The sequence below is a fragment of the Pelmatolapia mariae genome, linkage group LG22 (genome assembly GCF_036321145.2).
Source record: "Pelmatolapia mariae isolate MD_Pm_ZW linkage group LG22, Pm_UMD_F_2, whole genome shotgun sequence".
NCBI lineage: Eukaryota > Metazoa > Chordata > Actinopteri > Cichliformes > Cichlidae > Pelmatolapia > Pelmatolapia mariae.
Genome location: NC_086245.2, coordinates 20,533,585 through 20,594,532, shown reverse-complemented (window position 1 = coordinate 20,594,532; position 60,948 = coordinate 20,533,585). Strand labels below are relative to the sequence as shown.

Below are 60,948 nucleotides of genomic sequence, written 5' to 3'. Positions count from 1 at the left end.
AGCCTCTGGCAATGCAATGACGTAATTTTCTACTACATACGATCTAAAGTTGACAACAAGGGGGAAAATAGATGAGGTAAATAAATAGAAGCACATCATCTTAGAAGCAACACTGTAGCATTTTCACCTTTTAAATGATTTCAAAATAATTAAATCGTTTGTTTCCCTGATTATCTTAATTTTTTTTAACCGTTACTAACATTCTGAAACTGACACGCGTGCACAAAACACACGGGCGCGCGCGCACACACCTCCTTTCCCGTTTGCCCAACCCCCCACAACACAGAAGTCACCGCCCTTCCCTCTCGCTCTCACACCAACATGACTACCGACACCGCCGTTCCAAACCCAACCGACGAGCCGGAGCATCACGGAAGTTGTAGTCCCGCTCGCGCTAGCCAGTTCGAGAAGGCGAGGCCTCACCAAAATACAACTCCCATCTCGACCCTCGCACGCCGAGCCCCGTCGTCCAATCTGAATATGTGGGAGGAGCGCGTCCGCCCACAAAAGCCACAGCTATCTCCCTGTATCCCCCCCTTTAAAAAATCAATTGTGCACGAAAAAAAGGGGAACACGCTTAAAATACCAACACAGGTGACGGTTTGTTTTCGGCGCGCGACGGACAGCGACGAGGCGTCCCCGCGTCGTGCGGCGTGAGAAACAGCGGTGACAGGCAGGAGCTGCGAGGAGGGTGTTGTCCTGATGCTTAAATGGAAGTGGGTGGGCCTCTACGGTCACACACTGCCAACTTCTCTGTGGATATCACTCTGACAAGCGCCAATTTGCTCGTTTATGGACTGTCTATCCGGTAAAGGAGTCATACGACGGATCTGTGAGGTGTCCGGCGGACCGGGGACGGTCACCGCTCTTTCTGTTATTTCCGTTATTTGGGGCTGTTTGATTGTTCCTGCGCTTGGCACCGCCCTTCCTGGCCGGTGGGTGGTTTCGTCAAACGGGCAGATCCGCCACGGCTCAGAGCCGAACATATAGGCCGTCCTCCGCCTGTGTACCCGGCCGGCCTTCTACCGTGAACTACACCCTCTCCCTCTCGGTATATTAATGCGTTATGAGTGGTAGGTACCCTCCCCCTCCCCGTCTCCACCCCTCTTTCCCTCTTTCTAGCCGTTTGACAGATAGGAAGCTCAATGCCCCTTTGATATTGATGATAAGGTTACTGGTTTCTCTTCTGTCTATATTGATCACCTCTGTGATGCCATATATGCTATTTTTTTTTTTTGCTTGAATTTTATTTGCAGCATGCAGTGCCCCGTATACTGCTCGGGACTTTGTAGTACTCAGTAATCCCTATGTGATAATATTATAATTGAAAATATTCTAACATTTCTGCCTCTTCCTCACAGACTCGAAGAAGGAATCATCTGGAACTGAAGGAGGGAAAGCATCTAAAAGGGGGAAAAGTTCTGGATCACAGGTAAAAGCAAGGAGACAGGAGTTTATTATAGTTCGTTACTTTTCCCTTGCCTGTAGGCCAAAAATGTACTCCCTCCCTCCCAGCCCAGCCAGCCAGACACCTCTGGGGGCGTTTCTCTGGTGAATTCCACTTCCTGCTTCTGTGCAGCCCTACAGTGAGCCAACCCAGAGCCTCATGAATAGGCTTACACGGCTGTCACACTTCAGCCGCTATACTTTTTGAACTGTCTGTTTGAATTATGGTCAGAATGATTTAATTCTGCACGTGGATATTATTGAAAGACCTGCAGCTTTGGTTAAGTGGCCCCAAGACTGTGACACTTCTCTCTGCAGCAGGTTGTATACATATATATCTTTGAGATTATTTTTGAACCAGGCAGCTGTTCTTGAGCGCATCTTATTGTCATTAAATGTGCATGACGAGCATCGCTGCTGTGTTAATTTTCCTGCTGTTGTAGTTGTTACAAAATCTAGGCTGTTTCCCCGTGCACTGTTGTGAGGTGTTGAGCATTAAAAATTTGCCTGCGACCTAGTTCCTTTGAAAAGGGAGGAGAGAGAAGGCGGCATTTTCTTCCAGTGTTCTGAGAAAACAGAAATGTGGTTCTCACACGCCCACCCACTCGCTTCCTGTAATACCGCCCACTTCCACTGACAGCTCTCTCTCTCTCGCTTTCACTCAGCTTTTTGTGTTTCTTTTTTCTGCACCATGTTATTTCCCACCCCTCGCTCTTTTTCTCTTATTCATTTAAAATTAATCACTGCGTGAGCGTTTGCAATGATACCTCCTATCATTCCCAGCCTTAAGCGTTTTTATCTTTGCACATGTACTCTTTTGCTTTGTTTGTGTATGCGTACAAGCTGTTAATGTATGTTTCTAACCCTGACTCCCTTCTTGTCCTTCCTTCACCTGTCACTCCTGTTTTCCCTATCACCCTTCTCACCCCTCCCATCCATCCATCCATTACTCCTCCATCCCCTTTCCTCCACCGTCTCCTCTAGGATTCCTCTCAGCCCTCTCCATTGGCTCTGCTAGCAGCCACCTGCAGTAAGATCGGAGGGCAGGGGGGAGCAGAGGGGGCACAGGGCCAAGCAGGGGCCCAGCAGATCCAGGTCCAGGCTGGTCAGATCCAGTTGCAGGCGGGACAGATCCAGGGTCAAATAGTGGTGGACACAGCTGGGGGTCAGGCCTTAGTGCCCCAGCAGCTAGAACTGGTCCCGGCACAGTTCACAGGGAACGGCTGGCAGATCATTACAGCAGCGCCTACTATGGCCAAGGAGAACACCAGTCAACCTGTTGCTGTGACCGTGGCCACCACCTTGGCTAATGACAGCTCACCTGGTGGACGTAAGGTGAGGGGAGTGGTGTGTTTGTGCAAATGTTTTTATCAATTTTTAATCCTTGTCCACATAACTGAATTACTGCTCCTTTCCTGTTGGGCAGGTAAAGGCAGTAGGTGGGACCAACAGTGTTGCAGCCAATCAGCAGCAGCAATTTCAGATCATCCAGGTTCAGAACCTGCCCAATGCCGGAGCAGGAGTCCAGTATCAGGTCATCCCGCACTTGCAGACTGCAGATGGACAGCAGATCCACATCAGCCCTCAAACAGCATCCATCGGGGCCGTTCCCGAGCAGGTTCAGCTCATCCAGACTCCGAGTTCGGGCCAGACCCAAGCTATCATTCAACCCACCAACCAGCAGGCCATCCTGACGAGTACAGCCAATCAGACGGTTCCACTGCAGATCCGTCCTGCGCAGTCATTCCCACTTCAGCTGCAGACTCTGCAAGGCTCCCAAACTCCTGTCATGACCACAGTACCTATAAACCTTGGTGGCATGACCCTGGCTTTGCCTGTGATCAATAATGTCGGAGGGGGTGGAGCTGTGCAGCTTATCCAATCAGCAGATGGCACATTCTCTGTTGCTAATGGCAACCAGCTGGTGACAACAGCTGTGTCAGGGGCGGCTCCTACCACAGCTGCAGCTGGATCAACAACGGCAGTAGCCGAAGGCGACAGCGTGCCTGATGGGGCTCAAGTGGTTTCAGCTGGATCAGAGGGTGGATCAGCTGACGCCCAAGTGCAGAGCAGCGAGGCAGACTCTCAAAGCCAGAATCAGACCAACGGGCTACAGAACCAGACAGACACACCTGGAGCCATTCAGCAGGTGATTGTGGGCCAGGTGGGGCACCAGTTGGTGCAGCAGATCCAGCTGCAGCCCCAGGCTCAGAGTCAGGGTCAGGCACAGGGCCAACAGCAACCTCAGCACATTCAGACCCTGCAGCTGGCTCCTGGACAGACCTTGCAGCCCATCCAGGCCTTCCCGAACTCTGCCCAGGTCCTTATTCGTACCCCAACCCTATCACCCTCTGGGCAGCTCACCTGGCAAACGCTGCAGCTACCCGGTGGAGTTTCCCTGCAGGGTGGTCTCGGGACAGCTTTGCCACAGCAGCTGACGCTGGCTCCGGTAGCTGGTGGGACTGCAGTTGGAAGTGGGGGGCTAGTCTCTCTTAGTGGAGCTCCCTTGACGCTAAGTGCAGCCCAGATAAACCCTGGGTCAGGGGTGCAGACGGTCAGCATTGCAGGACTGAGCACAGCTGGGGTCCAGGTGCAGGGCGTACCGCTCACTATTACTGGTCTACAGGGTAAGGGCATTATGAGAGTAACTGTCTAAATGTGTATTCAGCACCAATCTGCTCACTTTCATAAACTGTGAATGCAGTGGGGTTGTGGAGACAGAGAGTCTTTATTTCTTGAGAAAATATTATATTAGTCCATTGCGCTAATCCCTCATATCATGACAAACTAATCTATAAAGCTTGAATTAAAGGATGTCCTGCTCTCCTGCTTGCTCAGTTAGACTGTGTGTATGACACATAGTCTGTAATAAAAGTGCATGTTGCCTCTCTGTCTTTAAAGTGAAGACCAAGTTATTGAACTACATTCTTTCTAGTGACCAGCAGAGGGTGACTCTCTTGGTATCAGTTTGTAGAAAAGTCTATGAAAAATGATACTACATCTCACTTGTTTTAATACCTCAGCAATTATTTTCCTAAAGAGTTAATGGCTTTAAGTGTTAGTTTCAAGTCTTCTTGAGTGAAGTTAATATGCTCATTTAGTAAATTTAGAATAGAACAGACAATGCAGCAAATGCTTTAGGCCTAAAGTTTCAAAGCAGATCACCTCAAACCAATGGGAGATATAATGGTGGCTCCATATTGTATGTACAGTCTGTAGTCAAAGGTTTTCTTGTTTTTTAACTTTCTCTGTTGTAATATAGAAACTGTCCTTGTTTTTGATCATGTGTTTACACACTTTCAATCATCCTCCAGGTCAACCACAGGGTCAAGATGGGGTCAAAGTTCAGTCATCTCCAGTGACTGTCACTGTGGGCAATGTTGCATCAGGTTCGTCAATGAGTCCAGACCAGCTGAGCTCTGTGCAAAGTTCTTCAGACCAGGAGGGACCGCCCAGCAAGAGGCTTCGACGTGTTGCCTGCTCTTGTCCAAACTGCAGGGATGGAGAGGGAAGGTATGCAAAGCATGCATAAGATACTCATGATTATTTCTAGTCTTTGAAGGGACTTTGAAGGGTCAGAGGTTATAGTGAATCCAAACTATACAATCTCAAAGGAAGCAGTTTTTTGTTTTTGGACTTAAAAGTCTTTCTGTAGTGGATTTTTTTTTCATCACCTCACAGCAGTTTTCTCACTGTACTGATTACTAGTAACAAATTAACAAAACTGACAAGACTGACACAGTTCATTCTCCATAAATCTCTAGTTACATGTTCTCAATTTACAAACCAAATTATTGTTTCCAGAATTTTCAATATCATGCACCAACAGTGGTTTAAAAAAAAAGATGCAATTGAATTTTAATTGCTTTTGAGTAAAAGATTATGATTCCTAAGCTGAAATTTTTACATACTCATATGTTGGTTACCATGTCCATATGATGTTTTTAAAAAATATATATATGTATATATGCTAATGAGACATAAAGTTTACTTCCTGATTCATAAAAAATTAGTACCTTGTTCTGCTACGCTGTTTAACATACACAGACGCGTTGGCAGTTGGGCCCAGCGCTCGTGAGATAACTTCTGAGGCTTGCAAATGCAGAGGAGAAGTGGGGGTGGGGTGCAGGCAAACGGCTGAAAGAGAAGGCGGGGTCCAACTCGACAATTCATGCATCTGCACATACTAAATGAGATAAAAGCACAAAACTATATCTAAAACTGTTTTGACGCATGAAGCACTGAAAATGTCGTGAGAATTGGCTTCTTAAACACAACACGCAGCAACAGGAGGAGTGCATGACAGCCATATTCTCACTACAGGAAATGCTCTATTTGGTTTAGGGGAGGGACTTTGCCTGAGAACATTTGTTTTCCTGCATGCGTCTCTTTCAGGTAACGCTAAAGCTTTAGGGTTACAGAGTATATGGGCGGGAAAAAAAGCTAAAGGCTTTGTAATATAAAAATTATGGAATTACAAATATAAATATGTAATTATTATAGGAGTATTTTGTTTGATCTGTAGCACACACACACAAACCTCCTGGTCCTCACTCATAACAGAAGTTTGTGTTGCAGGAACAGCGGGGATCCCACAAAGAAAAAGCAGCATATCTGCCACATGGAGGGCTGCGGGAAGGTCTACGGAAAGACATCCCACCTACGGGCCCACCTGCGCTGGCACACCGGTGAGAGGCCGTTTGTCTGTAACTGGATCTTCTGTGGCAAGAGGTTCACCCGGAGCGACGAGCTGCAGAGACACCGGAGAACGCACACAGGTGGGAGAAAGCATAGACACAGACATGCAGGGTGATTTTGAATTGAATTTGAATTCACTGCTGAATGCAAACTAGAGCTACAGTGTTTTAAATTTACTCTCAGTTCTTGAGAAATGTCCAGCAGAAGCCAAAGTGGCATCTTTAAAGGTTTTTGTTTTTTCCCACCACCCAAATAATCTATAGGGCAGAGAATAAATGCAAAAATAATTAAGAAGGTGGAATCACAATTTTTCTTTACTTTCTTTCTTTTAAAGTCTTCCTTAAAACATTAGTCTGATTTTTATCTTTTCCACACTGTTGCAGGAGAAAAGCGCTTTGAGTGTCCCGAATGCTCCAAGCGCTTCATGCGCAGCGACCACCTCTCGAAGCACATCAAGACCCACCAGAACAAGAAGAGCAGCGCCGCGGTGGCAATCATCACCACCGACGACATGGAGGAAGACACTCCCGAGGACCTCGGCGCCTCCCCGCAGATTGTCGCCGTAGCAACACTGTCGCGTGACTCTGACCCCGCTACACCGACCACTTCCAATCACCTGGAGGAAGAGGAGGAGGAAGAGGAGGAGTTTGAGTAGGCGCCTGCCTCCCGTCTCTTCGCTGGAAGGCTGGCTTCCTGTTTTTTTGGAGGTCTTTGCAAGGACTGTAAGGGGTTACTTTTCTCTTTTTTTTCTTCCTTTTTTTTTCTCAAATTTGACCTTATTTTGAAAGGGTTCGCTCACGAAGAGACTCTAAAGGGATGGACAGGGATCCATGCGATGAAGGGAAACCTGAAAAATATAAACAGTCTAAAACAAAACTAACACGTATAATAACAAAAGAAAGAAATTTAGAGTGTATCAAAGATTAGTTTGGCATTTATAAAAATTTAATCTATTAAGAATTTCAGGTGTGGCGGGGAAGGGATGTACGCAGATTAGCACAAGACAGGGGACCTGCTGAATTTGAAACCACCCGACACTGAGAGACATTTTCCTAATCACAACAGAACTCTATGCACAAAAGTTGTGTTCCTGCTTCACACCTGTCAGGCAGTGCTGAGGGTCAATCAAGGTACAGAGCTGTTGCAGATCAGTGACAGAACAGGGGCAGTATTGGGAGGGGGGTGGGTGTAAATGTGAGCTGTGTGAATGAGTGTGTACTCCCATGCTGTCCTGCAGAGGATCTACCTAATTTGAGTTTTTATTCATGGTTCAGGTTTAAGTCCTCAGATCAGATTCAGGTGTTTGATTCTTTTGCGATCAGATGACAAATATAGGGGGATAATTCTAAGAAAAGAGAAGAAAAAAGAAGAGTAGGGGAGGAAAAAAGCACATATAAAAAAAGATTTATAAAATGCATTCCTATTGAGGCGCAGTGGCCATTAGAAAAAAAAAAGGGTTTCTATAGAGAAAAACAATCTAGCTTTCTACAACTTTGTTTGTGTAGTGAAAGCAATACTGTAATAATGACAATCCTAGTGAAACCATGTTTACATTGTCAGGGGAAGCTTTCTCTTGTTAATACAACAAGCCAGTTCGCTCTAAGATTAAGGAAGGCGTCAAGAAGCAGCGCCGTAGTCCGGATGACCTGGTACCACAGGGTGGCTTTGACATCACGGCTGCACACTTCACGCCGCCGCGCGTTTGAAGGTTTTACAACATCAAACGAAACAACACGGCACGGTCGGTGTAACTGTGGTGACAGCGTTGCTTTCTTTTCTTTCTTTTCAAATTTTTTTTTGCTTTCTGTGCTCTGGTGACCGCCCCTCTAAACCTCTAAACCCCCCACCCCGCTACATGACCGATGTACCACAATTGCCTTAACACAAGCTGTCGTACAGAGGGATCTCCGGAGTGAGCCGGACGGAGTCAGAGGGGAGCTCTCCGGACTTGTAAGAGGGTGACGCGGAGTGCAAACCAAAGCACAGGCAGGTATATACATAAGACGGAGCTGTTGGGTGGGAGTCGGTCAGGCCGTTTAGCTACGTGGATATTACAAAATGTTTTCTGGTGGTGTTTCTCTGTGTTAGTTCAGTGCGTATATTCATTTGAAATTAAAAAAAATAATAAGAAGAAGCTTTTATTTTATAAAATTTATCAATTCTTTTAACTCCCCCACCCCTCCTTAAGTATGTTAACACACAGGACCCCCACTGTGTATGGCTAATTTATTATTTATCCTTGATTTGTAATATTTGCCTTTTTGCTGGAGTTGTATTTGTGCGCGTTGACTCTGAGGTTGTGTACAGCATGTTTCAGTTCTTTGCCGTAGTGCTGCTTCTCTCTTCTTTATTCTCTGTGCTTCTGTTTTTTTTTCTTTTTCTTTTTTTGTCTTTCTATGTCTGACCATCGCTGTTCATTTCTTCTTCTGTTTTCTTTTCTCTCTGCGCCATAACGTGTTTTTGGAGAAAAAAAATCAACAAACAAAAGAAGAAGAAAGCAAAAAAAAAAGAAAAAGAAAAAAAGGAGAAAAAAAAGTTACTATTGTTTAAAGCTGAAAAAGGTTGATACCAAACAAATTTAGATGTTTTTGGTAATATTTTGTGTGACGACTTCTCTTTTTTTTCTTTCTTTGATATTTTGTAGTGACATCTCATTTGTAAATCTTTTTCTAAAGATGTTTGTTCGTCTCCATGACATTTGATAATGGGTTTTTTGGCAGGTCAGCCTCAAAGGCTCCAGTTTATTGATATTTTTAAAACTGGTTTGTACAAATGTGTTATGTCAACAAAAAACAAAAAAAAAAAAAAAAAGGGAAAAAAATTACAAGCAGAAAAGATGCTTTGCCTGCATAACACTTGACAATAAAGTGATTCTTAAAGTGAGGCTCACATTTCATCTCTGATGATTCTGAGTGGGGAGTGAGTCACTGCGAATTTATTTTATTTTTACATATGGTGCTCTTTGCACAGACACACAGCTATAACTCGTGCCGCCTCCTTATTACTGGGTATTCTCTCAGCTGTGTTTTGACAGCGGTGATGATGAAGTAGCCGCCCTCCCTGTGGGAACAATTACTGCTCCCGGGTTTCTCTTTGTGCCGCTTGTGGCCTTCGGAATGGCGCTGCGAAGATCCGACCTGAGTCGCAGGACAATCGTTTGATACTCAATAAGAAATTTGTCAAATCTGCTTGGATGAATTTCTTCTTGTTTATTTCTGGAGGTTTTTCTTAGATGATGGAAACTCCTGAAATAAAAATAATCAATAAAAACAACATCTTAATTGCAACGCCAAGCACCAAGCCTGTGAGGGTTCACCCACAAGTCACTCTGTCGGGTTTACAAAGCGTGTCGCGTAGTTGGCACCTCACGTGTACCTTTGGCGCGTCACTCCTTTGAAGCACTTCAAAAACAGTCCTTCTCTCTGCACCCTCAGGTGCTTCTGTCAAGTTTTGAAGGTATCAATTATTTTAATCTAATAAGCTATAGAAGTATCAGAACAAAGGCAGACTTTTTTATTCTCCTATCAAACACTGAAGAATGAGGGGGGAAACGGGGGGGAAATTTTCAACAATAAAGCCTCTCTGTTGCTCTTCAGTGCTTAAAAATCCCAGTAATGTTAAGGGAGCACCAGGAGACCCACACTGATAGTTAAGGCATCATGGGTAAGATTAGAGCTTCAAATGATAGCTGTAATATTTTTCTCACTCAGTCTGCATAATAATGAGATGCATAGAGAGCCGGTGACCTCAGGATGACCTCTGACCATGCTTTCACTCTTGCCCTGAGGTTCTTAGTTATTACATGACACAAGCTGGTAACCAGAGGGACTAGCAGATGACCTGCACCTGACCCCACTCACCGGGGCTAAATAATACCAGATACACACAAAATAACTGCTTATTCAGGCTCGGCTGGTGCAGCCTGTTAGGTTACTGTGTTCTAGTTTAAACATGAGAGCTTGATTCCCCCCCTTACCTCTCGTTGAAGATGCTCTGATGTAATACCGACCACTGTGAGAGGTGAAATCATTTAACTTGTAGCCTGCAAATGTACGGCTTTGGCACCATTAATTTAGCGTTTCATAGGTTTTTTTTTTAGCTGAAATCCTGTAATTGCTGAAATATTTGGGAAGCTTGTTAAATTTAACGGGAATACATCGAATTATTCACCTATCATGTGATAAAGTTCACACAGACGAAGTTTTAAAGTTGTAAAGTAGCTGAACATGTACATGTACAATGATCAAAGAAAATTTAGATTCAGAAAAAATCTGAATGAATATTAAAATCTCATATTCTTTAAATCACTTTAAGAGTGGAATGATGTATTTTAAAAGCCTAAACTCAAGAATCTCAAATAAAAAACAGAATATTTGTAAAACATCTTCTGTGTGTGTATCAGCAAGTGAGTGAGATAAAGAGTAAGATGAGCATCTTCCTGTCACACAATAGGAAGAATGTTAATTATGAATATATTTGTTAGTTCTGGTTCAGTGACTAAATCTAATTTACTCCTGACCCCATGGTCCCAACGTGAACCTCGGAACGCATAATTTTATACTTCAGTAAATGGTTGTCATGTCCAAATTGTCAAAATAGACTTTGAAGCATCAGAAGAAGCTTTAGAGTATTTTTTTCAGAAATTAGAAGTACAGTAGTTACAGTGTACAGTGTAGTACAGTATGTAAGATATTTTTTTAAAAACCCACAGCTCCATGGTGGTGAAGGTGTCATGGGCTGGGTCTGTGAGTTTTTTATATATTTTGGTATTCATTTCTGCCCTAGTTTAGTTCACCTAGTTAATTTCGAGGTTGCTGTTTAGTCCTTTGTTTCTTAGTTGTTTATGTCATCTCCTCCTGTACTCAGTCTCCCTGCTCCGTGCGTCTACCTGTCATGCGTCATGTCTGTGTGGTTATGTTCAGTTCAGGTCACGTCTAATCCCCATGTTTCCTGTTTTACTTTGAAAGTCTGTGTCTAATGTCAGTGTATGTAGTTTCACTTTCCCTGTCCTGTCATTAGGTTCATGTGTATCAGCTGTTCCCCCTCATGTGTTTCCACTTCCCTTGATCATCCCTTATGTGTGTTTCATTCAGTCTGTGTCGCGTCGTCTGTGTTCCCACCCCCCCATGTTTTCACGGCCAGTCTTTGCATTCTTAGTTTTCTGATTCTTTCTAGGTTGTCGCAGTATCAGTTTCCCGGTTTAGTTATAGTTTAAGTTTAGTCACTGTGCTTCTGCCTTGTTTAACCTCTATGTCATCAGCCGTTATAAAGGCTCGCTTTCATTTTAAATTCACTCCCGTCTCCTCACCTGTGTTCGCACCTGGGTCCACCACACACACCACCGCACGGCCTGTCTCCACAGACCGTGACAGAAGGTCAAAATCTCTACTGGGAACTTTTGATCTGGACTGTTTAAAGGGCCAGTTACTCCAAATGACCAAAGCTGTGCATTGACCACATTCTGCCAGGCTTTAAATTTATGCATTAGTCCCCTACACCAATATTTCTGTCAACCTGCAGCTCACCTGTGCAAGAGAAACCATCGCGTTCAGAGTATTTTCAGGTCTACATTTTACATTACACAATTTTTGGAGAGTATTTGACATTTTTTGTTCCCGACTGTGATACAACTACAACATTTCAATGGAAGCAAGTAGAGGAATCTACAAGCCCACCAGGGTATGTGCATTTTCACATGTATTTATGACATGGCTGTGAAGATCTGCTGATATCTTCCAGGCTACAGGGCTCAGGTAAGACCCAGATCCACAAAAACCAAAATGGACATAAAATATCAGGTAATTTCTGAGGACCTGAGTGGTGGTGATTAAATGTAAATGTCTCCTTTTATTTTTAGGAAAACAAAATCCCGTCAAACATCACTGCTGAAGATCTGAGAGATCTTTTGGTGAAGACAAGCAAAGAGACACTCAGAGAGCAGTGAGTTACTGTGACACCTGAAAGTCTATTTGTGAAGAAGTGTAAATACTGACAGAAAACCTCTTTGTTTTCTTTGGGAATTTGAATTAGACTATTTCGATGAAGAAGAAGCTAAACCTCTTCTGAAACTGGTGAGACTAGAAAGCTCACAAGACTTGCAGTCATTTGGAGATTTTTTTTCATTATAATCACATAACCCCTAGAAAGAAATGCACTGTAAATGTGTTTTTCATTTTAGGTGTGGGCAGTGAATGTCATTAACAAAATGAGGGATATAGAGTTTCAAGCGTGGATGCTCCTTAAATTTCCAGAGGCCATACATCCTAAATTTCAGTTAGTCACATCTGACATACAATTGTTAATCGTCCAGCTACAGTGTTTCAATATTTCTGTGATTCTTTAAATATGTTTAAAAGATCATTCCTATAACGTTATTCTGCAGAACACTTAAAGTCCTCAGCATGGTGAGAAATTACATTCAAATCCTGAAAGAGAAGCATCAGGAAGCACAAAGCACCAAACTGCTCACCACACACGAACTGGTTATAGAGGTAGTTCCCTGAGTCCTGCAGGGCTTCTGGGAGCTTCCTCCTCGCCCCCTGTTGAACAAGGCTTCCCAGAATCTGAGCATAATCTCCTTCAGTGTCACCAAAACTCTCACAGCGGTGGAAAGCCAGGCCATCTTCTCCTGCTCCATCAGAGATGATATGGCCCAGAGCATACTGGCAGAAATCAGAGAAATATCCTCAAGAAATTCTACTCACCAACATTGCAAACTTTGCGCTAGTGCTGCTCATTTCAATTGCTGATGTAGCAAAGAACCATACATCCAAGATCTTCAAGCCCACTTCTGAAACTCCACCAATTTCTGATGTTCTTTCCAATGAAGAATATCCTTCTGAAAGACCCTCATTCTGAAAGTCTGCTAATGCCTGCTGTCCCCCTCAGCGAAGAACCTCCTTTTGAAAGTTCCCTGTGAGGAACCTCCTTCTGAAACTCCATCCATGTCTCAGTCAGCTGTATCTGTTATCAATATTCCAGAGAAGTCTGAAGACCTTAAAATCAGAAAGAAAAAGAAGAAAGAACGGGGCTTCTTCCAAAAACTCCAAGCTCTGTGCTGTTGCTGTGTCAGACCCAGAGAAACTGACTGACTATGAGACTCCCATCTGTCTGTTCTCTCTACAAAATCAAATAAAAAAACTCATCAATATTTCTGCAAGAGTCTGCATCTATATTTAAAAAATATTTTTCCTTTAGATGTCTGTAAGAGTCTCTTAGGGTTCCTCCACAAGTCCAGTAAGTAACATAACATATTAGTATTATTAATTTTAAGAAAACTTAACTCATTTTTACTGTTAACATATTAACAACAGTAACTGAAACTGGTATATAAAACCTCAGAATATATTCCTCAAAAAAATGGTTTGATTTATATTTTTATAACTGCTGAATCTTTGGTGAAAAAAGTGTTAAATAAGCTGAAATACAATGAATGAGTCACATGAAAGCCAAAGTGCAGAGCTGTTCAAAGTTGAAGTTCAAGCAGGAAACACCATAATATTTGCAGAATATCTTCTGTGTGTGTGTGAGTATCAGCGAGTGAGTGACATAGAGAAAGAGGGGAACTGGCATCAAATGTACAGGTAAAATAGTTTTTAATCTTGAACTGTTTTGTGGATTTCACTTTAAGACTCACTGTGTGTTAGTTAGATCACCTTTACACACTAAAAACAGAGACATTAAAATAGGTTAGATGAGTTGAAATGTGGGAGGATCAACTACAGACAAATGCTTTCAGTTCTAATCATCCAGTCGGAAAAAATGATTCTACAAGTCATCAACTGCCCTGATTTGAACCAGCTGCCTGCTGAAGACAAATCCACCAATGAAAAATAAGCCTGAAATTAATGTACCGATCAGAATGCTCTATAATTCCCATACATTTAAATTCACCATCTGAAGATAAAAGCCAACAGCTTTGAGCTGGACTGCAGTAAATACTGACATACTGTTACTCTGTGGGAAATCCTGGTCAAATTTCTCTCGGTGCACTTGATGAAAAGTCCTGACTTAACTAATCTTAACTCCTATCAAAATACTGTTTGAACCATGAGGGTCCGAAAGACTTGTTCTACACAACAGTGTGTTTTTTTTATGTTACTGGTGTCAAAAATGTGGTCACAGGAGTGAAGAAAGTTCAGTCTTTCCTGCTGTTGAGACAAACTCCTCACTGAAAATACAATGGATCCCCATGGGTCAGTTAGAAGGTACTCACTTCACTTGCATCCACACAGTTCAGAAAGCGTTCAAAACTAATTGGACATCATCAAAAGTCACTTTCTTTTAATGTTCAGTTTGAATTCAAGCATGTCCTCTCCTCCATGTCTGCGTGTCTAAATGCTTTGAGTTTCAGTCGACGTGATTGGCTGATTAGATATTTGTTTTGGTGTGGAGTTAGAGTAGGGATCAAACTACTTAAAATCAACAGATACAGATTTATGTTTGCACTGTGAGTCAGGATGTAGGGGTAAACATACTTCATTAGTGATCGAAGACATAAATTCCTGACCAGAACCTGAGGATGTGCTACATTTTTAAATCCTTTTACAAATACAAAGAGTCCAAATACAGCAAACCTCCTCAAACTGAAGCTGAGTCTTGGTTCAGAAATTTAATATTCACAACTTTATGTCAAACAAATTCCAAAAAACGGCTGAACTGTTCTAACACTTATAGTATTATTTTTTTTATGATGATTGTGATTTTTATAGTACTGCATAAAAAACAATAAACTGTTCAGATAGTAATGTCCTTTATTAGGATAAACAGTAGACTGACAGGAAAGCTGCAAAGTAACTCAGTTTTAAAACAGTAGTTTGTGTAAAAGGCTCTGTTTGTACCCGAATCACAAAAATTAAAACATTACAGCTGTCCAAGCGACATCACGATTAAAAACGACCCAAAAGAAAACAAACCTGCAAGTAAAAAGTGAGTAAAACAAAGAAAAAGCATCCCTGCATCTTATGCAGTCTTAAAAAAAAACAGCATATATAAAACATAGAACAGTATAGGTGCTTCAGCTTAAGGTGAAAAAAAAAACAACAACAAAAAACTTTTGATTTAGTATGTCTAGTAAAGTTTGCTCTAAACCTAAAAATGTGCATTTAAAATGATTTCTACAGTACATGTACTGTGCAGCATCAGATCCTCCTCCCCTGGATATCATCTGTTTTTGCAAGTTCTCTCCTCTGATCGGGTCTCTGGTTTTCACTGCAGCTCTTTTCGAATACTGCATTGGAGAAAAACAAACAAACAAACAAAAAAAAAAAACCACAATCAGACATGACAGCTCTAGTTTTTAGCTGCTGGCTGAATAAAGGCTGCAACCAGTGGTTATGATCATCATTGATCCGTCAACAATTTCAGTCTGAACACACGGTGCTCAGAGCTCAAGACTGAATCGATCACTGCCTGCATACTGGCCTTCAACCAAAGACACCCAAAAACCAACGAGACAACAAATACAAAGCAAACAAGACCCAACACTTATTTTTACGATCTATCCATCTCATGTGTCGGCTAATCATTGTAATTGTTTCAGTAATTGCTCAGATTCAGACTCAATTAGTAAGCATCAAAATGAGGTATTTTAGGAAATGTTCACTTTTATAATATAAAATATCAACATCAAGTATCCAAACTGATAATAATATTTGCAACATGTAATTTTATAGACATAAAAAAACCCAAAACATTATTTTTGTGGTTGACAACGAAATGAACCGACTCCACCTGTACTTAATAAAACAGTGTAACGTTTGTAAATCAGCTGTAAAACTAACCACAGCTATGAGCGCTATTTGGGGATTGCGCTCACACGCCATTTATTTATGCTGTTTAGTAATTCGTGCCCTTTATCGTCAATAAATTTAGAAAAATAATTTAACATCATATCAGTTTCTTGGGAAATCCAGTTTGTGATATTCAAAACAAAGCAAAAATCCCAAACCACAGACTCACCTCTCCAAATACTCGTGCACGTTGTCGTGGCCGTTGTAGCGAGCCAAACCGACCAGAATACCGGTGGCACAGCGGCCCTCTTTCTTACGACACAGGCTGCAGTTGCACATCCCTCGGCAGATGGGACACGACCACGTCTACAAAGAAAAGATCCCAACTCTGTTTGTTCAGTTGGTCACTAATTGTCTGTTCTTCAGGCTCTGTGCTTCAGCACACTCTATTGGAAATGATTAAATAATTCATATAAATGGTCTCTGCTTTGATCTCAGTAATAAAGAATAAGTAACAAATTGTTGGTGAAAAATCTATAACCTTTCATCTCTTTGTTAGATTTCGGTTTGTTGAAGCTTCCTCGGTTTGCCCCCAGTCATACTGAACTCCTCCTCAACTTAAATCACAGCTCTCACTCAAATCTGAGCCACATGTGAGCTCCTTAGTGTAAGAACCAAGGTCAATATGAAGCACAGCTGCCATAGAAACATCTCAGGCTGGACACTATGTGCTAACACAGATATTCCTCATCTCCATTCCCTCTCTCTATATGTAAACGTACTTAAATTACAACTGATATTTGACAGCAATGATCATCAGCTAAAAGAACACTTGATGTTAAAAAAAAAAAAAGCCTGCACATGTGCAAAGCAGGATTTCTTCCTTAATATATTTTAATCGAATTTACAACATTCTGTACCTTTTGTGCTCAGACTTTCCAGTAATTACATTAAAGTTTCAGCAGGGGGCGCTCTCTACCTTGTACATTGAGCTATGCATGTACCAACTGCTGGTCACTTCTAAGTTTAGTTTTATTTAAAAATTCCTGACGACAGAGGATTTTAAAGAGATTCAGAACATTGTCCACTATGTAAGACTTCCTCGAGCATCACATTGCTTTGCAGCGACTTTTTGTAAAAACAAATGAAAAAGAAAGTATAAGAATGTAATCACAACAACCAAAAGATTATTACTTATGCGAAAGACAAAAGAAACCACGATCGCCTGGGGTACACCAAACCCACAGTGAGAAACATGTTTAACACGTGTGGATTAGGACTAACCGGTTCTAGCAGCACGGTGCGTACGTCCTCTCCATAGCGGTTCTTCAAGCACGGTCCACAGAACTGACCTTTGGCCCCCACACAGAAACCACTGCGACACACTGTCTTAGTGTCCAGAGTCTTCTGTCTGCACTGGTGACACGAGCTTCCCTGGAAGAGAACACACACAGACACACATACAGGGTGAAAAAAAATTGCTCCAACTCAGGAAACCTGAGAATACAACACACTGCTGCAGACTACCGTTAGCCCTAATCTGAGGACGGCCTGATGAGACTCACATTCTCCTTGTCCCAGATCTTGTCTTTGCTGCGGTACGCTATGTTGTCCAGGTCTTCTTTGGTGATCTCGTCGACCGACTTCACGCAATATTGACTCCTCCTGGAAGACTGGCTCCTTCTCTTTTTGTGTTTCTCACCAACATGGTCCTCGTCCACCTGCCAGGTTACATAAAAGTGAAATGCCACAAACAAATTTTATTCATCGTACTGACTAAATATCAGTTTTATACATAAAATCCATAGCAGACGTTTTAGGAGTAATTGGTTTTGTGGGAAAATGTGCACACAGTACTTCACTGAAGAGCTCTCAAAAGTAAACATCCAACAAAATGTCAGAATAACAATTTACTATGATATGCATGTCTGTGCTATCACACTAACTATAAATTGTACCAAGTCCAGATTAAAGACAAGGAAATTTTCAATAACCTGCTTGATCAAAAAGCCCTTTGTTTCCTGTTGATTTCATCCATGCGTTTGTGCTGCTATATGTCAGCAGACAGTGTGTTGGGTGTTGTACCTCCACCAGACTCTTGATGTCTACAGTACGGGGGCTTCGGACATGAACTGGCTCGCTCTTTTCCTCCACTGCAAAGTTCTCAGGAGGACGAGCCTTACGCGACGGGTTCCTCCTTTCTGACACCACGTCCGTTTCAGACTTGCGTTTCTTTGGCGTTGCCCTCTCTGACAGCCGTTTCTTCTTCTGCGGAAATAGAGCAAAGACAATGTTTGTCAGTAAAAACACAGAGTCTGTAAAATAAATAAACAAAATAAACACAAAAACATGAAAAAAAAAAACCCCACCTATAAAAATATTTTTACATTTTTAAGAGGTTCATGCCTCTTACTCAAACATACACACCAGTGTCCAGTTTTGCATTTGTTTTCTTGTTTAGTATCATGTGTGTGTTTTTAAAGCCTACTTACAAGAACGGTTCATACTTCGGTACAGACATATACTTAGCAAGTATAGTCTTATTTCTACATAGTTTGAATGCACTAAATATAAACTCTTCCGATACTTCCATTTATTTCTATGAGAATATATCTTTATAAGAATGTGTAGAATTTTAACCAACTGATGCTGGACATTTTCTGCTTTTTGATTGTAGTCTGAGTAGTATGGACCCATTAAACTTGACAGTGATTTGGTTGCATGTACTGTAGGTTAAAAAAATAAAAATAAAAAATACTGGTGGCTGCCAGTGCTACCCCTCAGCCTCCTACTACATACATCTATGGTATCCATTCAAAATAATACGTCACTTTGTTCTCAAGTTATTGCATTCACAAGACTTTCAGAAAACTTGCCTCTGGCCTTGTGGTCAAGGTTACCCGGATACGATTTTTAGTAGATACATCCATTGTATCATTCTGAAACTCATACGTCACCTCATTCAAGATTTATTGCATTCACAAACTCGGGTTTCCACGCCGCCCAGCAGGGTGACGACAATTCCCTATCAGCCTTTTACGGCTGAGGGTAAAAAGGTCCACGTAAACAGCGAGTGAGAGATTTTATTTACTGAAATACAGTTTTACAACCGCTGGTTATCATCTGACTGCAAGTCAGCGTTGTAATATTAGCTATTAGCTTTTTTAAAATTCATCTATATTTGTAACAATGACCAATATAATGTCATTATTGCATAAGGACACTGTCAGGAAGTCTTGACCTCAAGACAACATTCGATGGGCTTCCAGATTGCTTCACTATTTTTATTTTTATTTTTTTTGTCTATTTATGTTCCATCACATGAAACTGCCACATATACTCACCTGAGGAGTGTTGGGTGCTGTCAGGTCAGCCATCGTGGTGCTCAGATCAGCAAACAACTTGGCCAGCTTACAAAAAACAAAACAAACAAACAAACAAACAAACAAACAAACAAAACAAACAAAAAAACACCACCACATAATCAAGTTAAGAACTACTGACAAAGAAAAAGCTGTTGTATTATTGTAAATGTGTTGAGATGTCAGAATATGAAATGGCAGGAAGGGTTCAATACCATGGCCTTGTTTTCTTGGATGTTCTTGTCTCGTTTCTTTAGGCTATGAGAGAGCTCCTCCTCCTCTTTGTCTTCATCCTCCTCCTCCTCCTTTTCTTCATGCTGTTTCTGCTTCACCTTCTGCCTTCCTCTGGATATCTGTGAGGGAGATTTTCCTTTGACTGGCTTTTTAACACTTTTCTCTTGTGTTTCCTTCTTGGGTGAAGACACTCTTTTGACGGGAAACCTGAGGAGAAAGTTTTCAAAAAACTCTCTATTCAATCACTGCAGAATCAGCACAACAGACATGAAACAGACAGAAAGAGAAAAAAAAACCTGATAATCTGAATGCTCATTATGCTTTTTCATTTTAAATAATAGTGCCTTTATATTTTTACCTTATACATATTAAAAGAAGATACGTCAGCAATCACAGATTTAGGAACAGTGATAAGGAGCCCAGTTTCATTCTAATCAATTTACTTAAAAACAACAACAGCAACTAAAAAACAACCCAAAACTTACTTAAACCAGTTTTACACATGCACCTACCTCAGAGCTACTAAAAGACTCCTTCTCTTTGCTGTGGGGGCCTCCTCCTCATCAGAGTGGAAGCCTGTGTCTATGTCACTGTCCTCTTCTGAATCCACCACCTGCAGAAAACCAAAGAAAAAGAAAGCATGCAGGCTGCTGCTTTGGCTGTAACATTTTTGTGAAACAACACATCGTTAGCAGTTTCATACTTTAGTCCTTAGTCGTTTGTTAAAGTGTCCTCTATCCTCTTCTTCCTCATCCTCACTGAAACCTTCAAAGTCCTCCTCACTGTCTGACTGGGTGAACAGATGAGCCAGCTCGGCAGTTATATACTTGGATTTGAAGCATGGAGCCTGTTGGCAGATATATAAAGCACCATATTAAACAAGTTGCAGTCAACATTTTTCACTAGAGGGAGCTACTTCGCTCTTAGTGGACAAACGTCTCCACAATGTGAAAGGTGTGGTGAAAACAAGAGGCAACTTCCAGAGCTGTGAAATGAGGCCAAAATCCACATGCCAGTTCCTTTCATTGCCACTTGAGGCTGACTTCAAAAGCACGTCAATCCTGACAGACTCCTATGTGTGGTCCTCTACACAGTGCATTGCTGTTTGATTCTCCAGTCCCTTAATTTTCTGTGGCTAATAATAATAATATTGATATTAATATGCCTTTTCTTCATATGATGTTTTTCTTTTCTTCTGAGAGATCTAACGGTGGCCTGTTTTGTTCTTCCTTCATTTGTCATACATTTACAATTATAGGTTCTCCAATGTGTGCTATTCTTTTGTTTTGTATATATTTCTCTTGATTGTACACATTTCTTCTGTTTGCCATTTATTCCTGTCGTCTTACGATTTATATCTTACTCCTCCTGCACATGCACTCCTCCGTGTACAATGACAATAAAGGGCTATTCTATTCTATTGTATTCTAGATGCTCATATTTAACATGGCAAAAAAATGTAAAATAATTTGATACAAGCCTATCACAAATATTTTTTTCTTCACACTTGACTCTGTATAATGTCAAAAAGGAAAAATCTGTGATCGTTTCTGGCACATCTGTGGCTGAGCGTAGAAGTACCATCCACCTTCTGTTTGTGAGGGGTAGCCAATCAGAGTAAGCTGGCTCTAAGCAAGGTGAATGACTCTTTAAAGCCCTACTTTTCACATACTTTGGGTGCCTACATTTTGCCAGTGTAGGTCAAATTGAGAGAAGACACCAAAGCACTGATTGTGCAAAAAAAAAAAAAAAATAAAGTCAGTATTTTTAAATTACATATGATATTTATGATTTCCAAGTTTTAAATGGAGATGTGGGCTTTACAATAGAAAAAACATCTCTTCACCATTACTGATGAAGTAAATATAAAAGAACCCACCAGCTTAAATCAGATGTTATAGTAGCATCACTGCTTCAAGATCAATTTTATAGGCAGCTTATCAAATGTAAAGTCTGTTCACAGGCATTTATGTAGGGGAGAGGTTCAGATTTTACGTGCTGTAAATTAATCTATGTCATCTAATGAGCTTAACTGAGTAAAACTTTGTCTCAGCAAAGCAGCTGATGTCCCAGTTGTTTGGTTAAACCACCTCTTTCAGCTTCAGCGAAGCTGACCTTTGACCTCGCAGAAAAACAAACCGGAACCCACCTATGAAGCCCCCCCATAAAAACAAAACTAAACCCATCATCAGCTAATTTTTACCACAAGCTTAAACTCAGAATGTACCTGAACACTAATCCGAAGCTGAGCACGTATCAAGTCGCTGGTTTGTACAAAAGAAACCTTTGAACTAGCCTGTATATAATTCAGAAAACGAATCGTAACTTTAGTGATTCAGGCCGACCATGCCACCAATCTTAGCGGCTTTGGATCTCGTTTAGTGACTCGGCAGGACTTTTTTTTACCCTAAAATCCAACAGGCAAAAGAAAGCCACGCTTACACGAGATTTGCTTTACGACTTACCTTTGACGTGAGAGTCATTTTACTCCGTTTATAACCAAACTGTGGCATAACAATAACTTTTATCTTGTTACATGAGACTCGGCGATAGAGGTGGATTTAAAAACTAACCGCTAGAAAAGCCCGGCGAATGCAAACATGGGGGTTTTGTATTTGCTGGTCTTTTGCTTAATTTATAGTTAAGTCCAACTGCTTAAACTTTGAGACTCTACTCACGGTGTTTATGACAAAACACAACGGTCTCACTCATTTGTAGGTTTTGGTTAAAAGATTTATCTATGTTTTGAAGTAGTAGTATTTCTACTTTCCCCCATTACTTAAAATGGTTTAGTCCCCCTTTTCGCGCGAAAAACGGCATGTGGGCGTGTCTGTGTTTAGAGCCAGGGAAACCTTTGCCTGAAGGCAAGTTTCTTGTCGTTATGATAGGAGTTTCTTGCTGACCATATTTAATGCAGTTCTATTTTCTGAAGTGGTGGAATATAAATTAATAACAATAACTTAAAGACAACAGGGAAATACAATGTTGAGGTGCTTTTCTTCTTGACTCTTATAATACTTCAGTTTTCTAGAGTTATTAACTTTTTTGCATTACTGAGGAAAACTGAAAAGGTGTTTGATGTAACCTTTGGACACGGAAAGAGGACAAGGAGACCAAAATCTGAAAATGAAGTGAAATGATGTGGAAAAAAGATCAGAAGATCAAGAACCCACTGAGGCTGACTTCGCTGTCGTGAAAGTTCATGGACTCATGGACTGATGGAGACTGATGAGGGGGTCTTCTTGAAGAGGACCACGAGCAGATCGGGCACTGAGAGTGCTTTCTTCATCACAGAAAAGATGATGATGTTGTGAAGAACCTCTAAGATCTGTCAGGTGCTCAGCTAAAGAAGCTGCTAAAGAAGACAGTTAAACTAGTTGTTACTCATGTAACCTTCACTCATATTGTCTTGTTGCTACCTATTTTATAATGATTCAGAGACTGAGTTCATAGAAGACTTTGAATTAGCAATCTTTGTCCTTATATAGAACTCCAGGAGTCAAAACTTGTGCAACACAAGACCTTCCAATAACATAAAACCTGTAATGTAAAATGTGGACTTGTCGATTGTCTTCTTGTTGTTGTTGTTTATTTAATTTTCATGATATATATGATAACATCATAATACCATATGACCAGTACAGAGTATCTAACATGTTATTTGTCATGCAGGAATGGTTCAAACAACACGCATCACAATGGATCTTAAAGTATTGATAAGACACCTGTTAATTTAAAGCGTCTGACATCAGCAGCATCACATTGACTTTTTCTTCTGCTGCCCTCAAGTGGCCACAAAGTAAATAACAGGTACTTACGTTCCAGCTGTGAAGATTCAAACCACAAACATCTTTTCCTCTCAGGACTGCTCTTCTACATGGCTTAACCCTCGAAAAATTCACACAATTGTACGAGTATTCTGCTGTCACAGCAAAAATAAATCACATTACAAAGATGCTGCTGTATGAAGCTTTGGAGTAGAAAGTACTTTGAGAGCTCAACTGAATAGAAAGGTGCTAAATAAGTATCAGTTCAGTTCATTTAAGTCTCATTAGGCTGATTGTACAGACAAATGTGTGTTTGGATTCTGGCCACTTTGTTATGCACTGGTTACTTTGATCATATTTTCTATAGTAGGGTGTGTTAAGAGACACTGGCTCTAATGTCCTCCATGCACTGATTTACTGTTCTGTTCTACCCAGGCCCACTTAAACAGCCCAGGACTCATCAAATAAATTAAACAGGGGAAATAGAAGTTTGTGAGGTTTTACAGTACATGAAGATTTTTTTTAATAACAGTAAATGCACAGAAATAAATTGATTATGGCAGGCCAATTATGGCAGGATTATGGCACTGTCAATAAAAAAAAAACTGAACCACCAAAACAAAACTTTGTTTTCTTTGTTGTTTTTAAACATGCTATGAGACGTTTGTATTGCAGTTAAAATCAGAGATTAACTGTGACGTGTGTGAAATGTGACATGATATTCAAATGTAAACTATAATGTATTTTTAAAAAACAAAGGCAGTAGAGTTTTAAGCAAATTTTAAAGCTAAAAGACATTTTAGGAAAGTCTGACCTTATAGAAAAGGTCAGAGGTCCAAAGTAACGTGGTATTTAGAATCCCCACATATCATTTTCTCACTATGCTGTCAATACAAACAGTGGCAGTATGAAAATCCTTGAAAATGCTTGAATTTTAATATTATATTTTCAAGGTTTGTTAAGTGCTTGAATTTCAGATGTGGTGCTAAAAGGTGCTTGAAACTGTAACTTTATTTAATTCACCACAAATAACTATCTGATTGAATAGTTTTCTTATCAGATAGAGAAATAAAATGAGTTGACAACACGGAGACTCCAGCAACACTTAAAAGTAATGAGAAACAACTTTATTACGTGACCAGCTCGTTCCGGCTTGTGGCCTTCATCAGGGTCATTGTAAAATGTGAAACAGTTTGGGTTTAAATAAAAGACAAGAAACTGAAACTTTTTCAAATGGACCAATCACACCTTCACAAATAAACCAGCTGAACAATTGACATTTAAGAGGTGGTATTGGCTAATTGGTTAAGTCACAGTACAAATAGATTCTGGACACAAAAAATGCAAATAAGTTAATATAAAATATAAAAAAGATAAAAATAAAAAGTTAATATGAGTGCAAGAACATTAAAAGAGGGAGACAATGCCAAAATCTAGTCAGAAACATACAAACAAAAAGGCACATTTCACAGAAACTCATTGATAGAAAAATCCTCATTCATGCCTCTCAGGTGTAAAGTCTTTAAATGAAATATCCAGAATGCTTCTTTTGTTTTTCTGATAAAATTAATATTACCACCTCTTTGACTGGGTTCAATGGCTTCAATGCCTATAAAAAAAGGTTTCATTCAAAATCTGTTTATCGTGAGCACCTACACATTAAACAACTTAAACATTATAAATGGCTTCAAGCTCACATTGAGGCCTGTGGGGCACTATCAGCCACTGAGGCAATAGACAAATTCATGTGTTTTCATATATGAATATTTCATACTTTAAGACTGCCTGTTTATTTTTAAGGGAGATGGACAATACATTATAATAGTACATAAGATGATATATTAAATAAATAGATTTTAGGTAGATAATTGTGCAAGCCTTATATGTTTAACTGAAACGAGTATGTGATCTGTTCAAAGCCTCTCCCAGTCAGTGCTGTTCTCCATGCCTGTCTTACTGTACATGATGTTATTAGCATAAACACTTTAAAGGTGATAATTTAGGACTTCAGCAATAATACAGACAGCATTATAGTTAAACATCTTACAGTTAGTTTTATTATGAATGAACAAACAAACATCTGTCTCCTATTTTTTGAGTCACATAGTGAAGAAGCATCAATGTCTGATGAGAAGACTTATGAATTTGGCCTTACTGTGTATTATTGTGGTGTTTGGTGGAGTTTTGTTTTGTGGGGTTGTTTTTTTTTTTTTCAAGAGGAGATGAATATCTGTAACAAGTTGATTTGTTCACATTTGCACATCTTAATTTTTAGGTGAAATGTGTGTTTTGAGTTTGTACATTATATGCATGCAAGACAACCTTTTCCTTTTGCAATATTTTATGTGGTGCGTTTCTCTATGTTTTTACAAAAGGGGTACAAAGGACATTAAGGAAAAAATGATGAAGCATATCTTGCCTTTGGCTTCACCTGCACAACGGTGGTGCCAAGTTAGGTTTCCACGACAGAATTAGTTTCCCCTGCGTCGAGAGCACACGCTGGACTGTCCAAATCACGGACAAACAGTATCCCACATTTTTGATTTTTTGTTCACAAACACTTCTTATAATGATTAACTCACCTGAAATTTTGGAGATGTTAGCTCTTTAAACTGTAAAGTTACAGTGAGATACAAATAACATCAGGCTGATCCTGCCACAATTTGTCCCCCCTGTCCACATCACGGACAAACAGTATCCCACATTTTTGATTTTTTGTTCACAAACACTTCTTATAATGATTAACTCACCTGAAATTTTGGAGATGTTAGCTCTTTAAACTGTAAAGTTACAGTGGGATACAAATAACATCAGGCTGATCCTGCCACAATTTGTCCCCCCTGTCCACATCACGGACAAACAGTACTTCATAAGGGGAGCAAAGGGACCTGAAGAACAATTTCTCTCTATTCCTTTTAATACGACACCTTAGTATGACACTGAGATATATGATTTATTTACACTTGCCACCATAACTGATCAGATATACAGTGGGTAAAATACATATTGAACACATCACCAATTAAATATATTTGTAAAGGTGTTATTGACATGAAATTGTCACCAGATGTCCTCGTCTGCTCAATTTCCCCCTGTATCACTTGACATTTTTATACATAATTTATGGTTAATGTTTGATAATTAGCCTCTGTGTGGAAAAGTTGGGATATGGGATTTAGGATAATGCCAAGGTATTCCTTTTCTGTTAGCCAATCTAATCGAGCCACAGGTGTGGCTGTGTTTTTCCACAGTGTAGCTTTCCTTCACATTCATCAGGACCAGACTGAGCACACAGAGCCACAACCAGTGAAAAGAGGAAGAATTTTTTATTGATGATTTAGGCGCTGATGTTTTCCTGGAGCTTGAACATTACTGAGAATACTGCAGAGACATGTTAACAGGCTCTTTTATGGCTTTCAGAGAGGGGGTTCACCCTGGTTATGTCATTGGACAACAGCTAATGTTCATTATTATCTCAACCTTGAAAGACTGTCAGTCCTCCCAGAGATGTTACAAAACTTTAATTGAATACTTTTTTTGGTATATTCAATTTTAGAGAAGTTAAAAAAACGTTTTCTGGAACAACTGATTTATGTTTCACCACGTAAATCGGCTTTGAAAAGCATCAAAGTGTAATAAAATGTTATCATCTGTTTGTATAAACACATCGTAGTCAAAAAAGTGCATTAATGTGTGTTTGGATAAAATAAACTACAACTGGACAACAAAAGGAGGAAGTATTTCTTTAGTGGTGACAATTAGTGAACTAATTTCATGGTTAACCATAACAAAGATGACAACGTGGCCTCTGTATGAGTGTTCTGATGTCAAAGCAAAAACAAATCACATAAATAAGTTATGGTGTATTTAAGATAAGATATGCACTAAAAACTACTAATGAAAAAGTCCCTGTTACTGTTTTGTGAAAGCTTATAAGTGTCATTAGGCCAACAACGTTGTACAGACAGGTCTGTGGATTCTTTACATTCTGTCATTCACTGGTTACATACATACAGAAGCAGTAGGAATACTTTATCGATTTAAAGCACAGATCAACAAAACTGACATAAAACTTTACATTGTTATCTTTTTTGTGGAATCCCCATACATGTCAACATACCATGCCCTTGCTGAATTAGTATCTTGGATTAGTCTTTGCGCTTTAAACAAACAGATGAAAAACTGTGAGCACATGGGCAGTCATTCCACTTCTTAGGTGAGCTAAAGTTGTTTGTAGCACAGTGCTCTTTTCCTGCCACGTTGTTTGGCTCGCCTGCATTCCAGTTAACAAAACCTACCACAGACCCATCAGACCACATCCATCTGCCCTCTTTGTGGATGTCACTGAGTCCAATCCAGGTGGGTCTCTGTTCATGATCGAAGTTCCTGATCAGGGATCTGACAAAGTTCTCTTCTTCAGTGTTGTGGATAGACACCAGGTTGGCTCCCTGTGACAGACAGTAGAGTTCTGCATCAGCCCAGCTCAAGTGTGTGGCCACATATTTGTAGCAGCGGCTGTTGAAGCTCCACCACAATGTGGGACAGCTTCCACGTAGCAGCTTCACTCCACGGTCATCTGAAAAAGACAGAAACAAGATGTGGAACAAAAACATGATTTATAGTGAGAAAAACAAAAGCTGAGATTCTTCCAGTGAAATCTATAGTGGCAGGCTGGTTTCTTGTATGTATGTTCTTGTATTCACTGTTAAAATAGATCGACAAGAACTTATTATTATTATTATTATTATTATTATTATTATTATTATTATTATTATTATCAAGAATACATGGAGCCCAGTGAAATACGTGGAAGTGAAAGAATGCATGCATCCATAATTATTTTTAGAATAAATTTTGTGTTTTAGGAACTCCTGTGGGAATTAAAACAGAAGTGCACTTGGAATCAAAACATTTGTTAAATGATAAAAAAAGAGAAAACAATAACATGTAAATAAAAAAGGAGCCAGAATATGCAAAGGTTACTAAGCTGTGGCTTCACTTCATTGTCATCAGAAGGAGACTCAGAAGGAGCACCCAGAGCCAGACCGAACAAGAAGAGGAGCAAGATCATGTTGGAGCTTTAAGTCTCAAAGTGTGATGAGGAGCTGCTGAAGCTTCTTTGTACAGGATGTTCAGATTTCTGTGGAGAGTTGAGGCTGCTTTCTTTTATAGCTGCCTGAGAGGGTGTTTTTATTCATGGTGTGACATCACTGGCCAGAATTACTGAACACATCAACACTCACCATAAGCCAGAAAAAAACCATCAAATTCCAAAGAAATGAACACCTGTTGAACAGTCACGTTCTCTCAGAACAACGTGATGTTTGTTTTTGCTTTGCAACTCCATATTTATTGTATCATAAAGGTCTTACCAAAGTGAAGTAAACAAAACTATAAAAACTAATTAAAGAATACAATAAGGACCTCTGGATTGTAGATGGATTTCTAAACAGATTGAAACATTTTTTAAGTCTTCTATAAATATTGGATATTTAAAGTCAATGAAAAAGTCTGAGATGCCTTTTATTACTGCAAATTGTATATTTATTTCCTTTTAAACATTTTCTTCTTATTTAAATTTAATAAGAAATGTGTTTCAGTATCACATCTACAGAAAACAGACATTAAAATTTAAAAATATTTCAAGATACTCTTAATTTAATGAAGTTAAAATAAGGGGAGACATATACTTTTGTACAGAAGTTAAAGCAATTCTTAGTTTTGACCCTTTGGGCACATCATTGCTGCACAGTGACTGGTGCATTCAGCACCTTTATTCCTGTTTCAGCTAAAGCTGACTGCAACTCCACGGCTGTCATGGTCGACTTTGTATCCTTCCAGGTGGAGGTGCAGTTTGATCTGAAAGCTTTCTTCATCCTTCTGATCCTTTCTAGACTCTAACTAATTATGAATTACGAAATAATGACAGTGAGAACTAACATTTAGTGTTTTGTGATCTCAGTGTTTTAAATAGACATCAGTGGATATCAATAAACTGATTTATTATTTGATTGCATATTGAATATGGCCTGGCTGCCTCTGTGCAAGTATGCAAAAGGAGAGAATCAGTCAGTACTTTTAAACCATGTAGTAATTATAGTAATAGTAGTAAGTACACTAATAATAGTTTCACGCATTCAAAGTGATACACACCTGTTGGATATGTGTGATATTTATCATGATATCAAACAAGCTGTTAAATACTTGTCACAAAAGCTACATGTCCTTAGAAAACTCTGGAAAATTGTGACATTAAGCAGCTTATAAATGTATTTATAAATGTTCTCCTTGACTTTCCTTTTATTAGTGAGCTTACTTCATTTCTAACACAAGGTCTCAGGACAGACATATTATTTATTTATGAGATCATCGTTGAGCTTTAAGTCTTGTTTTTGCAAAATTTATTCAAGTGTGTTTGGGTAAAATTATCCACAACTCAAAGACATCACTTAACTACTTATTGACACGTGTTGAGCTCTGGCCTTTTCCAGAGAACTTTGCTGTTTGTTTGTCTGAGTATTTATTGTTTTATTATAAAATCACATCATCAGCAAAATGCTAAACAGAATAGGTTACTATATCAGGAAGAGGAAATAGAAGTGTACAATCATCCTCAGTAAAAAAAAACCTGTCAAAACAAATCCTGTGCACACTTTTGATTGCAGTGAACACATATAAATGAAGTGATCGTGGGCGGCCTGTTCAGAGGCAGGTAGATAAACAATTAGAACCTTTGGTTTAGTAGATTTATGTTTTTTTATGGTTTTGTAATTTGCAACTTTGAAACATATTCTTTAATTTTAACTGTTGTCTCTCTTTTAGTGTTTACAGTGTATGAAAAGAGCACCCCAGACAGATTGCTATTCTTAATTAATTTTTTTACTCTTGTTTTGTTGCAAACTCTACAAATGGCACAGACTGAACATCACGACAAAAAGACTCAATATATACAATATAGAGACAGTGGAATACTGACAGGTTTTCATTACATCTTATTAATATTAATATGAATAATTGCAGAGTCCAAAAATTGACCTGGGCCATAACAGAAAGGGAACAGAGGGTTAAAAATCATCCACATCTCAATGACATCACAAAGCAATTTTACTTTTCTATGTATTAAACTGGGCTTTAGCACTTTCAGGAGAACTTCACTGTTTGTTTGTCTGAGTATTTATGGTTTTATTATATTACAAAGTCACATTATCAGCAAAAAGAAAAAAGAATAGGCTACTGTACCAGGAAGGAACACAGATTTACAAGCCTCTCCAGTAAAAAATACAAAACAAACCCTGTGCACAGCTTTTATAACAGTGAACACATAAATGAAGTGATTGTGGCTGGCCTAGACCTTTAGAGTCAATAAAAGGAAAGACCGTCTCTGTAACTTTTTTTTACTTTGTCACTTTGAAATATTTACTGTGCATACAAATGTTTAAGCTCCCTTTTGTCTATTACATTTTTAAATTCTCCAAAATGAAATCCCTGCAATAAATAAACGTTTAAACTAAAAGCAGATCATAACCACTGCTGTGCCAGCTAGGCTGTCCTGCAGCTATTTGGCACTCATGTGGGGGATTTGCCTCACTTTCTATTCTAAAATGTAAAGTGCAGTCTTAAAGCTTTTTTCATCTCAACTTCCACCATATCTCTTTACTGAAGTTTCTTGAACATACACAAAGAGATGGAAAATGAGAGAGGCTTTCAGCTAGGGAGTACGGAAAGAGGGCATGACCCTCAGTAGCTTCAAGTCTTAAAGGATCTTTTAGAAGGAAACTGGTACTGGTCCGCCATAGTTAGAAACAGGTAGAAACCAACACAGTTAAACATCAAACATCTAAAAACTATGTGACCTTATGAGAATAATGTTCTTTTGGTTTTTCTTGGGACATTTCTCAGGCAAGTGAGAATGTTAGGCTATTTAAAATAAGTAACAGGGATCATGAGCAATCAAAAAAGCCCCAAACCATGATAATTACTCCATTTAACTTTTTTTGGCCTTGAACATTTGTGTGATTTTTCTTCTTCTTAGTGAATCTTTGCTCGTGCATCCATGCCATCGCATAACATGTAAACCTAGCATTCAGACAGGATTTTCTGAATGGATACACTGACTGCAGTTTAAGGATAGTGTTAGTTACTGTTAGGTATTCAAAGGAGGACCCAAAATAAATGACAAAAGCCCCAAAACAGATACTGTGACAAAGCCTGAGTGATATATATGTATATACAGAGGTGTGGTTAAATGTCTGTCACGTACAAGTCAAAACTACAAATGACTGCCACAATGCCAGTTAATATGATAGTTAATATGTATGCCACCTGACTTTGTTAGACATTCACTCTTATCTAACTTAGCTATATCTGTATAATAAACTCTCATTTTGCTAACATACTGTATGACTATATATTCATATATACCCTGTCCCCCTCTGTACATCTCCAAACCATGTAAGCATCGCCTCTCTAATTTTGTCTAAATGGGTCAACCTGAGCTGTCCCTCTGATGTACTCATTTCTTATTGACCATTCTGATGAGAATGAGATGAGAATCTTAACATTTTCAACTCAGACTCCTGTCCTTTTGTCAGTGCAATCATATCTAAAATCATGCTTCATGGTAGTGAGAACTGCTTCACTACCATCTTTTAAATCTTCCCTTTCACTCTTGCTGCTGTCTTAATGTCACACCTCACCTCTGACACCTTTTTCCACCCACTCCACCCTGACTCCACTCTACTCTTCAACTCTCTGGTGCACTTTTGTAGCTTTGGATGGTTGGTATTTAAATGTATCCTTCACTTCCTCGGCTCCTTGTAGCTTCACTGTTACACTTGTTTCCCTCTTATTCACACGCATGTATTCTGTCTTGCTTCTGCATTAATCCCTCTTCTCCTCAGAGCATACCCCCACCTCTCCAGGCTCTACTCCACCTGCTCCCTACTCTCACTACAGTTTACAATGTGATCTGCGAACATCACAGTCCGTAGAGCATCCTGCCTGACCTCATCTACCAAATACGAAGGAGCAAAGAGCCGATCTCTGATGTAATCACACGTCCACACTAATACTGCGTAACTCGTGCTGTCTCTCTGTCCTTATAGATGTATTAAAGGACCCCAAATTCCAGTACTTTGACTTAGTACTTCAGTGTTCAGCAACAACATAATTTGGGGCTTTTAATTTCACAAGTAATCTGAAATTAAAACGATCACCTCTCCACTGCTGCCTTTATCTTTAAGGAGAACATATGCACCTTTTGTCATCTATTTGAAGACTTTTTATTTTTCTGGAGTGATTAAGCAACAAGTGTGGTTTCCTTCCTCTTTGTCTCTTTAAGTGAGCTTCAGTGATCTGTGGCTGCTGGCAGGTGTAGGCAGAAAACAAAAGTACTTTTTTCCACAGAAACATGACTTGACTTGGCTGCATGTTATACAATAGTCTGTTTATACATATAACTACACAAAAGAGGTACTGATCATTAAATTTCATATTTTGTTAGTAACTTCTTTGTTTTGTTTTGTTTTTATCTTGAAAAGACCTCATAAAGCTTCTGTAACTAACAGTACAGTGAGCATGTAGATTATTATATAATTATACAATTATATAAAAGATTATATAATCCAAATACTTTTAACCAGAACATGTTTGTTACCAAAATTATTTTACATTCTTATTAGAAATTATCACTTCGTTTTTGAGCTCATTAAGAGGTGTGTAAATATTCAGTATGATTGATTAAGCATTCGTGTTAAAGTTCAGTGAATTGCTGTTTATATACAGACATAAAGGTTTACATTGATTCTGTATCGTGATGCCACATGCATGTCACCATAGGCATGTCCTTGCTGAATTAGTATCCTAATTTCTAAGCACAGACTTTGCGTTTTACACAAACAGAGGCAAGGCTATAAGAGCATTTGTTGTCATTCCACTTCTTAACTGTATGATAGTTGTTTGTAACACAGTCCTCTTCTCCATCATTGTTTGGCTCGCCTGTTTTCCAGTTAAAAAAGCGTGCCACAGAGCCATCAGACCACATCCATCTGCCCTCTCTGTGAACATCACTGAGTCCAATCCAAGTGTCTCTCTGAGCATGATCGAAGTTCCTGATCAGGGATCTGACAAAGTTCTCTTCCTCCATGTTGTGGATAGACACCAGGTTGGCTCCCTGTGACAAACAGTGGAACTCTGCATCAGACCAGCTCATTGGTGTAGCTACATACTTATAGCAGCGGCCGTTGAAGTTCCACCAGAATGGGGGACAGTTTCCTCTCAGGAGCTTCACTGCTCGGTCATCTGAAAATGACAGAAACAAGAAGAGGAAAAAGATCATGATTTGTTTTTTAGTAACAGAAGAAACCTGAAGAGACCTGGTGTCAGGCTGCTTTTCTGTATGTACTTCAGGGAATAGAAAGAAACATTACATATTAGCTTCTCTGCATCAGCTCCCTGCTAAATCCAGATTAAAATAAAAAACCCTTCTCCTCATATACAGTGTATTAAATACTCAGTCTCCATCTTATTTTAAGACCGATAGAGTGCTTCGCTCTCAGACTGCTGGTTTACTTGTGGTTTTGAGGGTAATTGAAAGTAGAATGGGAGGCAGAGCTTTCTGCTTTAAGCCTCCTACTGTGGAACCAGGTTGCAGTTTGGATTCAAGACACAGATAATCTTACTTTTAATATTAAGCTTTTCTTTTTGATGAAGTCTAAAGTTCCACCAGTCACAACATATGGCTGCTGCTCTCTGAGCCTGGTTCTGCTGGAGGTTTGAAATGTGGAACCAAATTAATGCATGTATCCCCAATTACACTAACACACATTTCTCCTGAAAAAAACAAAACAAAACAAGAAAGATGATAAAAGTGCATTTAAAATCTAATGATATGCTAAATAATATTAAAAAGACAAAAACAAAAAAGAAAACCCCCACAAAAAATAAACTACAACGAGTAAATGAAGGAAAAGAGGAGCCAGAATGTGGGACAGTTACCAAGTTGGAGCTTTACTTCATTGTCATCAGAAGGAGACTCAGAAGGAGCACCCAGAGCCAGACCGAGCAGGAAGAGGAGCAAGATCATGTTGGAGCTTTAAGTCTCAAAGTGTGATGAGGAGCTGCTGAAGCTTCTTCCTACAGGATGTTCAGATTTCTGCAGAGAGTTGGTCCTGCTTTCTTTTATAGCTGCCTGAGAGGGTGTTTTCACTGCTGTTGTGACATCACTGGCCAAATGGCCAAAAATTATCACTAAACATAAGCCAGAAAAATACACTGAATTCCAACGAACTGAGAAATGTTGTTTGTTTAGATGTGTAATATATGTTTATGGTACCATAAAGCTATATCAGCATAATGATTAATCAAACAGGGTGAATCAGATCTTTAACAGGAAGGACCAAATAGAAACTCCTGAGCTGCTTCAGTAAACAAGGACAGATTGAACTCTCCCCTCTCAGAAGGATCCTGTCTATGTAGTCAACCCAGAGATATGTGACCCTACTATGGCAGACAAAGTTGAAATAAATAAAGCATCCATCCATCCATCCATCCATCCATCTTCATCCGCTTATCCGAGGCCGGGTCGCGGGGGCGGCAGCCTAAGCAGAGAAGCCCAGACCTCCCTCTCCCCAGCCACCTCCTCCAGCTTATCCGGGGGAACACCAAGGCGTTCCCAGGCCAGCGGGGAGATATAATCTCTCCAGCGTGTCCTGGGTCTGCCCCGGGGCCTCCTCCCGGTGGGACACGCCCGGAACACCTCACCCAGGAGGCGCCCAGGAGGCATCCTTGTCAGATGCCCGAACCACCTCAACTGGCTCCTTTCGATGTGGAGGAGCAGCGGCTCTACTCTGAGCCCCTCTCGGATGGCCGAACTTCTCACCCTCTCTCTAAGGGAGAGGCCAGCCACCCTTCGGAGGAAGCTCATTTCTGCCGCTTGTATCCGCGATCTCGTTCTTTCGGTCACTACCCACAGCTCGTGGCCATAGGTGAGGGTAGGGACGTAGATCGACCGGTAAATTGAGAGCTTCGCTTTTACACTCAGCTCCCTCTTCACCACGACGGACCGGTGCAGCGTCCGCATCACTGCAGCCGCAGCACCAATCCGTCTGTCGATCTCCGGCTCCCTTCTCCCATCACTCGCGAACAAGACCCCGAGATACTTGAACTCCTCCACTTGGGGCAGGAACTCATCCCCGACCCGGAGTGGGCACTCCACCCTTTTCCGGCTGAGAACCATGGCCTCAGATTTGGAGGTGCTGATCCTCATTCCCGCTGCTTCACACTCGGCTGCGAACCGTTCCAGTGCGATCTGGAGGCCTTCACCCGATGAAGCCAACAGAACCACATCATCCGCAAAAAGCAGAGATGAGATTCTGAGGCAACCGAAGTGAAAGCCCTCCGCCACTTGGCTGCGCCTAGAAATCCTGTCCATAAAAATTATGAACAGAACCGGTGACAAAGGGCAGCCCTGGCGGAGCCCATCACCCACCGGAAACGAGTCCGACTTATTGCCGGCAATGCGAACCAAACTCTTGCAACGGTTGTATAGGGATCGAATGGCCCGTAGCAATGGGCCAGACACCCCATACTCCCGCAACACCTCCCACAGGAAACCCTGAGGGACACGGTCGAATGCCTTCTCCAAGTCCACAAAACACATGTAGACTGGTTGGGCAAACTCCCATGCACCCTCAAGTATCCTTGAGAGGATAAAGAGCTGGTCCAGTGTTCCGCGACCAGGACGAAAACCGCATTGTTCCTCCTGTATCCGAGGTTCGACTAACGGACGAACTCTCCTTTCCAGCACCCTGGCATAGACTTTCCCAGGGAGGCTGAGGAGTGTGATCCCCCTGTAGTTGGAACACACCCTCCGGTCTCCCTTCTTAAAGATGGGGACCACCACCCCGGTCTGCCAGTCCAGGGGTACTGCCCCTGATCTCCACGCAACATTGCAGAGGCGTGTCAACCAGGACAGCCCTACAATGTCCAGAGCCTTCAGGAACTCGGGGCGGACCTCATCAACACCAGGGGCTCTGCCACCAAGGAGTTGTTTAACTGCCTCAGTGACCTCGCCCCCGGAAATTGGCGGGTCATTCCCCTCATCCCCAGACTCTGCTTCCTCCTCGGAAGACGTGTCAGTGGGATTAAGGAGGTCCTCGAAGTATCCCTTCCACCGCCTGACAATTTTCTCAGTCAACGTCAGCAGCGCTCCGCCAGCACTATACACAGTGCAAGTAGAGCACCGCTTTCCCCTCCTGAGATGCCTGACGGTTTGCCAGAATCTCTTCGAGGCAGTCCGAAAGTCTTTTTCCATGGCCTCTCCGAACTCCTCCCACACCCGAGGTTTTGCTTCAGCCACTGCCCGAGCCGCATCCCGCTTGGCCTGTCGATACCTGTCGGCTGCCTCCGGAGTCCCACAGGCTAACCAAGCCCTATAGGACTCCTTCTTCAGCCTGGTGGCTCCCTTCACCTCTGGTGTCCACCATTTGGTTCGGGGATTACCACCACGACAGGCACCAACCACCTTGTGGCCGCAGCTCAATGCAGCAGCTTCGGCGATGGAGACGCTGAACATGGTCCATTCGGACTCAATGTCCCCAGTCTCCCTCGGAATGCTGTTGAAGCTCTGCCGGAGGTGTGCGTTGAAGATCTCGCGGACTGGGGCCTCTGCTAGACGTTCCCAGCACACCCTTACTACGCGTTTAGGTGCACCGGGTCTGTCCAGCGTCCTCCCCCGCCACCTGATCCAACTCACCACCAGGTGGTGATCAGTTGACAGCTCAACCCCTCTCTTTACCCGAGTGTCCAGAACATATGGTCGCAGGTCTGGTGATACGATTACAAAATCGATCATCGACCTGCGGCCTAGAGCGTCCTGGTGCCACGTGCACTTATGGACACTCTTATGTTCGAACAAGGTGTTCGTTATGGCCAAACTGTGATTTGCACAGAAGTCCAATAACAAAACACCGCTCGGGTTCAGATCAGGGAGGCCGTTCCTCCCAATCACGCCCCTCCAGGTCTCTCTGTCGTTACCCACGTGAGCATTGAAGTCTCCCAGCAGGACAACAGAGTCTCCAGGTGGGGCACCTTCCAGCACCCCCCCCCCCAGAGACTCTAAGAAGGCTGGGTACTCTGAACTGCCACTCGGCGCATAAGCGCAGATGACAGTCAGGACCCGTTCCCCGACCCTGAGGCGCAGGGAACAAACCCTCTCATCCACCGGGAAAAACCCCAACGTACTGGCAGCAAGCCGAGGGGATATTAAAATACCCACCCCAGCCCGCCGCCTCTCACCAGGGGCAACTCCAGACTGAGACAGAGTCCAGCCCCTCTCCAGGAGACTGGTTCCAGAGCCCAGGCCATGCGTAGAGGTTAGCCCGACTATATCTAGCCGGTACCTCTCAACCTCACGCACTAACTCAGGCTCCTTCCCCACCAGAGAGGTGACATTCCATGTCCCTATTGCCAGTCTTGGCAGCCGGGGATCAGTCCGCCAGGGCCTCCCCTCCTGGCCGCCGCCCGGCACACAATGCACCCGACCCCTATGGCGCCTCCTGCGGGTGGTGGGCCTGCGGGAGGATGGGCCCATGTCTCCTCTTCGGGCTGTCCCCGGCCGGGCCCCATGGACTAAGGCCCGGCCACCAGATGCTCGCCCTCGGGCACCCTCCCCGGGCCTGGCTCAAGGGCGGAGCCCCGGTAACCCTATCCCGGGCAGGGTAAACTGTTCCCTCGATGTTCTCTTCATAAGGGTCAATACAAATAAATTAAATAATACAGTTTGGACCTTTAGTTTATAGATGGATTTTTAATACATTGAAACATTTTTTTAATTCTTCTGTAAATATTGGATATTTACAGTCTATTAAAAAGTTTGAGATGCCTTGGATTACTGCAGTTTGTTTATTTATTTCGTTTTTAAAAAATTGTTCTTATTTAAATTTAATAAGAAACATTTTTCAATGTCACATCTACAGAAAACAGACTTTTAAAGCATTTTTCCAAATGTCAATGACACAGAGGTGCAGTTTTATCTGAAAGCTTTCTTCATCCTTCTGATCCTTTCTTGACTTTAACTAACAAAACAAAAGCTACATGTCATTAGAAAACTCTGGAAAACTGGAATCATGACATTGAGCAGTTTATAAAAGTATTTTTGGTCACATCTGTCACGGGTTGCTTAGAGGATCCACTCGCAGGACTCCCGGGTAGCGTTCAAACAGAGATAGTTTATTACAGAACTTCACCAGGTGTATGTACAGACAGTGCGGGGTTAGTGCTATATACAAGACGTGAGGGGCAGGGGTCCAGGGCTCCAGGGAAAATGGGGAAATCACACACGCGCTCAGAACAGCCTCTCTCCTCTCCGCTAGCGACCTGCCACTCCTTCCACATTTCACACAAGGAAACACGGGGACGGGTCCGGGGAATCTAGGAACAAAGGAACACGTTAAGTCTCTGAGACAGAGGCACGGGAAACTTGAGCTAGGTGTGTACTGACAAGAGCCTTCACAACAATCCAGCGTCGAACAGCTGATCTCCTCCCTCTAATATACCAGCTGGTCTGATGAGGCCCAGGTGTGCACAATCCGGGAAGGCGTGGACCGAGGGCGTGAACCCGCAATGAGTTCCGCCCCGGCAAAACAGGGGAGAGAGGGGGAGAGGGAGAGAGAAGAGAAGGGGAACTAGGAGGGGAGAGATGCTGATCCGCGCCTTGCCGATCCCGCAGGTCGTGACAGTACCCCCCCCCCAACGGGAGCCTCCCGGCGACCCCCAGGCTTCTCAGGGTGAGCCTCATGGAACCGCCGAACCATAGCCCGGTCCAGCAGAGCCGCCCGCGGGACCCAGGAACGCTCCTCGATGCCATAGCCCTCCCAGTCCACAAGATACTGCAGGCCACGACCCCGGCGCCTGACGTCCATAATCCGAGTCACGGAGAAGGCCGGACGGCCAGCGACGACCCGGGCGGGCGGAGGGGGTCCGGAAGGAGGGCACAGAGGACTGGAACAGTGGGGTTTGAGTTGTGAAACATGAAACACATTGTGGATACGCATGGTCCTGGGGAGCTTGAGGCGCACAGAAACTGGGTTAACAACCGAGTCCACTTCGAACGGTCCAATGAAGGTGGGGGAGAGCTTTTGCGATTCTGTTCTGAGAGGTACATACCGGGTCGAGAGCCAAACCTTCTGTCCAGGTGAGTAGGACGGAGCCGGGGTCCTGTGGCGATCTGCCTGCCGCTTGTTCCGGTCTGCCGTGCGAAGAAGGGCAGCTCTAGTGGCCCGCCATGCGCGCCGACACCACCGCAGGTGCTGGTGAACAGAGGGCACAAAGTGCTCACCTTCGATTGCAGGGAACAGGGGAGGTTGGTACCCCAGAGAGGCCTCGAACGGAGAGACGCCTGTGGCCGACGAGGTAAGGCTATTGTGAGCGTACTCCACCCACGTCAGTTGCTCGCTCCAGGTGGTCTGATTAGTCGATGTCAAGCAACGGAGAGCTGCTTTGAGGTCTTGGTTGGCCCGTTCCGCCTGACCGTTGGTCTGTGGATGAAAACCCGACGAGAGGCTGACCTGGGCCCCTAAGGAGGTGCAGAACTCCTTCCAAACACGCGACGTGAACTGTGGACCTCGGTCCGAGACCACTTCAGCGGGGATCCCGTGAAGGCGAAACACATGAGTTGACAGAAGCCGGGCGGTTTCCAGGGCAGTGGGGAGCTTGGGGAGAGCAACAAAGTGGGAAGCTTTAGAATACCGGTCGACAATAGTAAGGATGACTGTGTTACCTGATGACGGCGGAAGACCAGTGACAAAGTCAACCGCAATGTGGGACCAGGGGCGGCTTGGCGTAGGTAAGGGATGAAGGAGGCCGGCAGCGGGCTGGTTGACAGGTTTATTCTGTGCACAGGTTGGACAGGCAGCGATGAAGCCTTGGACGTCCTTGGCCAGTGTAGGCCACCAGGCGAACCGCTTGATGAAGGTGACGGTGCGATGCATGCCCGGATGACAGGTGAGTTTTCCGCCGTGGGCCCATTGTAGCACTCGTGAGCGAACAGACGTGGGAACAAAGAGCAAGCCCGGGGGACCAGTCCCAGGATCTGGTTCTGCCCGTTGGGCCTCCCATATGGTGGACTCGATCTCCCACGACAGGGCTCCGATAACGCATGTGGGAGGGAGAATGGGAGCCTCACGGGTGGGGTCCTCTGAGGTGGTGAATTGGCGGGAAAGGGCATCGGGTTTCACGTTCCGAGAACCGGGCCTGTAGGTGATGGTGAAGCAGAATCTGGTAAAGAACAGAGCCCACCTGGCTTATCGGGCGTTTAGTCGTTTAGCTGACCGGATGTATTCGAGGTTCTTGTGGTCAGTCCATACCACAAAGGGCTCTGTTGCGCCCTCCAGCCAGTGGCGCCACTCCTCCAAGGCGAGTTTGATTGCCAACAGCTCCCTGTCCCCAATGTCGTAGTTCTGCTCTGCAGGAGAGAGACGACGGGAGAAGTAAGCACAAGGGTGGAGCTTACCCTCTAGTTGCTGAGAGAGAATGGCTCCGACCCCTACGTCCGAGGCGTCCACTTCCACAACAAACTGCCGCTTGAGATCCGGTTGCCGGAGGATGGGTGCCGACGCGAAGCGTTTCTTTAGCTGGGAGAAAGCCTCCTGAGCCTGATCATCCCAGCAGAAAGCCACCTTAGGGGAAGTTAAACGGGTTAGTGGCAAAGCAATTTTGCTGTAGTCACGAATGAATCTCCGATAAAAGTTTGCGAAACCGAGGAACCGTTGAAGCTGCTTACGGTTAGGTGGAGTGGGCCAGTCCAAGACTGCTTGTACCTTAGCTGGATCGGCTCTTAAATCGCCCTGTTCGATGATGTAGCCCAAAAATGACACAGTACTCACATGAAACTCGCACTTCTCCCCTTTAACAAACAGGCGATTCTCCAGGAGACGTTGCAGGACTTGTCTGACGTGGCGTACATGATCAGAGAGAGAGTGGGAGAAGATGAGGATGTCGTCAAGGTACACAAACACAAAACGATTGATGAAATCTCGGAGAACATCGTTGACTAGACCCTGAAACACAGCGGGAGCATTAGTCAGTCCAAACGGCATGACCAAGTATTCAAAATGGCCCAGGTGCGTGTTGAAGGCTGTTTTCCACTCGTCTCCCTCTCTCATCCTGACTAAGTGGTAAGCATTGCGCAGATCGAGCTTAGTGAAAATGGTCGCCCCCTGCAGGAGTTCAAAGGCGGAGGATAAGAGTGGCAGAGGGTATTTATTCTTAATGGTGATGTTATTGAGGCCCCGGAAATCAATACATGGCCGAAGGCTTTTATCCTTCTTAGTGACGAAAAAGAACCCGGCAGCCACGGGGGATGAAGAGGGGCGAATCAGTCCATCAGCCAAGGATTCATTAATATACTTCTCCATGCATTCACGTTCAGGTTGAGAGAGACTGTATAAGCGACTAGTGGGAAGAGGTGCACCTGGGAGCATATCAATACTGCAGTCGTACGGGCGGTGAGGAGGAAGAGAGCGGGCTCGGTCCTTACAAAACACTTGCTTGAGATCATGATACTCTGATGGGATGGCTGAAAGGTCAGGGGGCTCGTGTGGTAGTGGGTTAGATGCTTTTACGGGAGTAGCTGCTTTCAAACAGGTCATGTGACACTCCTCCCCCCACCCCAGAACCCTCTCCTCCTTCCAGTCGAGTACGGGGTTATGCTGGCGTAACCACGGAAATCCTAGCACTAGGGGCGTGAGAGGAGCTTTAAAGACATAAAACTGTAACATTTCAGTGTGATTCCCAGACAGAGTTAGGGACACGGGTTCTGTAACGTGAGTTATATCGGGGAGACGCTGACCATTTAAAGTGGTGACCTGCAATGAGTGGGGCAATGCTTGTGTGTAAATCTTAAGTTTGAGAGCCAGGGAAGCATCCATGAAGCTCTGCTCCGCCCCGGAGTCAATCAGCGCCTGAAGAGAGTGAGAGGCAGAGTGGACAGTCACTTTAGCGGCTAGCATGAAGCGTGGAGGAGAATGTGAAAAGGAGACCTCGCCCACCCGTATCCTCCTTTCTACCGGCGGGCGAAGTCTTTTGGCCGTGCAGGACAGACCTTGGCGAGATGGCCCTTGCGGCCGCAGTAAAAGCACTCACCGGACCTCCATCTGCGTGCTCTCTCCTCTGGGGAAATTTGGGAGTGTCCGATCTGCATGGGTTGCTCATGCTCGTCGCCGCGGTCCACTTCCCGATCGCTACTTCAGCTTCCACCAGAAGCTGTCTCCGCTCGCCCCACGGGCCTCTGGGAACTGTAGTTGCTGGCGCGGCGACGCGCCCTCAAATGTTCATCTACCTTAACACATAAGGTGATTACTTCTGACAGAGTCTTGGGCAGCTCCCTCATTAATAGTTCGCCCTTGAGTTCGTCACAGACATTGTTTAATAAGGTACTTATCAGCGCAGGCTGCCCCCATCCAGTCTCCTCAGCCAGTGTCCAAAACTCCACAGAGAAGTCCGCCATACACCGTCTTCCTTGTTTTAAGTCAGCAAACGGTGGCCCGCTGCCTCTGCTCCGGTGCCCCTTTCAAACACACTTTTAAACTTTGAGAGAAAATCAGCATAGGTAATCTCCGGGTTGGTTCGTAACACTGCTTGAGCCCAGTTTAAGGCTTGACCGCGGAGTAACTGAACGAAAAAGGCTATCTTAGCTCCATCACTTTCATATGTTCGCCGCAGCTGCCTAAACTGCAACGTAATCTGCGTTAGGAAACCAGCACACTTGTGGAACTCACCAGCGAATGGCTCCGGTGACGGTAGAGCTCGTTCCGGGGGCTCCGCGGAAGCGGGGGCTGGTGGCGTGGAGAGTTCCGGGGCTGGCGGCTGTGCGGGAGCAGACGGGGGGGACATAGCGTGACCTGGCAGAGGTATGTGCTGGGCGAAAGCCTGAGTGAGTGCGAGCAACTGATGGCAAATGTGCTGTAGCATCTGCTCGTGTCGCTCCAACACGGCTTCTGGAGGGGGGGCAGGTTGCTGAGCTGAGTCCGCTGGATCCATGGTTTGGCTGGATTGTTACTGTCACGGGTTGCTTAGAGGATCCACTCGCAGGACTCCCGGGTAGCGTTCAAACAGAGATAGTTTATTACAGAACTTCACCAGGTGTATGTACAGACAGTGCGGGGTTAGTGCTATATACAAGACGTGAGGGGCAGGGGTCCAGGGCTCCAGGGAAAACGGGGAAATCACACACGCGCTCAGAACAGCCTCTCTCCTCTCCGCTAGCGACCTGCCACTCCTTCCACACTTCACACAAGGAAACACGGGGACGGGTCCAGGGAATCTAGGAACAAAGGAACACGTTAAGTCTCTGAGACAGAGGCACGGGAAACTTGAGCTAGGTGTGTACTGACAAGAGCCTTCACAACAATCCAGCGTCGAACAGCTGATCTCCTCCCTCTAATATACCAGCTGGTCTGATGAGGCCCAGGTGTGCACAATCCGGGAAGGCGTGGACCGAGGGCGTGAACCCGCAATGAGTTCCGCCCCGGCAAAACAGGGGAGAGAGGGGGAGAGGGAGAGAGAAGAGAAGGGGAACTAGGAGGGGAGAGATGCTGATCCGCGCCTTGCCGATCCCGCAGGTCGTGACAACATCTTATTAATATTAATCTGAATAATTGCAGTATCAAAAAACAGACCTGAGCTGCAACAGAAAAGGGGATTAGTGTAGTTTTGTTTTTGGCAACAACAATAATATCCAGTCAGCCTCCCCCCTCCTTATTTCATGTTTTGGTTTGGTCCAGGTGCACACGCTCCTAGCTGATGCTGAGTCTAGAACCGGACCTCAGCAGGAGAAAGAGACAGTAGTAAGTAAGCTCTGTTTTTCAAAAAAGAAAAGCAAAACAGGTGAAAATTAAACTCATAGTGAAGTCCATATGAAGAAACTGCTTGACTTTCCTAGTGTTAGTTAGCTTACTTAATTTCTAACAGAAGGTCTCAGGACAGACATATTATTTATTTATGAGATCATCGTTGAGCTTTTAGTCTTTTTTTTGCAAAACTGATTCAAGTGTGTTTGGGTAAAATTATCCACAACTCAAAGACATCACTTAACTACTTATTGACACGTGTTGAGCTCTGGCCTTTTCCAGAGAACTTCACTGTTTGTTTGTCTGAGTATTTATTGATTTATTATATTATAAAATCACATCATCAGCAAAATGCTTAACAGAATAGGTTACTATATCAGGAAGATGAAATAGAAGTGTACAATCATTCTCAGTAAACAAATCCAAAACAAACCTTGTGCACACTTTTAATTGCAGTAAACACATATAAATGAAGTGATTGTGGCCGGCCTGTTCAGAGTCAATAAAAAGAAAGACCGTCTATACACTAAGTTATACAATTAATCTTTAATTTTTGTTTTTACTTTGCCACTTTATTTACAGCTTGTACAAATGCCCTTGTGTCTATTACATTTTTTAAATAAACTAAACTAAACAAAAAGATTGCAGTAAAAAGACTTTTAAACTAAAGCAGATCATAACCACTGCTGTGCCAGCTTGGCTGTCCTGCAGATATTTGACACTCATGTGGGGGGTTTGTGTCGCTTTCTACCCTAAAATGTGAAGTTCAGCCTTAAAACTTTCTTCATCCTCCAGCTTTCATCTTAACTCCCACCTTATCGGTTTAAGTTTTTTAAAATAACATTTCTGACAATGAAAATTGACAGTTGGAGGTGCATTTCTATCTTTTTTTAGCCTTTCAGTGGTTTTATTTAAGTTATTTTTAAAATAACATATCTGACCGTGGTTTGTATAGACAGAGGTCTTTAGTGACTCTATGTTGGCCTCTACTGTTAACTCATTTTGATGAGGCTTTATTGTTATTAAAAAAAAGGAGAGTGGAGAGCTCACGTTTTAAGATCTGATCTAAAGGTTCCACTTTGCCAAGAAGAACCTTTATGATACAATAAAACTACAGCAAAGTGCAGGTACTAGGACAGTAGTATTTAGTGACCTGAAAACATTCCTACAATCAAATTTAATAATGATAATTGATAATTTAACTGATTCCCAGTAACACACATTCGTCTGCCTATAAGATTTAACTGCTCATTAATCGAAGGAACCAGAATACAGTTCAGGATCCTTCCAGCCCACTTTAACCCCTGGTCATATTTAACATAAGCTTGAAAAACAGTCAAACTTCTTCTTCAGATGTTACCTTTACAGGCTGTGGCTGTAGACACTCACTGCTGTACCTCTCTCCTCACCTCCTCAGTGATATAGTGTGTTTTTTAGGATGAAGCCAAACTATAGATCTTAACTACATTAGAGTTTTTTCTGGTAACGATAAAGGTAGATGTGTATCATCTCCATTTGTCTCCTTTTGTAATACTTAGTGTTTATTTTATTTATTTATTTATTTATTTATTTTTGTCTGTCCCATTTGGTTCTTTAGCCGTCAGAATTGTTGTCTGAAGACCAACAAGGATACCAAATGGATTTATTTTGCCAAATGGATCATCATGGCATTGCCGTATTGGTCCATTTGATCAAACTTTGTTGTTATTATTTATTTTATTTTCAGTTGTTACAGATGGGACAGACATGACTGGGGGATAGGAAAGGGAGAAAGAAAGAGAGGAAGGAAAAGAAAAACAGAAGGGAAAAGGGACAGTGAGAAAGGGCACTTACAAAGACAAAGAGAAAAAAAAATCTCCTGGATCACCTGTTGAGAGAAAAAGAAGAGAAAACAAGCAAAAAAACAAACAAACAAAGCAACATACTAAACACAATACCATCACGTTAATCTAGCTAAGTGTGAACAGCAGTAAATACTAAATATTGAATGTTGTTGTGCAGCACACAGGACAGACAGCGCACAATGTGCTTTGAAGTAGCAGCTAAGAAAGGTGTAGTTTATGTCTACGAACAGTGAACACCCGTGTGCACACCTGTGTGGATCAGCGCGCTTGTATACAAAAGGTTTCTCCATGTAACGGTCTGCTAGAGGGTGTGGAGGGCCATAGCCCTGTCCCCCAGGGCATGAAGCAGGCATGGAGGAGATCCAGGCTCCAGACATCCAGAGGCCCCAGAGTGCGAGAGCCCAAGGTGGACCACCGGAGGGGCATCCGTGCCACCCTCCTGGGAAGGGCTGAGGAGATCCCCAGACAAGGGGTCACCCAGTAGCCACGGAGCAGAAGCCAGAGGGGGCTGCACCGGCGTGCCCGCCGGCTCCGCCGGCAGCCAGCTGTGTCAGAGTGAACCGAGTCGCAGGCCCCGAGGCCGGAGGCCCGAGGGCCCCCTTTGCCCCGGAAGAGGCCTGACCGAGCGACAGGCACCAGGCCCCGCCAAGTAGCCACCGGGAGTGAGCTGGTGTATACCTGAGCGCCCAGCCCCGGACACCAAGAACCACCAATGCACCGACCCCTGAGGGCATCAGTTACCGGCAGGGAGTGTGGTGAGGGGAGATAGGCCTCCACACTTTGGAGGGCCTGGGTGTTCCCAGAGAGGTGGAGTCTAAGACCCGACCTGACATATAGACACAGACAAACAGGCACACACAGACACAAACATGCATTCCCACCCTCATGCACACATATACAAACACTCAGCACTCACCCAACGTAGTAATAGACATACATGGACATGTACAAACAATCATACTCCCCAAACATACTCTATACCCCGGGTCCAGGTACCCTCGCCCCCAGAGGGGGAAAAGGCACCCAGACCCAAGAGATGTGACCCTTTCCCCCGGGATGGAGGCAAGCAGACCGCCCCAGGCTCCGCGGCAGCAGGGAGGCCAATCGGACAGCCAACACCTCCTCCCAGCCCCCCGCCCCGATGGCTAGTAGAGAACGGGGGTGTGTGAAGACCCCATACCTCCCTCCTCCCGCTCATGTGTAGTGTTGCTGCGTGTTGTTCTAAAGTGCATTTAAAACAAGGGAGGGCATGGTGCTGCTGCCAGAGAGCAGCAGGTGTTAGCACGGCCCCTCCCGAGAACCCTCAATGTCTACATGGATTTAAAATTGAGAGGTGGGCACCGGCACCAGAGGTAGGGTTGAATACACAGACCGTCCACTGGACGCTGTTAACGTGGTCACCCTCAAGGCCCTATATATATGTGTGTGTTATGAGAGTGTGAATAATGTGGATGTCTAAGTTGTGGAATAAAACTGAGGCACAGGTGGCCAGAAGGGGACAGAGGGGGGGGAATGCCTCCCCTGCACCCTGGTGACACACCCGCACCCCAAGGCCCTACCTGTGTGGGTGGGTGTGGTGGAGTGGGAAGAGGGAGGCAGCCGGGGATGGGGAGGAAAAGAAGGGAGGGGCAATATGCCCCTCCTTAGGGCCAGCTCCCCCGCTGACCCCAGTAGGCACCCCCGTCCTCTGGTACCCACCAAGGCAAGGGAGCCCAGGCCCATCCAGACCGGGGCCTACGGCAGCAGCACCGCCAAGCCCCGCAGGACCCGGGGCAGCTCACCCCACCCCACCGCAGAGGAAACTGTACCCACCCCAACATTCAATCATCTCCAGACTACACAAGACAACAGACACCCAGGTTAGGTTTATTCTCCACCTCTCCTATGTCTCTCCCCCACCTGCAGAGTGGACTTCTGCAAGGATGGAACAACCTCCCTGCCAGTTGAAGAGCCCCCCAGTTAGGCCGATGCACCAGAGGCCCCCTGCGCCAGGGCTGAGCCCCCGTGCACCCACCTGCCCACAACCTTGGCGACACACCGACGAGGACCGAAGCCCCCAAGGCCCAGCCAGAGCCCCATCATTGTCTCCTTTTGTAATACTTAGTGTTTATTAAATACTACTCATGAAATGTGATTACTGATGTTGCAGACATGTGTCTCGTAACCCCAGAGATAAACAATGAAGGCACTGATCATGAGTTTTCATTTATAGCTTTTCAGTCCTTTTAATTTAGAGCAGTTTTAACCATTTATTTGTTCACCAAAAACAGTCTTTGCTTTCATGAATTTTGACATTGAAAAGATGAGTAAATATTCCCTTTGAATGCAGCTGCCAGTGGTTGTTTCCACATTTATGAAAATTGAGGTTCGTGGAATTTTGTGACTTTTGCACAAACACACTAAAGACAGATAGCATCAACAGTGCAGGTTAAACGAACAGAAGGTAAAATGACAGAACACGGGCAGTCATTCCACTTCTTTGTGTCAGTTGTCTGGTTGTCCTGCATCCCAGTAGACAAAATCTATTGCACAACCATCAGACCACATCCTTCTGCCTTCTTTATGGAGGTCAGTAAGGTTTTGAGGAAAAAAAATTACATTTTTATAACACAATCTTTAAAGGGTGGTGAAAGGATTTTATTTCTTCATCTCAGAGTTGAAGTGATTGACTGTTCATGTAAATGGACTGGTTCTTACAGAGTGCTTTTCTACTCTGAGACTTCAAAGCAACTTGTTACACAACTTGTTCATTCACCCAATCACACAAGCACTTTTTCCTAAGTTGTTACTAAGTGACATTCACACAGCATTCATAGTCTGATGGATACATCAGAGAGCAACATGGGGTTAGTAATTTGCCCAAGAATATTTGGTATGCAGACTGGAGCAGAGTGGGATCAACCCACTAACATTCTGGTTAGTAGATGACCTGCTCTCCCACCTGAGCTACAGCCACCAAAACACTGCCAAATGTGGAAACATGATCAATGTGTTTTGTGCAGTTGAGCCTGTGTTATTAAAAAATGCCCTCACTGTTTGAGAACTGCATGAAAACTTTTCTGCTGCGATAATTGAGCCAAATCGATTGATAAAAACTGTAATTAGACTTTAAGTTATTCTGGGAAGATCAGTGAGGAGGTGTATTTTCTGCATTCATCCTTATTTGAAATACTAACTGTGTGCTGATGAAACATGCAAGCGCATGTCTGTGACACCAGTTACACGCTTGCATGTTTTGTCATAGACCCTGTAACCCCAGAGTTAAACAGTGGGGGCACTGATGATGAATTTTCATGTATAATTGTTTTTTTCCTTTTTATTTGTAGTAGTTTTAAACATCTATTAATGTGCCAAAAACGATTTGCTTTTGTAAAATGCAGCGAAAACATAAATTTCAGTTTCTAAGGGCAGGTTATTTGTGTTGCACAAACAGAAGCTAAATTGAGAGAACATTGGTGATCATTCCACTTCTTTGCTTCACGCACGTTAGTGTGAACACAGTGCTCATTTGTTCCCCAGTTGTTTGGCTCGCTAGCATCCCAGTAGACAAAACTCACTGCACAACCATCAGACCACATCCATCTGCCTTCTTTATGGAGGTCACTCAGTCCAATCCAGGTCCATTGCTCAGCATGGTCAAAATTCTTAATTAATGATTTAACAAACTTCTGTTCCTCCTGGCTGTGGATAGACACCAAGTTGGCTCGCTGTGACACACAGTAGAGCTCTGCTTCAGCCCAGCTGAAGGGGGGAATCTATGTTACAATGAAACACCAAGAATTTTGTATCACTGACTGTTGAAACAGACAACAGAAAATCTTGGAGTATATGACTAAATTGTGATTAAGATAATAAAAAAACCCCCACAAAAATAAAGTTAAATAAAGGAGGGGAGGGAAGAGTCAGAATATAGGATGGTTACCAAGTTGGAGCTTCACTTCACTGCCATCAGAAGGAGACTCAGAAGGAGCACCCAGAGCCAGACTGAACAAGAAGAGGAGCAAGATCATGTTGGAGCTTTAAGTCTCAAAGATGATGAGGAGCTGCTGAAGCTTCTTCCTACAGGATGTTCAGGTTTCTGCAGAGAGTTGGAGCTGCTTTCTTTTATAGCTGAGTGAGAGAGTGTTTTCACTACTGGTGTGACATCACTGGCCAAACGGCCCAAAACTCTCAACTATACACAACATTTCACATAAGCCAGAAAAAAACATCAAATTTCCAACACATGAAGAAATGTTGTTTGTTTTTTGATGTGTTATTTATATTTATTGTGTCAGAAAGGTGTTATCAGCACAATGACTAATCAAACAGGACAGTTCAGAGCTCTAACAGGTAAAAACTCCTGAGTTGGTCCATTAAACAAAAACAGAATGAACTCCACACAATCAAGAGGATCCTCTCTTAGTACTGGACCCAGAGATATGTGACTCTCCTATGGCAGTAAATGACAAAATAGATAAACTATTAGGTTTAGCAGATATACTTCACTGTTTGTTTGTCTGAATAATTATGGTTTTATTATATTATAAAATCACATTATCAGCAAAAAGAAAACAGATAAATGACTGTACCAGGAAGAGGAAACAGAAGATTATCCACTTTGAGATATTTACAGTGTATACAAATGTCTAAGCACCCTTGTGTCTATTACAATCGTAAAGCAGCCAAAATAAAACCCCTGCAGTAACTAGACTAGGCTAAAAGCAGATCATTACCACTGCTGTGTCAGCTACACTGTCCTGCAGATATTTGGCACTCATGTGAGAGGTTTGTGTGATCGTCTTAAAGCTTTGTTCATCTGAGCTTCCACCATATCCCTTTACTGAAGTTTCCTGATAACATTTCTAACAGTGGAAACTGACATTTGGAAGTGAACCTCTATCTTTTTATAGCCTTCAAGTGGTTTGTACAGTGGCCCCCTTGAATTTTTCCACATTTTGTCACATTACAGCCACAAACATGAATCAATTTCATTGGAATTCCACGTGAAAGACCAATACAAAGTGTAGTTATTTATTTGTAAAAAATGTTTGGAATCATGTATGATTTTCGTTCCACTTCTCACGTGTACACCACTTTGTGTTGGTCTTTCACGTGGAATTCCAATGAAATTGATTCATGTTTGTGGCTGTAATGTGACAAAATGTGGAAAAGTTCAAGGGGGCCGAATACTTTTGCAAGCCACTGTATATAGAAACCAGAGAGTTATTTAGTTACTCTAAGTAGGCCTTCCATAATTGATCCATTTTAATGCAGGTTTCCTGTTGTGAAAAAAAGGAGTGGAGAGCTCACGTTTTAACATCTAATCTAAATGTTTCAGTTTGCCAAGAAGGACTTTTATGATACAATAAATTACAGTACAGCAAAGTCCAGGTACTTGTGGCAGTAGTATTTGGTGACCTGCACAGCGGACTCCATTCCTACAATCAAACATGCACAAAGAGAATGAAAAGGTGAGAGAGGCTGTCAGCTCGGGAGTGCAGAAAGAGAGCATGACCTTCAGTAGCTTCAAGTGTTAAAGGATCATTTAATTCCACATTAACGACTTCATGAAGTTTTGAGATTTAAAAACAAACAAACATGCTTTTACAAACACCACAGTCACTGTTTCTTTTTAAATCACAGAAAAGTTAACAGGGAATTACATCTTTTTTCCATCCATCCGTCCATCCATCTGACAAGGAGGTATCCTTGTCAGATGCCAGAACCACCTCAACTGGCTCCTTTCAATGTGGAGGAGCAGCGGCTCTACTCTGAGCCCCTCCCGGATGGCTTAACTTCTCACAATCTCTAAGGGACAGCCACCCATCGAAGGAAGCTTATTTCTGACGCTTGTATCAGCAATCTTGTTCTTTCAGTCACAGCTCGTGACCATAGGTGAGGGGAGGGACATAGATCGACCGGTAAATTGAGAGCTTCGCTTTTACACTCAGCTGCAAACCGTTACAGTGTGAGATGGAGGCCATCACCCATTGAATCCAACAGAACAGCATCATCCATGAAAAGCAGAGATGAGATTCTGAGACCACCCAAGTGAAAGCGTCTATCACTCGGCTGCGCCCAGAAATTATGGCCATAAAAATTATGAACAGAATCGATGCCAGGGCTGCCCTAACCCTAACACTTATTTTAAAGGTACACTTTCATAAATCCAACATGATGTCACAAACTTTGCATATATTTTAAGACCAGTTTCATTAATATACTCTGGAATGCAATCAGAAATAAATCTTCTATTATTAATTTTATTAAAGGACAAAACACATTAATGTCATTTACTGAGAAAGTTTCACAGACAGGTAAAGATGGCAGTTGCTTCCTATATGTAGAGGGAAGGCCCTTTTTTGTCATTAAGCTGTGTGAGAATCATAAAATCAGATATAGCTACCTAGCATTAACTGGTTGGCCAAGCAAGCTGACTAACCATAAATACTAAAGCAACAGATTTCATGATGTATACATGCTAATACAAGTCACTCTCTAGTGTCTGCAAACAGCTGAACAGATGTGCTTGTAGTGATTATTTATTGTCTTCTATTGTTCAGCTGTTCCTGGAGATAATTTGTCTCAGTTTATGAGTCATATTGACACGGTCAGCAGAAGAGCAGGTCAGTGCTGCGCTGCTGTTCTCAAATGTTAAACTAGAAGTGTGCTTGAACTTCATGTGTCAGACTCACTCCTTTCACTCACTTTCAGAGTCAAAGAGTGTTAGCTGAGAACTGTAGATCCTTAAATTGACACCCAGTGTCTTGTTTTTGTTTATAAACTTCAGATTGGTTGTCGTAGTTGTCATAATATGAAATTGAATAAAGCTTTTGCTTTTGCACAGCTACAAAGAAGATGAACAGGTCAGCAAAGAACTTCATGTCCCTTGAAGTTCTACCTAACATAACATTCATGTGTCACATGAATCTTAGAATAGACTTTTTTTTTAGTAATGTGTTTTTATTTCAGTTTACTACAAATAAATAACAAATATAGCCTTTTGCTTACACGTTAGCAGTCTGTTAAGAGTTAGAAGAATAGTCTACAAAAAAACACACACACTGTGTGTATATGCTTGTGTTGATTTCCTCCATTACAGCGTTTAAGAGCAGGTTGATCGCCGTCACACTCACTTAATCTACTGCCGCCCTCAACTGGCTACAAAACATGGTTACATCTTAATTGTTAAATCCCTGAAGAATTCACTGAGGTGTGTGTTTTTATGTCTCGGTCATGTACAAGTTAATATTTAAAATGATTAATACAGGGCCTTTTTATGACAATTGATATGATATTTGCAAACAGTTAGTTTTGCTAACTTGTGACCTGTGAGTAGCTGCATTTTAGCTCAAATTTAAATCACTGTTTACCTAAATGTTAAATAATAAATTAAAAATTCTACTTCAAAAGCATCAATAGTAAATAAAATTTGAAATGCCAGCCATTCAGGTCCTCTACAGACAGCATTGTATGAGGAAGGCACAATTACTGTTCACACTGTACATGTATATATCATTACCTCAGCACTACAGTGTCCCACTTTTCTTTGCTGGTAATCTGTATTTATTTTTTTCTACTCTTTCTTATTGATATATATTCCCTTATTTTTATAGTTTACTTTATGAATGCTACCTTATGTGCAAGTTTTCATGAGCCTAAGAATTTCATTGCCAGTAATAATGTGCCATTGTTACCTGTATATGACAAAATAAAACTTTAAACTTGAATCTCAGAAGGACTTTATCAATTACTCTTTGCACTTTTTTGACAAGCAAGGTAATAAAATTTATAAAAGAATATCCCACCAAAAGGTTTCAGTTTTATTTTACACCTAAACACAAACAGATTTAAACATATATTATCAAATTGTTTCATATTTTAAAAATCAAACATTCAAGTTTACATCTGGTTACATAAATCTCAGATGTCTAGAATCATTATTTAGTTGAATGAAGTGATTGTGTGCCCCCTATTGGAGGGACTTCAGTGGAAAGAAAAAATGTCAAAAAGGTGTTTGGTGTATCTTATGGACAGAGGAAAGAGGACACAGACTTGGTGATGTAAATAGGAAGTAACAGAAACAGTTCACAGAAACATAAAAATGTACACTGGGATCTAATGTGGAGGTCCATGGATGTGGCTTGTCACAGGAAAACAGATTATTGAATATGCAGGTATCTGTGTTTCTAGCACTATGTCGGTTCCACAAATAAAAGGAAAATATCAGAACACATGGCATCATTTCATTTCTTCTTAATATTGTTATCCTTAACAACATCTGAATTAGCCCTGGTCATGGCTGTGGTTAAACAAGCACCATAATGCCGAGCAGACACTGAAGCTGTATCAGAACCAGAACCTTCACCAAGCTGTACCTCACTTCCTGTCTCTCACAGAGACAAAGCAGCTAGAGCCAGACTAAACAGAAGATGAACAAGATCATGCTTTCTGTCACTGACAGGACTGATCTGCACTGCCCAGGTGGGATCAGGATCTTAAAGATGAACACACAGCCTTTCAATCACCTGTATCACATAAATTGTAACATGTGAAGGTAAAATTTCAACATATAAATTATTCCAAGATAATATGTAACTACTATTTAACAGATATATGACTAGTACAGCGTATCTAACGTGTTATTTGTCATGCACAAATGCTTAAAACAATACTCATCATAATGCATCTTAAAGTATTGATAAGTCACCTGTTAATCAATCATCTGACATCAGCAGCATCTCACTGACTTTTTTTTTCTGCTGCCCTCAAGTGGCCACAAAGTAAATAACAGGTACTTAAATTCCAGCTGTGAAAATTCAAACCACAAACATCTTTTCCTCTCAGGAGTGCTCTTCTACATGGCTGAACCCTAAAAAACGTACGCAGTACACTTGTAGTAGTATTCTGCTGTCACAGCAAAAATAAATCACATTACAAAGATGCTGCTGTATTTGAAGCTTTGGAGTAGAAAGTACTTTGAGAGTTCAACTGAGTAGAAATGTGCTAAATAAGTATCAGTCCAGTTCATTTAAGTCTCATTAGGCTGATTGTACAGACAAATGTGTGTTTGTATTCTGGTCACTTTGTTATGCACTGGTTACTTTGATCATATTTTCTATAGCAGGGTGTGTTAAGAGACACTGGCTCTAATGTCCTCCATGCACTGATTTGCTGTTCTGTTCTACCCAGGCCCACTTAAACAGCCCAGGAAGTCCTAGAGCTCCTTATTTAAAAGGATTTTGAATAAACTCAATAAATAAATTAAACAGGGGAAATAGAAATTAGTGAGATCTTTGTTTGTTTTTTTAATAACAGTAAATGCACAGAAATAAATTGATTATGGCAGGTCAGCTTACTCTCAATAAAACAAACTGAACCACCAAAACAAAAAGAAACATGGAGCAGAGATGATTGTTCATGGCTGAGTTGGAGATAACCAAGCGCAAACTCCAAAAGTACAAACGTCTGCCAAGGCATCTCACTCTCTGGGCAATATTTACTTAATAGTAATATTGTATTTCAAATCTATTCATTTTGTTTTCTTTGTTCTTTTTAAACATGCTATAAGGAGTTTGTATTGCAGTTACAATAAGAGATTAACTGTGACGTGTGTGAAATGTGACATGATATTCAAATGTAAACTATAATGTATTTTTAAAAAACAAAGGCAGTAGAGTTTTAAGCAAATTTTAAAGCTAAAAGACATTTTAGGAAAGTCTGACCTTATAGAAAAGGTCATAGGTCCAAAGTAATGTGGTATTTAGAATCCCCGCATATCATTTCCTCACTATGCTGTCAATACAAACAATGGCAGTATGAAACATAGTTTTATATAGATCTATATAGAGTTATGTTAATTATTTTATACATATTATATATATGTATAAAATATTATCTTTTCAAGGTTTGTTAAGTGCTTGAATTTCAGATGTGGTGCTAAAAGGTGCTTGAAACTGTAACTTTATTTAATTCACCACAAATAACTATCTGATTGAATAGTTTTCTTATCAGATAGAGAAATAAAATGAGTTGACAACACGGAGACTCCAGCAACACTTAAAAGTAATGAGAAACAACTTTATTACGTGACCAGCTCGTTCCGGCTTGTGGCCTTCATCAGGGTCATTGTAAAATGTGAAACAGTTTGTGTTTAAATAAAAGACAAGAAACTGAAACTTTTTCAAATGGACCAATCACATCTTCACAAATAAACCAGCTGAACAATTGACATTTAAGAGGCGGTATTGGCTAATTGGTTAAGTCACAGTACAAATAGATTCTGGACACAAAAAATGCAAATAAGTTAATATAAAATATAAAAAAGATAAAAATAAAAAGTTAATATGAGTGCAAGAACATTAAAAGAGGGAGACAATGCCAAAATCTAGTCAAAAACATACAAACACAAAAGGTACATTTCACAGAAACTCACTGATAGAAAAATCCTCATTCATGCCTCTCAGGTGTAAAGTCTTTAAATGAAATATCCAGAATGCTTCTCTTGTTTTTCTGATAAAATTAATATTACCACCTCTTTGACTGGGTTCAATGGCTTCAATGCCTATAAAAAAAGGTTTCATTCAAAATCTGTTTATCGTGAGCACCTACACATTAAACAACTTAAACATTATAAATGGCTTCAAGCTCACATTGAGGCCTGTGGGGCACTATCAGCCACTGAGGCAATAGACAAATTCATGTGTTTTCATATATGAATATTTCATACTTTAAGACTGCCTGTTTATTTTTAAGGGAGATGGACAATACATTATAATAGTACATAAGATGATATATTAAATAAATAGATTTTAGGTAGATAATTGTGCAAGCCTTATATGTTTAACTGAAACGAGTATGTGATCTGTTCAAAGCCTCTCCCAGTCAGTGCTGTTCTCCATGCCTATCTTACTGTACATGATGTTATTAGCATAAACACTTTAAAGGTGATAATTTAGGACTTCAGCAATAATACAGACAGCATTATAGTTAAACATCTTACAGTTAGTTTTATTATGAATGAACAAACAAACATCTGTCTCCTATTTTTTGAGTCACATAGTGAAGAAGCATCAATGTCTGATGAGAAGACTTATGAATTTGGCCTTACTGTGTATTATTGTGGTGTTTGGTGGAGTTTTGTTTTGTGGGGTTGTTTTTTTTTTTTTTCAAGAGGAGATGAATATCTGTAACAAGTTGATTTGTTCACATTTGCACATCTTAATTTTTAGGTGAAATGTGTGTTTTGAGTTTGTACATTATATGCATGCAAGACAACCTTTTCCTTTTGCAATATTTTATGTGGTGCGTTTCTCTATGTTTTTACAAAAGGGGTACAAAGGACATTAAGGAAAAAATGATGAAGCATATCTTGCCTTTGGCTTCACCTGCACAACGGTGGTGCCAAGTTAGGTTTCCACGACAGAATTAGTTTCCCCTGCGTCGAGAGCACACGCTGGGCTGTCCAAATCACGGACAAACAGTATCCCACATTTTTGATTTTTTGTTCACAAACACTTCTTATAATGATTAACTCACCTGAAATTTTGGAGATGTTAGCTCTTTAAACTGTAAAGTTACAGTGAGATACAAATAACATCAGGCTGATCCTGCCACAATTTGTCCCCCCTGTCCACATCACGGACAAACAGTACTTCATAAGGGGAGCAAAGGGACCTGAAGAACAATTTCTGTCTATTCCTTTTAATACGACACCTTAGTATGACACTGAGATATATGATTTATTTACACTTGCCATCATAACTGGTCAAATATACAGTGGGTAAAATACATATTGAACACATCACCAATTTTCTAAGTAAATATATTTATAAAGGTGTTATTGACATGAAATTGTCACCAGATGTCCTCGTCTGCTCAATTTCCCCCTGTATCACTTGACATTTTTATACATAATTTATGGTTAATGTTTGATAATTAGCCTCTGTGTGGAAAAGCTGGGATATGGGATTTAGGATAATGCCAAGGTATTCCTTTTCTGTTAGCCAATCTAATCGAGCCACGGGTGTGGCTGTGTTTTTCCACAGTGTAGCTCTCCTTCACATTCATCAGGACCAGACTGAGCACACAGAGCCACAACCAGTGAAAAGAGGAAGAATTTTTTATTGATGATTTAGGCGCTGATGTTTTCCTGGAGCTTGAACATTACTGAGAATACTGCAGAGACATGTTAACAGGCTCTTTTATGGCTTTCAGAGAGGGGGTTCACCCTGTTTATGTCATTGGACAACAGCTAATGTTCATTATTATCTCAACCTTGAAAGACTGTCAGTCCTCCCAGAGATGTTACAAAACTTTAACTGAATACTTTTTTTGGTATATTCATTTTAGAGAAGTTAAAAAAACTTTTTCTGGAACAACTGATTTATGTTTCACCACGTAAATCGGCTTTGAAAAGCATCAAAGTGTAATAAAATGTTATCATCTGTTTGTATAAACACATCGTAGTCAAAAAAGTGCATTAATGTGTGTTTGGATAAAATAAACTACAACTGGACAACAAAAGGAGGAAGTATTTCTTTAGTGGTGACAATTAGTGAACTAATTTCATGGTTAACCATAACAAAGATGACAACGTGGCCTCTGTATGAGCGTTCTGATGTCAAAGCAAAAACAAATCACATAAATAAGTTATGGTGTATTTAAGATAAGATATGCACTAAAAACTACTAATGAAAAAGTCCCTGTTACTGTTTTGTGAAAGCTTATAAGTGTCATTAGGCCAACAACGTTGTACAGACAGGTCTGTGGATTCTTTACATTCTGTCATTCACTGGTTACATTACATACAGAAGCAGTAGGAATACTTTATCGATTTAAAGCACTGATCAACAAAACTGACATAAAACTTTACATTGTTATCTTTTTTGTGGAATCCCCATACATGTCAACATACCATGCCCTTGCTGAATTAGTATCTTGGATTAGTCTTTGCGCTTTAAACAAACAGATGAAAAACTGTGAGCACATGGGCAGTCATTCCACTTCTTAGGTGAGCTAAAGTTGTTTGTAGCACAGTGCTCTTTTCCTGCCACGTTGTTTGGCTCGCCTGCATTCCAGTTAACAAAACCTACCACAGACCCATCAGACCACATCCATCTGCCCTCTTTGTGGATGTCACTGAGTCCAATCCAGGTGGGTCTCTGTTCATGATCAAAGTTCCTGATCAGGGATCTGACAAAGTTCTCTTCTTCAATGTTGTGGATAGACACCAGGTTGGCTCCCTGTGACAGACAGTAGAGTTCTGCATCAGCCCAGCTCAAGTTTGTGGCCACATATTTGTAGCAGCGGCTGTTGAAGCTCCACCACAATGTGGGACAGCTTCCACGTAGCAGCTTCACTCCCCGGTCATCTGAAAAAGACAGAAACAAGATTTGGAACAAAAACATGATTTATAGTGACAAAAACAAAAGCTGAGATTCTTCCAGTGAGATCTATAGTGGCAGGCTGGTTTCTTGTATGTATGTTCTTGTATTCACTGTTAAAATAGATCGACAAGAACTTATTATTATTATTATTATTATTATTATTATTATTATTATTATTATTATTATTATTATCAAGAATACATGGAGCCCAGTGAAATACGTGGAAGTGAAAGAATGCATGCATCCATAATTATTTTTTAGAATAAATTTTGTGTTTTAGGAACTCCCGTGAGAATTAAAACAGAAGTGCACTTGGAATCAAAACATTTGTTAAATTATTAAACAAAGAAAAGAAAACAATAACATGTAAATAAAAAAGGAGCCAGAATATGCAAAGGTTACCAAGCTGTGGCTTCACTTCATTGCCATCAGAAGGAGACTCAGAAGGAGCACCCAGAGCCAGACCGAACAAGAAGAGGAGCAAGATCATGTTGGAGCTTTAAGTCTCAAAGTGTGATGAGGAGCTGCTGAAGCTTCTTTGTACAGGATGTTCAGATTTCTGTGGAGAGTTGAGGCTGCTTTCTTTTATAGCTGCCTGAGAGGGTGTTTTTATTCATGGTGTGACATCACTGGCCAGAATTACTGAACACATCAACACTCACCATAAGCCAGAAAAAAACCGTCAAATTCCAAAGAAATGAACACCTGTTGAACAGCCACGTTCTCTCAGAACAACGTGATGTTTGTTTTTGCTTTGCAACTCCATATTTATTGTATCATAAAGGTCTTACCAAAGTGAAGTAAACAAAACTATAAAAACAAATTAAATAATACAATAAGGACCTCTGGATTGTAGATTGATTTCTAAACAGATTGAAACATTTTTTAAGTCTTCTATAAATATTGGATATTTAAAGTCAATGAAAAAGTCTGAGATGCCTTTTATTACTGCAAATTGTATATTTATTTCCTTTTAAACATTTTCTTCTTATTTAAATTTAATAAGAAACGTGTTTCAGTATCACATCTACAGAAAACAGACATTACAATTTAAAAATATTTCAAGATACTCTTAATTTAATGAAGTTAAAATAAGGGGAGACATATACTTTTGTACAGAAGTTAAAGCAATTCTTAGTTTTGACCCTTTGGGCACATCATTGCTGCACAGTGACTGGTGCATTCAGCACCTTTATTCCTGTTTCAGCTAAAGCTGACTGCAACTCCACGGCTGTCATGGTCGACTTTGTATCCTTCCAGGTGGAGGTGCAGTTTGATCTGAAAACTTTCTTCATCCTTCTGATCCTTTCTAGACTCTAACTAATTATGAATTACGAAATAATGACAGTGAGAACTAACATTTAGTGTTTTGTGATCTCACAGTGTTTTAAATAGACATCAGTGGATATCAATAAACTGATTTATTATTTGATTGCATATTGAATATGGCCTGGCTGCCTCTGTGCAAGTATGCAAAAGGAGAGAATCAGTCAGTACTTTTAAACCATGTAGTAATTATAGTAATAGTAGTAAGTACACTAATAATAGTTTTACGCATTCAAAGTGATACACACCTGTTGGATATGTGTGATATTTATCATGATATCAAACAAGCTGTTAAATACTTGTCACAAAAGCTACATGTCCTTA

The 60,948-nt window shown here is 41.8% G+C and overlaps 5 protein-coding genes and 1 pseudogene across 5 annotated transcripts; 1 reads left to right on the top strand and 5 right to left on the bottom strand.

The window, feature by feature from the left end:
• The first annotated feature begins 490 nt into the window (after positions 1-490).
• sp4 (sp4 transcription factor) lies at positions 491-9,028 on the top strand. Its single transcript, XM_065471016.1, has 7 exons — positions 491-1,073; positions 1,362-1,432; positions 2,431-2,781; positions 2,873-4,073; positions 4,761-4,959; positions 6,025-6,224; positions 6,528-9,028. Exons 1-7 carry the CDS (start codon positions 1,067-1,069, stop codon positions 6,797-6,799), a joined length of 2,301 nt encoding a protein of 766 aa, XP_065327088.1. The 5' UTR covers positions 491-1,066; the 3' UTR covers positions 6,800-9,028.
• A 5,961-nt stretch (positions 9,029-14,989) lies between these two features.
• cdca7b (cell division cycle associated 7b) lies at positions 14,990-22,040 on the bottom strand. Its single transcript, XM_065469598.1, has 10 exons — positions 21,937-22,040; positions 20,175-20,318; positions 19,984-20,084; positions 19,453-19,678; positions 19,220-19,285; positions 17,961-18,143; positions 17,441-17,596; positions 17,160-17,309; positions 16,105-16,241; positions 14,990-15,373 (listed from the first exon to the last, which is right to left on the bottom strand). The coding sequence occupies exons 1-10, from the start codon at positions 21,982-21,984 to the stop codon at positions 15,352-15,354; spliced, it is 1,233 nt and encodes a 410-aa protein (XP_065325670.1). The 5' UTR covers positions 21,985-22,040; the 3' UTR covers positions 14,990-15,351.
• A 5,346-nt stretch (positions 22,041-27,386) lies between these two features.
• On the bottom strand, positions 27,387-28,309 carry LOC135932896 (lactose-binding lectin l-2-like). Its single transcript, XM_065470637.1, has 2 exons — positions 28,222-28,309; positions 27,387-27,802 (listed from the first exon to the last, which is right to left on the bottom strand). Exons 1-2 carry the CDS (start codon positions 28,307-28,309, stop codon positions 27,387-27,389), a joined length of 504 nt encoding a protein of 167 aa, XP_065326709.1.
• Positions 28,310-33,106: 4,797 nt separating this feature from the next.
• On the bottom strand, positions 33,107-34,321 carry LOC135932890 (lactose-binding lectin l-2-like). The gene is made up of 2 exons (XM_065470618.1): positions 34,234-34,321; positions 33,107-33,510 (listed from the first exon to the last, which is right to left on the bottom strand). Exons 1-2 carry the CDS (start codon positions 34,319-34,321, stop codon positions 33,107-33,109), a joined length of 492 nt encoding a protein of 163 aa, XP_065326690.1.
• A 15,008-nt stretch (positions 34,322-49,329) lies between these two features.
• Positions 49,330-49,938, bottom strand: LOC135932236 (lactose-binding lectin l-2-like; annotated as a pseudogene).
• Positions 49,939-58,854: 8,916 nt separating this feature from the next.
• Positions 58,855-59,788, bottom strand: LOC135932886 (lactose-binding lectin l-2-like). The gene is made up of 2 exons (XM_065470604.1): positions 59,725-59,788; positions 58,855-59,282 (listed from the first exon to the last, which is right to left on the bottom strand). Exons 1-2 carry the CDS (start codon positions 59,786-59,788, stop codon positions 58,855-58,857), a joined length of 492 nt encoding a protein of 163 aa, XP_065326676.1.
• Between the last annotated feature and the right edge of the window lie 1,160 nt (positions 59,789-60,948).

Bases quoted from the DNA above. Each gene is read 5' to 3' on its own strand.
- sp4 (XM_065471016.1), top strand. The intron at 4,074-4,760 runs GTAAGGGCATTA...ATCATCCTCCAG, and splicing joins CACTATTACTGGTCTACAGG to GTCAACCACAGGGTCAAGAT. The intron at 6,225-6,527 runs GTGGGAGAAAGC...ACACTGTTGCAG, and splicing joins ACACCGGAGAACGCACACAG to GAGAAAAGCGCTTTGAGTGT.
- cdca7b (XM_065469598.1), bottom strand. From the start codon at position 21,984: ATGCCACAGTTTGGTTATAAACGGAGTAAAATGACTCTCACGTCAAAG. The intron at 18,144-19,219 runs GTGAGTATATGT...CTATTTCCGCAG, and splicing joins CAGCACCCAACACTCCTCAG to AAGAAGAAACGGCTGTCAGA. The intron at 15,374-16,104 runs GTGAGTCTGTGG...TCTCCAATGCAG, and splicing joins GTGCACGAGTATTTGGAGAG to TATTCGAAAAGAGCTGCAGT.
- LOC135932896 (XM_065470637.1), bottom strand. From the start codon at position 28,309: ATGATCTTGCTCCTCTTCTTGTTCGGTCTGGCTCTGGGTGCTCCTTCT. The intron at 27,803-28,221 runs GTAACCTTTGCA...ATGACCGTGGAG, and splicing joins TGAAGTGAAGCCACAGCTTA to TGAAGCTGCTACGTGGAAGC.
- LOC135932890 (XM_065470618.1), bottom strand. From the start codon at position 34,321: ATGATCTTGCTCCTCTTCCTGCTCGGTCTGGCTCTGGGTGCTCCTTCT. The intron at 33,511-34,233 runs GTAACTGTCCCA...AGCTCCTGAGAG, and splicing joins TGAAGTAAAGCTCCAACTTG to GAAACTGTCCCCCATTCTGG.
- LOC135932886 (XM_065470604.1), bottom strand. From the start codon at position 59,788: ATGATCTTGCTCCTCTTCTTGTTCGGTCTGGCTCTGGGTGCTCCTTCT. The intron at 59,283-59,724 runs GCAATGAAGTGA...TGTCTTTTTCAG, and splicing joins TTCTGAGTCTCCTTCTGATG to ATGACCGGGGAGTGAAGCTG.